Source organism: Mustela nigripes, chromosome 3, assembly GCF_022355385.1.
Source record: "Mustela nigripes isolate SB6536 chromosome 3, MUSNIG.SB6536, whole genome shotgun sequence".
NCBI lineage: Eukaryota > Metazoa > Chordata > Mammalia > Carnivora > Mustelidae > Mustela > Mustela nigripes.
Genome location: NC_081559.1, coordinates 44,032,790 through 44,093,737, shown reverse-complemented (window position 1 = coordinate 44,093,737; position 60,948 = coordinate 44,032,790). Strand labels below are relative to the sequence as shown.

The 60,948-nt window shown below is 54.3% G+C and overlaps 2 protein-coding genes across 5 annotated transcripts; both read left to right on the top strand.

The window, feature by feature from the left end:
* The first annotated feature begins 7,449 nt into the window (after nucleotides 1-7,449).
* PER2 (period circadian regulator 2) lies at nucleotides 7,450-47,386 on the top strand. Of its 3 annotated transcripts, XR_009403083.1 has the most exons (24): nucleotides 7,450-7,566; nucleotides 17,335-17,564; nucleotides 18,032-18,094; nucleotides 19,287-19,438; nucleotides 21,821-21,942; nucleotides 22,774-22,975; nucleotides 24,863-24,914; nucleotides 25,795-25,937; nucleotides 27,732-27,810; nucleotides 29,878-29,984; nucleotides 30,560-30,713; nucleotides 30,969-31,077; nucleotides 31,799-31,924; nucleotides 32,264-32,345; nucleotides 33,534-33,693; nucleotides 33,789-33,913; nucleotides 34,753-34,917; nucleotides 35,745-35,984; nucleotides 38,046-38,884; nucleotides 40,939-41,125; nucleotides 42,208-42,400; nucleotides 43,312-43,462; nucleotides 45,216-45,784; nucleotides 46,216-47,386. XR_009403083.1 is itself a non-coding variant. In XM_059393829.1 (23 exons), exons 1-23 carry the CDS (start codon nucleotides 7,561-7,563, stop codon nucleotides 45,363-45,365), a joined length of 3,837 nt encoding a protein of 1,278 aa, XP_059249812.1. In that variant the 5' UTR covers nucleotides 7,450-7,560; the 3' UTR covers nucleotides 45,366-47,386. The 3 variants fall into 3 exon arrangements, 2 of the variants coding, with proteins under 2 accessions (XP_059249812.1, XP_059249813.1); XM_059393829.1 differs by having other exon boundaries at nucleotides 45,216-47,386; XM_059393830.1 differs by lacking the exon at nucleotides 7,450-7,566 and adding an exon at nucleotides 8,063-8,185 and having other exon boundaries at nucleotides 45,216-47,386.
* A 3,964-nt stretch (nucleotides 47,387-51,350) lies between these two features.
* Nucleotides 51,351-53,769, top strand: HES6 (hes family bHLH transcription factor 6). Of its 2 annotated transcripts, none has more exons than XM_059393828.1 (4): nucleotides 51,351-51,715; nucleotides 52,240-52,326; nucleotides 52,438-52,519; nucleotides 52,746-53,769. In XM_059393828.1, exons 1-4 carry the CDS (start codon nucleotides 51,671-51,673, stop codon nucleotides 53,171-53,173), a joined length of 642 nt encoding a protein of 213 aa, XP_059249811.1. In that variant the 5' UTR covers nucleotides 51,351-51,670; the 3' UTR covers nucleotides 53,174-53,769. The 2 variants fall into 2 exon arrangements, with proteins under 2 accessions (XP_059249811.1, XP_059249810.1); XM_059393827.1 differs by lacking the exon at nucleotides 51,351-51,715 and adding an exon at nucleotides 51,981-52,149.
* Nucleotides 53,770-60,948: the final 7,179 nt, after the last annotated feature.

Genomic DNA, 60,948 nt, shown 5'->3' with positions numbered 1-60,948 from the left:
ACCATGTCGGTTCTTATTTTTGCAAAGATTTAAACAAGAAATATAAGCGTGGTAAATCCCCAGCAGTGGTTGTTCCTATCTACCTGATTATTGAAGACAAAAGCTGGGAAATGAAGAGAAGCCAGACAAAAATAATAACTTCGCAATGAGAAAAATCTAGGCTTTTTGCTTTTTCACCACTCAGATCCCTGTTCTCCGTCCCTATGAATAGAGCCCCGATCACAGAGCACGCCAGTCTCATCAGATACTGAACACCCTATTCAAAATTAATTTTTTTATTTTATATTTAGTAGTTTATAGAATTTAAAACTATCGTTTTCTAATAGCGAAATGCTTTTTATATGAATGCAGGTTAGATAGACCTCTAACTCACATATTCAAATATATGTAAGGTACTAAGTCCTCATTACAGACCATATGAAGGGCACTGGAAAACAGAAAGAACAAAACTAATGTCATTCATGTTCCACAACCCAGAGAAAAATCACTGTGAGAGTTCTGACGTTCCTTTTTGTTTTTCTGTTTCGTGCACATTCCCCAAAACACGCTCCCCTAAAAACAAAGACTGTTAGGTTACGTCCCTTGTCTACAAGGGAGGTCCATTTTCCTTTCCTTAATTGCCGGTCTGAATCTCTGGGGCCGATATTCCATATCAAGGGCGGGGCGGGATTCTGGCGCAGGGGCTGGCAGAGCTTACCCTCCTGGCCACCACAGAACAAGCTGTGAACTTGTTCACTTGGGAACTGAGACTTTCCGTGACCTCTGCCTGGCTTTTGACCCTGGTTTGGGGCTGGAAAGCCACGGTCTGCCCAGACTCCCCGCTCTCCAGGCTCAGAAGCAAGAGGCAGGCTGACAGGAAACGTCTGGAGGACCAGATCATTCCAGAAAAATGAAGCAGAATTGCCTGGCAGCCGTCAGTCCCTCAGTGGAACCCTAATGACTTGTACCAACACTTGGGTGAGCAGGGCGCTTACCCAGGGGACAGAAAGTTGAGTGGCTTCCTTTCTGCTGACAGAAAATTTTAAGGCCAAAAAGAACAGGGACACCTTGTCTGAGGACCGGTCTGTCTCTGCCCCAAACAACATCTTGAGAGCCACTATTAGAAAGCCACTGTGGACTGACTTAACAGCAGCCCTTCTCCCACAGGAAGCCGAAGTCTCAGTGACTCAGAAATACTCTTCCAATGAAAACTTTAATGAGATTACTTGGTAGCAAGAGCCCCTTTCGAGGTCACCTGAACAGTCTGGAACAACAGTCTCGTAGGTGTGGAACTTTGGGAGCTCCCCCTCTCCTTGTGACTGAGCACACCCGAACTGCTCTTCAAAGCAAGCCTGTGTTGGCCACGTCAGGCCAGGCCCAGGGTGAGGCGAGGTAGGCCTCTTCTCTTCACATGTTTGGCCCTTGTAGGCATGGTCTCTTTCATAACAGTCACGCTGGTAGATTGAAATTGGCCACAGGGTGGGTATTGACACCGTAAAAATTGGCAAATGCGACAGAACTTTTCCCCTTCAGCGGGCCAGCTGTTAAACTTTTACTAGCACACTTGCTGGAGTCATCCCGAGAAACGATGAGAACCAGTTCCTGGTGTCCTGGCCGAACCACTGGCTGCTGAATCACAGATGAGTGCTCCTCGGCCAATGAACCAGTGAGTCCTTCTCCAGTCTGCTGTCATGTGACCTTTAGAGGCCTGGAATCCAGGCAAGGCGGGGTGGGTGGGAGGTGGGGAGGGAGCAGAGGGCAGGTCTTGAGACAAGCATTTAGCAAGGAGCCTGCTCCAGGTGGGGTCTCTACCCAGGACCATCTGTTCTCCAGCAAGGAAGGAGGCCTAGCTTCTGCCAACTAGCAGGCTCCTGGGAACTCGGGGCTTTGAAATACTCAGCTCATCTCTTCGGTGGCCCACATCCATGGCCCAGGATCATTCCCTGTCCGACTGTTAACCTTGTCCAGAGGACCTCTCAAGGCTGTGGCTTGGGTCTCCACAGAGGCTCCGTGAGCCTTGCAGTCAGTCTAGTCTGAGTTCCAATGATCTACCCAGTGGCTGCAGAAGATGGGAATTTGCTGAGCTGCCCTCAAGGCCTCCGGCTTGCAGACTTTGTCTGAGTTTGGCAGACTAGTAAGCCTAGGTTTTGCTTTTCAAGGTCTCCAGCACGCACACAGGGAGCCACCTTCTCGGGGATCAGCCTCATTACTGTTGTGGCTCGCTGAAGTCCTGCAGCTTCCTGGTCCCTCAGAGCCTGGCTCTTTGCTGTGTCCCCATAACTGACAACTAGTGAAAACTTACAGACTAAGGGTTAGACAGTAAGTAGTTTAGGTTTTGTGGGCCTTGTATGGTCACTGCAGCATATTCTTTGGCCTTCTTTTTTCCCCTTTACCTTTAAATATTGTAAAAACCATTCTTAGCTCAATGGCAGTGCCAAAACATGCCAAGGCTGAACCCCGGTTGCTGCCATCCCACTGAGCACTAGGAATGGGGGGGCCCTATGTCTTGGAGATGGGCAGACAGTTCAAGTCCAAAATGAACCCCTGAGAGTCTGCTTTCTAGAACCATTTTCAGTATCCATTGTGTTTGTGTAGATTTTCGCTAGAAGCACAGCCCCAAGAGAGCCTTAAGAACGAATGCTGTCATCTGGAGCTACAATCCCAGGGCAGCAAGAGTGAGGGACAAGGGAGGAAAATGCAAGAGGAGGCATTTTCATGCAGTTTCTGCTTAACGAGGGCCACGTGGGACTTTCAGCAGGTTCACCTGCTGGGCCTATGGGAATTCTCTGTCCTGGCTGCGGGAAAAACCATGCCCAGGATCTCTGCCCACCAGAGGGCAAATGGCGAGGAATGGATTGGCTGGTGGCCTCCTGCCTCTCACGGGCTAAGCATAAGGTCAGTCTCACAGTGCCCATGGAGGAGAGAGGGAAAGAACCCAATGGCGTTTATGACAGAGACTCTTCTGGGTGACAGTGACATCTCCCTGGGCTCTGAGGTCTAGTGAACCCCAGACCGCCTGGGACCCTTCCCTTTTCTGACATGCATGGAGTGAAGCATGCAGTCTGCGACCTCCCGGAAGGGAGCCAGGGGACAGGGCCTCATTCCTCATTCTTGGTTCGGTTCCTAAGACTCATACAGGGTGCAAAGAGGCCAGGAGAGGACTGGTCTCACAGGGTGGGCCCAGAGCCGCAGGCACTCCCTGCCAGAATCCCAGTTTGATACTGTCAGACTGTGGGGTGCTAGCCTTTTTGGGACACTTCAGTGTCCCTCCGTAGCGTGGGACCATAGCAACTTCCATAGTGCCACGGGGGTGGAGGTCTCCTGTTTTCCCCTCCTCCTCCCTCATAGGGCCTGACTTGTTGAGGAGCAGAGAGAGGGGCACGCGGCAGCCCTCTCCCCAAGCTTTCTATTATAGCAGGACCACTGTGTGCCCCAAGGCTGCTGGGCTCCTGCCTTCACACCCGGGCTCAGACCCACAGTCACTTGAGCTCCTGCCTTTGCAGCTGAGTCAGGTGACCCACCACCCAGCCTAGAGGGGATGGGTCCCACCTTGAGAGTGAGCCAGTCAAACCCCTTTGTTTCTTCCCAAAAGCTTTGGTCCGGGGACAAGTGGTATCTTTTCCATGTTGGGCAGCAGGGAGAAGAAGCCAGCGAGGAAGAGCAAATATGGTGGGTAACACACTGTGAGGCACAGGGCAGATATAGTGGGGAAAAACTACAGGCAGGGACTGAGGCAGAATTCACAGGGCCCTGCAGTCCTAGGACAGGTGCCGTGGACCAGCATGGCTGCATAGACACGTGATGGGTGTCAGGAACACATGAAAGACGTACATCCTAGCTGTCCACACCTGTGAGCCCTTTAGCTATTTGAAAAGGAGTTCAGAGGGTTCAGGCAGCACCTGGCTGGCCATGTCATAGAAGGAGAGTTTCCATGGGGGAGGGGGGATGTGCAGGGGACCGCAGGGACATTGGAGTTTGGACTCAGATCACCTGGTTCCCAGACTCTGCAGGGGTGGGGCGGTGAGAGTGGCCATGAGATCATTCCATGGACATTCCTTGGTGACCTAAGACATAGCTCCACATGAGTCCTTGTGCACGGTGACATCAAGGGTGTCTTTTGCAAAGGGACAGGGGGGACCTGTACACAGGTCCTATGGAGTTGTGAAGGTTAAAGAAGAACTCACACATGAAGTACCCATCACGGTACCTGACAGGGTAAGCATGTGTGGAATCACAGCTTGTCACAGGCGAGGGGCACTCAGAGCCCCGTGCCCACCCATGAGCATGCAGCCCAGACCTCAGCTTCCTGAGGGACCCGATGCCCTGATGGGAAGGGACTTCATTTGTCTCCCAATTCCCGAAATTGCCCCAGGATCTCCGTAGTTGGGGAACCCACAAGAGCCAGCCCCAGCACTAGTGGCAGAACCAAACTGAGGTGAAAGCTTCAGGAACCCTCGGCGGATCTGCCAACCGAGGAGAGAGACTTCCGCCCTCTGAAGACACAACCACAGGGGACATGGGGTCACCTTGTACACAGGTGGCCTGGTTGGCATGCTGTCTTTCCTTGGGCCCCACCAGGAGACTGAGGCATATTGGCAGCCTAGAACCTTCAGGGCAGGGGATGGGTGGGGAGTACTCCAGCTGCCAGGGACCAGCTGATCTGTAAGTCAGCCCTCAGGGTCCCAAGGCAAATATCCTGCCCCAGCTCAACCTGCCCACTGCCGCTACCACTTCCCCCTAAAGGGGACACTTTTCTTCTCACTTCGGTCCTTGGGTTTTCTTTTCGTGGTCTCAAGACCAGGAAGTTTGAAGTTTTAGTCTCAAGTGACAGGCTAGCAAACAGTGTTTTGGTTTCAGTTAAAACCATGTCTTTATTTAGAAAGCTGATAATAAGAGGAGTCAGTTGGGTACACATTTTAATCTGGAATCGTACAGACATAAAGGAGACGCAACATAAAAAAAGCAAAATCTTGGACACTAATGTTTTCATTCATTTCTATCTTTGGATTTTAATTACAATAACGAAGTAAGCAAGTCTATACAGGTCATTATGTAGTAGACCAAGTTTCAGTGATTTAAATTATTTGCAGATCCACAAAAATAGGTTAACTTGGAGGAGTTACTATAAAACGATAATCATTGCCACCCATTAAAACCCCATTCTACCTGTGTACGATTTAAAACCACCGCCACCAACCTCTAAGCAAACTATACAAGAAGGAAACCTTGTGTCTCTGACGAAGGCCATTTGTAAAACAGATAAACACCTAAGGCTAATATCATACTTCACGGCGAAACGTTGAGCACTTTCTCCCTAGGATGGGGACAGAGCAGGAATGGTCTCCTCTGACCACGGCAGGTATGTCTGGCCGACACTGTGTCCAGGACATGGCTGGCTGGCTTGAGTGCAGGAGGGGAGGAGAGGACTGCAGAGGGGCTCTATAAGGAATGAATCCCAGGTACAGAGGGGCCCTCTAAGCAGGGCCTGGGCACGGAGAGGCAGGGCTGACTTGAGCCAGGCCCACTGGAGGAAACAGGTTTGTATATCTGGTCTAGGGGCAGGGACAGAGCAGACTTTGGCTGGGAGGCAGGGTGAAGGCTGACACGGGAGGCCAGCTCCTTCCACTGACAGCATTCCCCGGGCAGCTGGGGAAACTGGCTTACCACCCCTGCCCCCAGGCTGCCTTCCTTAGTGCTAACACAATTTGCTTTCCCAGTGGTTTTGTGTGAGAGGTGACAGCCAACCCAACACGTTTCTAGGCCCGTGTAGGACGCCCAGGAAAGGATTCATTCCCCACCACCACTTTAGTGCTCCAACACACGCGCGCGCACACACACACACACATACACACTCAAGATTCTCGATTCAGTCAGAGTGTTCCCCACGGATTAGCCTGGTCCTAGGGGATCCCCTCTTCTACATCACAAACAAAGGAGCCAATGAGATACATATTGCATGCCCCCCAACACTTAGGTGTCCACAAATATTTATGGAGTGAATGAAAGTTCCCAAAAACAAGAATTAAAAAAAAAAAAAACTAGCTGTAAGACCCTGTTAATAGGTTACGCTCTGAAGAGTTCTAGAGGTTCATGATGTTTTGTAATTTTTTATTTTATGTTTTTTAGAAGATTTTATTTATAAGAGAGAAAGAGAGAGCGTGAGCAGGGAAGTGAGGGAGAAGCAGGCTCCTGGCTGAGCAGCAGGGAGCCGGACATAGGACTTGATCCCAGAACCCCAGGATCATGACCTGAGTGGAAGGCAGATGCTTAACCAACTGAGCCACCCAGGCACCCCCTGTTTTGTAATATTTTAAATAATGGATTTCAACATCCTTCTACCAGATTTGTGGGTAGAAATAGAAAAGGCTAAATTTCGGGAGGGAATGTGACATTAGGCTACAGGTTGAATATGGAGCAGGACCAAGGAAAAGCTGAGCAGGAGGAGAATAATCTGTGTGTGATGTTGGATGAGCTGTCTGTTTACTCTTGTTTCCAGAACAATGGAGCTCACCACTGACGTCAATGTGCATGAAGAAACAAAAGGCTTTTGGGTGTGTGCAGGGTGCAGCTGGACCTGGATTTGCTTGGTGTGTGTGTGGGGGGCGCCCACGTGTGTGTGTGTGTGTGTGTGTGTGTGTTAGGGAGGGGTGAGGAGGGTGTCTAGAAGTCAGTGTCAGAGAAGCAGGAGGAGGGCCACTATCCTCTTGGAGTGTGAGCTATGCATAGCAGGCCCCCCAGGGCTTCCATGGGAAGGGCTATCCTGATGAACTTTATTTGCCCCAGTTTGCATCTGGGACTGACAAAGTTGCACACACATCTTGCCAAGGAGAAGGAAAGAAGTGACTCCATCCCAGGAATTCCCGAGTGTGGGTTTGCCTGCCGGAAGAACAGGACCAGTGCAGGGACAGACCAGAAACCCCTTCGGCCCTTCTGAGCCCAGCCATCCCACTCTCCCTGCAAGGACCCTGCATTTTCAGAGCCTGCCTTGGAGGCTGTGTGCTCTTTCATGTCCTAGGAGCAGGTCTCAGGCCTCTAGCCGGTCTGAGAGGAAGTTCCACTCTTCTGGCTTCACGGGCCCCAGACAAAGCTTACTGAAAGAAAAATGGCCATGGCCATGGTGGTCCAGATCCAGCCCCGTCTCCCAGAGCCCTCTGCCCCAGGCCCGTGTTGCCTTTGGAGCTTGCGCCTTCAGAAAACCTTCCTTTCCCCAAAGCCTTTCCTTGCCCTGCTTCAGGCGCTGCTCGCTCCGTGGGCCCTCTGCGGGTAACTCTGGCCTTGGTTAATCTACGATCCACACCGCCCAAATTGACTATTTACGGTCCCTCTTCAGGAATGAGACGGTCCTTCTTCCCTGATGACGTGGTTGGGAACACGTCATTTATTTCTTTTGTACCTCCTCCTAGTAAAAATGACCCTATTTGCTGAATCAAATATTGCGACACGTGATCTCAAAAAGCAGCAAGACCGCCTGGAAGCTGGCCGTCCTGGCCGATGCCGAACGAGGGTGGACCTCGGAGCCCCGGTGGTCATGCACCGGGCGCTCCCGCCCCCGGGGCAGCTCCAGCGCCTGGCGTAGAATGAATGGGAGTGAGTAAATGAATGAATGGGAAGGAGTGAATGAAAGAGGTCCGCAGGCAGCTTCTCACAGGGGCGCGCCCCGGGCCCGTTGGCGAAGGTGGCGGCCTTCCAAGGCCCGGGCTTCAGCGAGCGTTGGGTGTCCGCCCGGCCCGACCGAGGTGCCCTGGAGCCGGTCCGGTCCCGCGCCGGGCTCCCCCCGGCCGCGGTGGTACGCACCACTCAATGCTCCCCGAATCCGCGGACGCCGGCGGTCTTGAATGGAAGGCGCCGAGGCCGGAAGTGGAAGGGACCACTCGGGAGGATGAGGAGGGGGGACAGGCGCGTCGCGTCTCCATTGAGGAACCGACGCGGTGAACATGGAGTTCCATGTGCGTCTTATGTAAAGAGAGCGACGGGCGCTGCAGCCAACGGACACGAGGTGCTCGCAGGCTCCGCCCCCACAGTATGCAGATAAGGCTGCGCTTCGGCCAATGGCGGGAGCCGGGGGCGGGCGCGGCGCGAGCAGTCACGTTTTCCACTATGTGACAGCGGCGGCGGCGCTGCGGGGTACGGGCTGCTGTCCGCGGCTGCTGTGGGGTGGACGGACGGACGCGCGGACGGACGCGCGGACCGGCGGGGACGCGGCTCGGTGAGGGCTCGGCGGGCGCGACGGGCGCTGCGGGCGCGGCGGGCGGACTGGCCGGCGGCGCCAGGCTGGGGCGCCGGCCACGGTCCCGCAGCCGGGCTGGTTACGTAACCGCCGGGATGGGTCTTGGGCCGGGCGGTCTGGGGTCCGGGTGGACAGGCTCTGGGCGGGCGGCGGTGGCTCCTGCAGCTCACGGAGGCGTGATCCCAGGATTTTCTGGGCTATTTGACTTCTTCTCTCCTTAAAACCGGCCTGGGGGGCGGTGAGGGGGGGGGCGAGTACTGTTATCCCCATTTTACAGATGGAGAAAGTGAGATCCAGATAGGTTAGGCAACTTGTGTAGGGTCATGGAGCTACTGAGTGACTGCCACATGGGACTGTCGTTCTCCAGATGATTTTCTTTTAAGGACCCACTCACTCACTCCTCCCTGTGTCCCATGGAGAGAGGGCGGGAAAGGCTGAGGCAACTGAGGTTTAATCCACCGGTCCTTGGGAATATGCAGGGCCTCTTAGGGAGCTGGTTTCCTCCTCAGGAAGTGTCAGGCTGGGGAAGGACCACTGATGGACACTGGTCTAGAAGCATTACCTGGACAGCCCATGGGTCCTGTGGACTGGGTGAGCAGAGAGACAAGAAAGTTCCAGGGTCAAGCTAGGCCTATAACCCTGGGGACAGGGAGTCCACAGCCACAATCCACCCCCTTTACCTCCCCTGGACCTCCCTGTATTTATTCCTTCTTCTCAGACTAAGTAGAAGAGGGTCCCACTTTGTGATGCAGCAATCACACCATCTTTTTTAAAAAATTGATTTGACAGAGAGATCACAAGTAGGCAGAGAGGCAGGCAGAGAGATGGGGAAGCAGGATCCCCACTGAGCAGAGAACCTGATGCAGAGCTCGATCCCAGGACCCTGAGATCGTGACCTGAGTCAAAGGCAGAGACTCAACCCACCGAGCCACCCACGCGCCCCAATCACACCATCTCTTGTGGGTCACCTTGGTTGCCAAGGCACAGACATGGACCGGGGGTGGTTAGTGGCCTGCTTAAGCACTCCAGGAAGGCCAGGTAAGGGATGAGAACCCTGTTACCAGGGTTTCTGTAACCTCCACAAAAGAGAGCAGTATGGAAAGCTAATTCATACAATAAAGCTAGAAGAAACCCTCGAAATCATTCAGGGCAACACCTTGGCTTGACAGATTGGGAAACTGAGGCCCTGATACCTGGTGGGCCTGGGTTTGGGCTGTCTCCAGAGTCTTTCCATATTCTGAGGGTCTTGATCTGGGTCGGGATGAGCTTTAGACATTCTGCGAAAGCCTGCAATTGGGTGCTGAATGCTGAGTGGGCTGGAATTTGAGGGGAGGAGCCCCAGGTCTCCCAAATGTCAAGAACACCAGCACCACGTCAGAAGCTCCTCTATGAATACAGCTCACCTCCTGTTTCTGATACAGGAGGGGCCACTGCCTTCTCCCTGGCTGCAAAGGAGATATACCCCACCCTCTACCCCCATCTGGGGTTTCTTGTCTGGGGCTGGGTTTGACTGAGAATGAATAGGGCTCTCTCTGAAGGCTTTAATTGGAAACTGACCTCTTACATACAAGGTTAATCACTTTTTGTAAGGTGTAGGAGTAAAATGAGGGAAAGGGCTCCTCTCTTTTGAAGCGGAAGCTACGTGATCTGCCAGCTCAGAGATGGCACTGTGGGTGTCCTCCGTGATCTGTCACCAGCATCTTGGTGTGATTCACTGGTACAGAACAAGCACAGCCTGGCTTTCTGTGGGGGCTGGGGTGCTGGGCAGAGAGTGGTGACTCAGCCACTGTTCTGGGACTCCGTTTTCTCATCTGCACAGAGGGACTCAGATCAGGCAACCTCCCAGGCCTGTGTCCACTCCTAGGTTTTTGGGTTCTGGTTACTCTATGGATGATTTCCTCAGGCCCCTACGCAGGGGACAGAGGGGTCTGTTGTGACTTCAGATCCCGTAACGTTTCCCCATGAGCCACGTCTGCCATGCTTCGAAGGAAGTAGGAAAGGTTCTCCTCGTTGGCACTGTCTCTTGTGCACCACTCAACTTTCAGAAAAATACTGGTGGGCACAGCTGTTTTTAAATGGTGATGTAACTTCACCGGGCCTCAGCAACCACAGGCTCGGCCAGGTTACTGAGTGGCTAGCAGGACCTCTCAGCATTTAGTCAAAAGAAGAGGGATGCTGAAAACTGCCCTCTTGGGCAAAACTAAGACGAGACACATAACCCCTCTGTGCACCTGCTCCACGCCGCTCCCACCCTCTACCCCCTGGGAAGCTGGTCCACTTGCAGACCCAGGGGGTGGGGTGGGTCTGGACAGGAGCCTCTGATGGGTACTCTCCCTGAGCTACTGTTTGGTTCCAACTCTCTAAGCCCCAGGTCTGTGACAAGCTTGTTACTGTGTTTCCTCGTCCAGAGCAAATCAGAAGCAGTAGGTGAGTAGGGAGGGCAGGCGGTCATGATCACAGGCATTATCAGCGGGGAACGGTGGTGGAGGGGACTCCAGCCCTGAGCAGTGCTGCAGGCGACAAGGGAGCAGTGGGAACAGCTCAGGTGTTTGCAGGCACCTGGAGTAACTCCTTCCATGGACGCTGAGGCCAAGAAACTGATGTTTTTGCCTTATTCCTGTTTTAAATCTCATGCTTCTGCGTATTTAAGGCTTTGGAAACAGAGTTGAGAGAATCCAAAGGAGTCTTAGTGAGGCTGAGACATGCGTCTCTCCTGCCTTCCTCCCTTCCATATTTGGACTGCGTTTTCCTCGGTTACCCAGCTGTTGCCATGGAGAGCGCGGGTGTTTATTTAGCAGGACAAACATTTTCTCCAGATTACAGCAGGCTGGCCTCAGGGAATTGGCTCCTACCAGGAAGGAGCAAACATGTTACAATATTTGCGGCTATAAACTACCATGGGCTCTGAGACACAAAGTCCAGACTGCGAGAGCCCTGTTCTGTAAAGTGTGAAAACAGACAGACTTCACCTTCCTGTCACAAGTTAGGCTGGTGGTGACCCTGGAGGTGCATGATGGCTGGGAGGGCCACCAGCAGCCTCGGGGGGGCACTGGTAGAGTTTTACCTCTGGAGCTGGGTGCTAGCTGCACGGGTGCACTTGCTTTGTGGACGTACATGGATTAAAGACACTGACTTTTAATTTCCACAAAGAAATGCAGTACCATCCCCTTAGGCTCAAGGGCTCTGAGTGTGAGAAGCTTTTACCTGTCCCGGAGTCCTGGCGGTGGCAGTGGAGGGTGGACCCAAGGCCCGGGCTGTGCTTTCATTCCCAGTGTTTTTCCCCATTGATCACGGAAACTATGAATACATGCGAAAGTAGAGAGGATGGCGTAATGAACCCTCATGAATTCATCAGCGGGCTTTAACCAGCTGGCTTGAGGCCCCTCTCTTTCCCTGCCCCCACCCACTTCCTCCCACTCCGGTATTATTGTGAGGCCCGTCCCAGACTATGATCTCACTGCAGACTGTACTTTATAAATGTTTCTCTGTCCAGTCAAGGCAGCCCTTGCGCTTAAGGCGTGGTCACGTGACCAGCATCAGGGTCCAAGCTCAGCCCTTTGCCTTCAGTCCGCCCATTCTCTGCGGCAGAGCTAATGGGCGGACATCTGCAAAGGGGGCAGCAAGGAGACTCTAGGGACAGGTCCATCCCAGCCTCCCCAGCAGCCCCTTTTCAGCCTGGCAGTCCTTTCCTTTCTGGGGCCCCCTGTGGCCCCAGACTATGAGCACTTCTCCCCAGGAACCAGGTTTGCCCAGGGATGCCCAGGGTCCCGGCAGGGCTGGCACGTGCTGGTGCTCTGTAAATGCTTGTGGAAGGCAGGAGACGAAGTGTGCTTCGATGAGCAAGTTGGTTTTGCCAACTTGGCAACATGAAGGCAACATGAAGAGCCAGTGGTGCTGAGCAATGCGTTTTCTGGAATGATGAATTTTCAGGTGATTTGGTTGGCTTGTTGCTTCACATTTCTGCCATGCTTGTCTGCCCCTCTTTGCAAAGATTTATCTTACCTAAGGTAGTCTTGTGACTCCTATTCAGTGAATCTTACTCAGACTTGCTCACAGGGTCTGGGAGGGCAGCAAAGCCAGGAGTTCTCTGAGGAGCAGAGAGACAAGCCCCTGGGGCGCACATGGAAGCAAAGCATGTGATGCCTCCTTCCAGGATATGTCTTCATTGCCTGAGCTGGGGATGGCCGGCTGAGCTCCTTGTCTTTTTAAATACAAGCCAGAGACCACTCTGGTGGCAATGAAATACCTCCTTTTAAAAAATTATTTTGTTGCCCCATCTGTTTTCCTGCAGTGATTGGCAGTGATGATAGAAGCTAGCCTCTGTTGGCTGCAGCTGTGTCCCAGACACTTGGCACACACAGGCTGTGACATTGAACCCTCCCAGCAAGTCATGAGAGGCAGGAGCCGCTTCAGCCCTCTTACAGATGAGGAGACAAGGCATGGGAGGCTCAGGAACTTGTCCAAGATCACGGGGTCAGGAAGCAGTGGAACCCACTGACGCCCTTACCATCCAGGGCAGCTCGCTTAACCCCTCGACCTTTACACCTCACTCACAGAAGGGATACGGGCTGCTTGTCTGGGGAGGGCCGTGGGATGGGACGATGGAGCGCAGGGTACTGGGGAGGGGGCGGGCGGGTTGAAGAGAGGGAATGCTGTTGCCTCTGCCCCTGGGGCAGCCCCTTGGCCACTCTACTGAACTGTAGTGAGAGCCTCTGCAGAGGTCTCCTTGCCTCCAGCCCGTGAGCCCATTAGAATTTAAGTCAGATCCTGTTGCACAGAACCCAGTTTCCCATCTCACTCAGAATAAAGCAGAGTCCTTGCTCTGCCCTTTTGAGGTGCCCTGTGATTCAGTTCTGACCCCATACCACCTCCTTGCCCACTCTGCTCCAGACTGCACCACCTTCCTCAAATGTCCTACCTCAGGACCTTTGCAGTTGCCCCTCCACCCCAAGCCTGGAATGTTCTTTCTCCAGCACCTTCCCGGCCCACTCTCTCACTTTCTTCAGTCTATCTTTGTTTGGGTTCTCTTAAAAGCAGAACACCTGATGCAAGCATTTCACTTGGGCTGGGGGGGTGGTGTGCAGTCCCAGGCAGCGAGAGTGAGCGAACAGGGGAGCAGAGAGGTTGGGACACAGGCTGGTCTGTCAGCCCACGGGGCTCATCAGAAAAGAAGACAACGAAGAAGAAAGGATAGAAAGAAGAGCTTCTGAACTCCATTCAAGGGAAGGATGGGGGGTGGTTACCTGCTGACCTGTCCTATCTCCCATCCCCCACAGCCAAAGTTCACCCCGGGGGGCGTGTGCTGTCCCTCTGGGCCAGTTGCTTCCCTGGCCCCTTCCGCAGCAGCTGGGGAGGCAAGGGCCCACCCTCATCGTGGGCCGCTTCGTCTAAGGCCATGTGTGGCCAGCCTGGCCAGAGACTCCAGGCTGCCTTAGATGTGAAGCCATGAGGATCAGGGGAGCGTCTTCTCAGACGCAGCCACAGGTTGGGGGAGAGAGCGGTCAAGAGGCTGTGAATCAGCTCCACACACGGGGGCTCAGGTACAAGGTAAAGTGCACTTGCCTTCTCCGGAGGCACTCCCAGCCTCTCCCATGCCGCACCCCTCATCTGCTCTGTTGCTGTCTCTCAGACCGCTTAGCATTCTAAGCCATTACATGCCATTCCCTTGTGGATCATCTCTTGCTCCCACTGGGATGTTAGTGACATGAGGGCAGGGAGGACATGCGTCCCATTTTCTGATGTCCAGAAGCGCCATGTGTTGTTCAGAGCGAGTTAATCAGTGGAAGACGGCATCTAGCCCTGCCTAAATGCCGTCTGTCCCACTGTTGTTCTTTATTGTTCTATAACTTGTTCCTTGGTGTCCTAGAATCTTCCCCTTTCAATGTGTCTTGTTTCCCTATCTTTAGTAGGTACCTAGTATTCCCTAGCACGGATGTCCCAGGCTTGATGTCGCTAACCATATGTGTGGGCTCTGGGGATATAGCAGAGGACAACTGAAGCTCCTGCACATTGGGGTGGAGTCCAGCGGTGAGCTGAAGGACCGGAAGCCAGGCAGGGGGTGGGGGGCAGGTGGGGGAGGAGTCAGTGCTGTTTGTGCAGGATGGACAGGCTCTTGGCAGGGTCCTGTGGGCACCAGGGAGCAGCAAGTGCAAAGTCCCTGGGGTCAGAGCTCAGGGTCAGGGCCGAGGAGGCGGGCCACAATGGGAGATGCTCAGGAGGCAGCCAGGGAGGCCACACAGAGCTACAGACACCCATGCAGACTGGGGCTGTGTTCTGAGCCAGGGGGAGCAGAGGACTGGGGTGGGGCCAGGGAAGCACAGGCCCCATTTGGAAATTGAGGCTGGGTTTGGCCAGGACTGGATCCACTGGCCACTGGATAGTGGACAAGATGCCTGAGTTGGGATGCCAGTAGCCTCCCTGTGGTTGGTCCTTGGATAGTTTTCTCTCTCCATACAGCACCCTCCTGGGTCTTTGTGCACACGTTGCAGGCATTCCTGAGAAGTGGAGAGGCCTCCTAGCAGGGGAGGGGCGAGGGTTATAAAAATGTCCTGGGCATGCCCAGAGTCCCGTCCAGAAAGACCATTAGTGACCACAACACACAATGTCCCCCATCTTGCACAGATGGACACTAGATGCCATCTGTCCTGTCGATTCTTGGTTACCTCATTCTTTGCGTCTTCCTCATGACTAATGAGGTTGAACATCTCTCCAGGTTTGTGGATCTTCAGTGTTTTCCTTTGTGGGGATCGCCCATCCTTATTCTCTGGTCTCTGTCTTTCCAAAAGTGAGCACTTTCCGTGTTCTCTTTGAGTCAGCTAAGGCATCTCTGAAATGTTAAAAAACAAGCAGATCAAACAAAGACTGAGGAGTAGATTTGCTTGTTTTGTTTCTAACTTTGGTCAGGTGTTTCACTGGTCTGGGGCTTTGGGTTCTCTGTGAGTCAGGATCTTGGCCACCTGCTGCTGCTGAAGCCACAACAAGCAGGCATGCTTAACTGGGTTTTCCTCCCTTTGACCACAACCTTGGAGGCCATCTTCCGTGTATCAGCTCTGGGGCCTGTATCTTCTGCCCAAGACTCAGTGACTTTCCATTCTTTGTAGGTAACCTGTTTGTTTTTCCTGTTTGCATGTGAGTAGAATTTTTTTTCCCCCTTGAAAACATCGTTTTATATCGGGACAACTCTAAGCTTGGACTCTTCATGTAACTGCGTGGTGTTCAAGGAGTCCTTCGACTGGCAGTTCCAAGTCTGTCTTCAGCCAGAATGGTTCTCTTGGTATGTATCTTTCATTAGAGTCTCTGTTTCACTGTTGTGACATTTCTTTCAGAAAGAGCTATTTTTACCTGCAGGTAAAAACACAGCTCTGATGTAGCTGCTCTTTTCCTTGGTGCTTTTCAAAGTTCCTTGCACTCATCCTCCACATTTCTGGGGCCATCTTCTTTGTTATCTGCTCTGGACTTGGTCTTTATGATTCTCTGTTCTACGGTGGCATTTTCCTCTCACTCTGTGGCTTCAGCTCATCCTTCATTACTTGTTTTCTTAAATCCACCATTTCTCGATTGTTCTTTATGCTACAGAGTAGGTGCCATCCTGAGTCTGCTGGTCTCCCCATGCCATGCAGGTTGTGTTCATCTGCTTTTTGCTGCACATCTTTTTGGAGGACTCACATTAGCTTTTTCCCATTTGTTGCTTCCTATACAAGACAAGGTCTGATGAGACCTGCTGTTTTCCAGAGAATGGTGTGGTTGGATTCTCCATGGGTCCTCATCTTCAGGAGCAGGCAGGCCTGGGATCCAGCATTGTCACCTGTCTTGTGTAGCCTCAATCAAGTCACTGGCCTGTTTTCTCATCTCTAGACAATGGAGAATGGTCTCTGTTATGTGGTATCCAGTGGTCAATGATCACAAGGGTTACATGGAACAGTGTGTGTGTGTAGTTGTCTGTAATAACCAGGTATCTGGCCTGTTCCTCAGAGCACTTGGAAGCTGTGGGGTGCACACTGCCTGTGCCCAGAGACTCTACTCAGTCAGGGCCCTCGGGATTTCCCCCGCCCCTCTCAGTGCCCAGGGCTGGCCTTCCGGGACTGTGCTAGTGGGTCCCCTTACTATCTGGGTTCCTGACCATGAAGGTCAGGAGGAGAGAGAAGCCAAGGGTTTATACCCCCAGCTCTGTTCCCCCAAATTACAGGTTGTCTGGGTTCCTCTGGTTTCATTAACCCTTAATTCCTGCCCTCCAGGCCTAGGGTAGTAACAGCTTCCCCCTCCCCATGCCTGCTTAGCTTCCAGGCCCAAACATCTTTTGCTTTCTGCCAGGACCCTGAGAAGATACGTCCGCGATCCTTCTCTCCCAAAGATGTCTCTCTCCCCATCCTTAGGCTCCTGGTTGAACCTCTCCCACCTTGCATACTCCCTGCTTCTGCTCATCCTTGGGGTTGTCTTCCAGAATTATTGCAAAAGCCTTAGGGCTGGTCTGTCTCTTTCAGCCCCTCTCTACCCTCTTACCCCAAACACGGAAGTTCAAGTTTTTATGTAGCACAGTGGTGAGGACCCTTCCAAATGCAACAAAGATCACCTATCTGGTACTTCCAACCCTTTCGTGGCCTGGTGCTGCACCCTCCCACAGCCACGTGCACCCCCATGCTGCGTCGGAGCTCCTACCTTCTTGACCCCCTTCACAGAGCAACACCTGCTTCACAACCTCCTCTCTCCCTGAAGTCTCCCTGTTTCTGCAGCTTCATCTGGGGTTCCCCCTACATACAGCCTGGGCTTGGGCTCTCCTGTAGCTTGTGATAGCCAATACTTCCAAACCGCGCTGCTCCCCGCCGTCATCCGGGGAGATTTCCCCAAGGCTCCCCACGTGGTGGGTGGTGCCACTGACGCTCTTTCATCCTCTTGTGGCCTCCCAGCTAAGCCACCAGCAGTTTGATGACTGGGGGCTGTGGCCGCAGGATTCATCTGCTTTCCTGATTCCTGGCGGTAGGAGAGAGGAGCTAAGAGCCCAGTGGCTAGGAACAAAGAGTACCTGTTATTGACCCTGACTGCTCCCGGCATCTGCGGTGAAATGTGGAAACAGATTCTGGGGAGCACTGCCCACGATGGCCGCAGGGCCTGATGACATTTCTCTCTCCCAGCTTCACTGCAGAGCCAACATGAATGGATATGCCGAGTACCCCCCAAGCTCCGGTCCCCCTGCCCGGGAGCCAGAGGAGCCTGAGCCCCGTGGAGCCCAGCTCCAGGAAGATGTGCACATGCGCAGTAGCTCCAGTGGGAATGAAACCGAGGAGAACCGCTCCCCGGGGCAAGACTGCCAGGGCAGCCAGGAGCTGGAGATGCTGGTGGGGCCACCCAGCGCCTCCCCAGGGTAGGTGGGGCCTTCGGACCACTGAGGCCAGGCCGCTTGTCTGTTTTCTCAGCATCTCATCCCACTGTCTGATGGCTTTTGTGGTCTTTAAATCATGATTCCCATGTTTTTCAACATTTAAAAAAAATCTTATTAAGAATAACTAAAATTTACTATAATGATGCTGCTGTTGATGTTGACCTCCTGACTGTGGATGGGTAGATGGCGAGTGAGCATAGTGAGATCTCAGGAGTGGGAGGACTGGTGGCTCTACTAGCAGCAGGTGTCTGTACAACATGACCTTGCTCTGTCAGTCCTCCCAGTACCTGAAACTTGAAGGTCTTACGCTCCGGCTTTATCTTAACCATGTGTTTCTTGTAATTATCTTACTCTGTGTGGGATAATCTGGATTGTCATCACTGGTTGGATGAGGGGGTGGACAGAGCCTGCAGTCCTCTGAGACTGACCTTTATTTCTCGTGCTCACAGTCCCAATACGTTTGACCTCATGATGGCAAAGTCTGAACACAGCACATCTGCAAGTGGCTGCAGGTAAGGCCAGTCACAAGTCCCTTGCTTTACGGTCTCTGAGGACTGGAGATTTGTAATTGGAGGTGAGTTTGGGGGTATTGTGGTATTTTGCAAGCCTCTGCTAGAACCTGTCGGTCTGTGCAGCTGTCTGGGCTGGGAGCTGGCCTTGCCCTCTCAGACCCCATTTGCTCGGGGCCCCTTATGATGCTCCGGGTCTGGAGCCCCTACAGCTCTGACTTCACAGGCCTTGTCTGCATTGTAGACATGTTCATCTGGAACATTCCTCCCCCTTTCTAGGTGTGGTAACAATGGTATCCTTAATTTCACATCCACAGTCATTTTCTTTTTTTTTTAAGATTATATTTATCTGAGAGAGAGAGAGAGAGAGAGAGAGAGAGCGCGTAATGCAGGGGTGGGAAGGGAGGGAGAAGCAGACCCCCCACTGAGCAGGGAGCCTGACACAAGACTTGATCCTAGGACCCTAGGATCATGACCTGAGCCAAAGGCAGACGCTTAGCCGCCTGAGCCACCCACCCAGATGGCCCCCACAGACATTTTCGGATCACCACTGGAGCAAACTCCAGCTCTCGGGCCTGGGTGTGTGGGCATCTGGCCATCTTCTCCTGAGACATGACTCCTGCTTTCTTTTTGTACTGTCTGCTCTAAACAGGGAAGGGCCCACCTGTTTTGTCTTCTTCCCATCTCTGTAGCCTTATGTTTAGAGCTCTTTCATACAATTCTTTCCTCCCTATGGTTTTCCTGTGTTCCTCATTCACATTTCTGCCACAGGACACCAGTTGACTGTCCTCTGTCATTTCCGTTGCTCTATCCTTTTCTGTCTGACACAGGGCAGGAAGGCACAGCTTTGAGGGGGCAAAGCCCAGCTCCAGCCTGGTGGGTGGGACAAAGAGCCCGAGAGGGGGTCGGCTTCTGCAGTCCCCACTTAGGTGAGTGTAGTGGTTCTAGGCTAGGGCTTTCCATCTCCACAGGACATGGCAGCATCAGGAGACATTTTTGGTGGTCACAGTTGGCAAGGAGACTTCTGGCCTCTGGTGGGGAGAAGGCCAAGGGTGCTGTGTATCCTGCAGTGCCCCACAGAGAACCACACAGACTGAATGTCTTGGTCGTCTGGATGAGAAATGGGACTAGAAGTGCAGGAAGGAGGAGTCGGGAAGCTAACATGTGATTGCCTCTTTCTTTATTGCCGTAACAGCGAGCAGTCCGCCAAAGTAGACGCGCACAAGGAGCTGATAAAAACGTTAAAGGAGCTGAAGGTCCACCTGCCAGTAGACAAGAAGGCCAAGGGGAAAGCCAGCACGCTGGCCACCTTGAAATATGCACTAAGGAGCGTGAAGCAGGTGAAAGGTACATCCGGCTCATGTATTTGTTCCCAGCTTGTTGAAATAACGTGGATTGTGTCGACTTTCTAAAACCCAACCCTGAAATTGCAGTAGGAAATTCTAGAAGTCTGAAGTCTTTACAACGTTTCTACCGTACTTGACTTTTAAAGGAAAAATCAAAAGAAAACAGGTAGAAAACCAGCTGATAAAAAGGAATGTATTTACGATGTGAAGGTTTTCTGCCGTGGGATGGGGTCAGGTCAGGAGAGCCCAGCATCCTCTAGGCTCTGGCTGGAGTTGAGCTGGAGTTCACTGAAATGGATGAGCAGCTCCGAGTGCAATTTCAGAGTAACACCTACAGTGTTGAGCTGAGGGCTGGTTGTTCCTTTGAAAAATAACAAGATCTTGCCAGATCTTATCCTCACAGGACAGTACTTTTCAGCTCCTGCACCTAAGACCTTGGGCAGTCCATTTCTTGTTCGTCTAGAAAGGCATGAATTTCCATCCAGATTGTCTTTTATTCAACCAGGAAACCAGGACTGAGCGCCTCCTTCCATCCCTGGCGCACAGTGGTAAGCCCTCCACGGTCCACATTCTGCTCCTGTTGTGGACATGCTTGGACCTTTTTATTAGGTGACAGAAACTGTAAGAGCTTTTAGGACTGGTCCATGGTCTAGACCAAGGCTTTCACCTGAGAACACATGTGCGGAAGTCTTCGTAGATGCAGTGCAGAATCCATGAAGGAACACTGCAGTTGCCAAAATATTTACATCATCAGCTCAGAACCTTGACATTCAATAAACTCCAAGCCCCTTCAATAACTTCCAAGAGCCCTGAGTCTTCCTTCCCTTGCTGCTGCAGCTGGACTCCCGCTGAGCAGGTGCCCTGCCGCCCCTCCCCCTTAATCTCTTGGGTCTGTCTCCAGGATAGTAGAACACACCGCTGTGAGGGAAGTGCCAGCATTTCTAGCGAATCATGAACTTGACTGCTCAGCAAACTCCTGCAGACACCCATCCCTGGAGGTTTGGGCCGTGACCCCTGCATTCAGTGTCATCTCAGATGCTTTAGCTCTAGGCGGTCAGAAAGGTCTGTGCAGCCTTGCCTCTCCGTCAGTGGTAGTGGGGATGGGAGCGTTGAGAATTTCTAAGTTTCCTCCAGCGTGTCAGAGAAAGCAGCAGGAAGCCTGGAGAAGGTATCCACGTGGGCATCCTGATTTTATAGCAGCAAACACTGGGGTGAGCCCTTTCTTGTTACACAGGAAACCACCTGTGCTTTGAGGAATTTCTTCACTGTTTCAGTACCTTATGACCAGTAAGCAGGGACAGAAGCCAGGCCAGCATCTCGTTAGGGCAGGTGATGCCCTCTCCCAGCAGATGTGGGAGCCCCTCTCCTGCTCCACTTTACCTTCACGTATGTCACACACACACACACACACACACTCACACACACACTCACACACACACACACACACACACACACACGCTGAGGTCCCAGGGGACCCTGCAGGCAGGGCAAAGCAGCGCAAAGCTTCTCACGGATAACAATGGATACGAAATCCTATTTCAAATAGTCTTTGTGTCTTCTAACGTTCGTCGTTCGTCGGAAGGGCGTCATTGCCTGTCCTGTAAGGTCTGGTGGGGAGGGCTTGCACCAGGCATGGGGGCCTGGGCTCTGCTTTGTGCTGGCATACACTGGCCTCCTGGGTGCCCTCTGCAGCCCCAAGTTTCTCTGCCAGTTCCTGTCCAAGGCTGTGTCTGTTTGGTGAGGGTTAATACCGTGAAAGCAGACACCATGCTCAGCCAACCCACCCGAGGGTGCTCATAAACTTCGGGGGAGGGGAGAGGTTCTCTGAAGGGCAGGTCTGCCAGCACCCCTCCCTGGGGACTGCTCCCAGCCTCAGGTTCTAGGTGGGCAGCCCCGCGATAGTCTGCCCCCAAGAGCCGTATACGTTGTGGGGTGAGTGGCGCTGGCGTTGGGCTCTGTTGGGACCAGTCTCCTGCAGCGTCTCGCATCTCATGTTTTTGAGTGAGGGACTCTGTCTGGATGGGGGTGTCTGCCCCGGCCCCAAGGAGCAAGTGCAAAAACTGCCACAGCCGTCCCAAGAGGAAATGTCAGCCTTGTTTCGTGACTGAGGACCTTGCTGGCAAAGTGAGGGTTAGGAGGAACTCTGTGCCCATGTTATGTAAAATAATGTGCACTTACCATCTAAAAAGTTCTGTAATCAAAGGTCTTCAGACTTTTCAGGCAAACTAAAACAGATTTCTGTTTGCCTTGCCTTCACATCTCTCCACTCGGTTCTCGGCATCCCAGGAAGATAGTGTGCGTAGCCTCCTTTCTCATGAGAAGAGTAGAGCCCCCAGCACAGGGAGGTGGGGCCATTTTCAGCCCCCCTTGGTCTCCTCCGCAGCCAATGAGGAGTATTACCAGCTGCTCATGTCCAGTGAGAACCACCCCTGCAGTGCCAACGTGCCCTCCTACACCATAGAAGAGATTGAGAGTGTCACCTCCGAGTTCATTGTGAAGAACGTGGTAAGTGTCAGACATGAGTGACGTCTTCACCCAGAAAGCGGAGCTTCCCCCAGTGAGCTGGCTGAGGCTGAACACTGGCAGTCAGGGGTTTTAGGACCATGGAGTCTGGAATTTCGGGAAGTCAGCTAAGACCTTAAATAACAATGTAAAGTCCAGTGACTCAGACATAGCTACTGTGTTGGACTCCCGCTGTTTTCTGAGAGTTAGTCCTTCTGTCATGGCTGATCCACTCCCAAACCTTGTGTGTGTAAGAGCGAGCCCCACCTTGACTGAAGAGTTACCAGGTGACCTTAGGCTCCCTTTGTGGGGGCAGGGGGGCTGGGATTTGAACTCAGCTGGTGAGACTCCAAAGCCTGTGCCTTTCTAAGACCCCGTAAGGGCAGGGCACCCTTGGAGGTCTAGGGGAAGGGAAGCGAGTTGTCCCTTCCCCTGTGCTCCTACTTCTCAGAGAGCAGACATAAAGGCAGGTGGGGATCCAGACCTACTGGCATCATGGCAAAACTGGTCTGGAGAGTAGGGCTCCCCTATCCTGCCCATCTCCTCCTTCCGATGCCCCCACTGTGGTGGAACCTCCTGGGGGCTCTGGGCCAGGGCTCAGGCCACTAGCCAGCTGGGAACAAGCCCAGGTGGGAGCCTCTAGCTGCCCAGGCGGCACCGCCTCACCCCGCCTGCACCCTAGGAGAGAGAGGGGCTGGCAGAGGTTTGTGGTTGTGGGTCCCAGCGAGAGGGAAGGGGCTGGAGCGGGGAGCCCAGAGGCCTCTCCTGACCTCTCAGATCTGTGCCCCTTGGGGAGGGGCAGCCTGTCCTCATGCAGCTGCTGCTTCCTTCCAGGGTATGTTTGCTGCGGCCGTGTCCCTGGTCACCGGGAAGATCCTGTACATCTCTGACCAAGTTGCCTCCATCTTCCACTGTAAAAGGGACGCCTTCTATGGCGCCAGGTTCGTGGAGTTCCTGGCGCCCCATGACGTGAGCGTGTTCCACGCCTCCACCACGCCTTACAAGCTCCCGCCCTGGAGCATGTGTAGCGGAGCAGGTGAGATTTCCAGGGCAGTGGCCTAGCTGCCTGGGCTTGTGCATCTGTAGTGTGGAGAATGTGGGGGCTGCTCCTTCTGGGGGCGGTGGGGTTGGAGGGTGCGGGCACCGCAGGCTGAGCTGTGTGCCCCCTGCTGGCCCTGCCTCACGTCAGGCTTCCCAGCCAGGCTGGACAGCCCTGCTGTGGCTGCAGGCCATGCTCCATGGCCTGTCTTTGTCCCCCTCCTCCCACATGATCGGGAGGATTCAGGGTCCAGAAGCCTGGACGCTCTTATCGCGGCCAGTGCAGGCCTTGCCCATATGTAGGCGAAGGACAGGATGGTTGACCAGAAAAGTCTTAGCAGAAACATGGCATGGGATCCTGGCAGAAGGTACCAGATCAGCTCAGGCCTTCCCTGCAGCTACTCCCATCCCCCAACCCCACCAACGCTTTCAGTGAGCAGAGTGGCCAGCAGAAGCCCGCTCTTGACCTGTGAGTCTGGCAGCATCTGTCTGCCTGCCCCTCGCTGGGCCCTGGGCCCTCAGAGCTGAAGGTGAACACATGGGCAGAAACACTAAGCAGCCAGGACAGGTGACGGGAAACAGTGGGCCTGGGAGTCACTCAGGCAGGCGTGACCTCAGTCGTGATCTCCTGGATCGCAGGTCCCTCTCCGTTGCACACACCCCACCTCCTCCTGCTTGTAGTCAGCTGGCTGGCCAGGCTGCCATTCCACCACCGCCCAGCGCCACCACCGCTGTTCCCCGGCTGTACCTTCCTGACAGTGGGCCACCTGGGCGTTAGGATCGACTCACAAAAAGAGATGGTCGCTTTTGGTTTGGGATATAAAGCCACCCACCTTCTCCAGAATTCCCCCCGAGGACTGCCCAGTCAGGTCCCTAAAGCTTGCAGTGTGTGTCATGAGAACCTGTAGGTCACTGCGTGGAAGGGACATCACTCCACATGGGGGTTTATGGCACAAATGGGCCGGCACTGGCTCCCTGGGATGATTGCCTCCGAGTTTGTGTCTGAACGAAAAAGAAAGACCAGCTGACTTCTCTAGGGGCTTTCCAGGCTGGAGATTTTATACCATTTTCCCCTACTAGTAATTTCCTACTTCTCCTCTTTCATTTGAATAGAGGAAACTTTATGTGAAAGATCAATGTCTAGGATTCCCTTTTTAAAAAATCCTGTGTTGTGAAAACACCATTTCCTCATCTTTGATGATGCTGCTGGAGTGACATCATGTTTTTGCTAGGCGTTTCAGATTTTGAAGTAGGTTAACATTTTAACAGAAAGATTGATATAAGCTTTGAAGTGACCTGAGTTGCTTCTGTTAGAACTGAATATCCCCCCCAAAATACGTGGGTTGAAATGTTTGTTTTTGTGCAAAAATTCTGCCCATCAGTCAGTCTGTCTCCTGGAGTTAAGTTTTTAGTTGGTGTGTTTGTGGGAGCCTGTGAACTGTTTCAAAACTGGTAAACAGCTGGTAGTAAGCTTTTAGCATTCCATAATTTGATATGTGCTACATTCATGAAATATGTTTGACTTTAGTCAGAACTGTGAAGAATGATCTCTAAGGGCTTCGCTTTCTGCTCATGTAAATACGCATTCACTTGGGGCGCCTGGGTGGCTCAGTGGGTTTAAGCCTCTGCCTTCGGCTCAGGTCATAATCCCAGGGTCCTGGGATCGAACCCTGCATCAGACTCTCTGCTCAGCGGGGAGCCTGCTTCCTCCTCTCTCTCTCTCTCTCTCTGCCTGCCTCTCTGCCTACTTGTGATCTCTCTTTCTGCCAAATAAATAAATAAATAAATACGCATTCATGCCCTCACTCCATAGCTTGGGGAAAACTGAGCGCTGTCTGTACTGTGCTGTGCTCTAGGATGGCTAACTTTGGACTCTCTCTCTCAGATTCATTTACTCAGGAATGCATGGAGGAGAAATCATTCTTCTGCCGTGTCAGGTAAGCCTGTGACAGGTGTTCCCCAACTGGGAATGGTACAAGCCTTCTCTCCTGAGCATCTCTTATGGGGTTGAGGAGACGTAGGACTGCCCCCCACCAGTTCCTGCTGTGCTGTGACCTCTGTGTCCCTGTTCTTCAGGGTAGAAGCTTTGGGAGACACGTGCCCCTGCCATGTGTGCGCATATTCCTAAAAAGTCTATGTGAGAAGATCATTTCCATAACAAAGTATTGAGACAGCCTGGTCAACAGTGGGGTGATTTCAGTGCCCCACAAGGAGAGCCTGGGGAGCCTGGACTTGGTGTCTGTCACCTGGCAAGCTGCCTAAGGACCCCTCACTGGGAAGGCATATCCCCCAGGGAGGACGCAAAACACACATGCAGCCTTTAGTTCAAATGTGTGTTTTCCCAGGGAGAGCCCACAGCTCTCCAGCTCTCCCAACAGCAGGCTTTTGGCCCAAAACAAGGCTACTGCTTGAGTGTCTAGTTGCAGGGTCAGGAGCAACCCCTGGCCAGGTCCGGGCACTCTCAGAAGCTGGGGTTGGGGCCTTACCATTGAAGCAATGTCCATCCCCCTGATGGAAGTGCTCTGGAGCAGGGCTCCTGGGAGACCTCCCACCGCCCAGGGCTGTTCACTCACCCGTCTGCCCTTGATGTCATGGGCATCTGAGCGTGTGGGGCCAAAGCACACACCACAGGCCCAGGCCAGCACGCCAAGCTTGCCCAGGTTACCAGGCAAGGGGCCTGGCTCTGTGTGGCAGGCTTCTAGACAGAATATGAAAGGACTGTTCTGGGAAGAGCCACTACTGGGGGAGCAGTGACTAGCAAGAAAGGACAATTCCTTCCATCCTAATTGCAAACCTCTAACTGGGCCTCCTCCACAGCATTGGGAAAACCCATGAGAACGAGATTGACTACCACCCGTTCCGCATGACGCCTTACCTGGTCAAGGTGTGGGACCCACAGGGCGCCGGGGGCCAGCTGTGCTGCGTGCTGCTGGCGGAGAGAGTACACTCGGGCTACGAAGGTAACTGCCTGGCCAGGGGGTGGGGGGCGGCTCTGTCTGGTCCCTTGTTGATGGTCCTGGTTCACACCTAATGTCTGTAAGGCTGACCGCCAGCCCTGGCCTCTCCTCCCATCCTTGGGCAATGTCTCCATCTCCCTCTAGATGCACACCCACCTTTGCCCCCTGGCCTTCCCCATACCCGGGGCCAAAACACCTCCCCATGTCTGTTACAGGGGTCCAGGTGCTGGCATCTCCCACCCATGACCAGCCTGTTGCCACAACCCGAGTGCCCTTCCCCCTTCCCCAGCCACTGCCTTCCATCTGTGTAGTGAGAATGGCCCTCAGCTCCAGGTCCCCAAGCCCCTGCCACCCTTATGCATCCCCACACCCGGAAGAATGCCCGGACACCACTGCCTGCTCAGAACCCAAACCACGCCCCCCCAACCTGGGCCCATCTACTGTCCCCTGCATTCCCCACCCTCTCTGCTTGCAGTGGCTTCTCTAGGCACACTGGCCCACTGACTCCCAGTCTGTGCTCCTGCTCTCTCCTCCCTTCCTCTACACGTAGAAAGCCAGTCATCACAGCAGGCTTATCCCACCTGCCCGTCCGCGGTCCTGCTCACTTCTCAGGCCATCCCCTCCCCACATCTGGGCTTTCCCCTGAAGCCCAAATGACCCCAAGGTTTTGGCCACACTGATTCTGTCCTTCTGGCCACCTCCTCCCACTGAATGGCATCATGATGTGGTCCTCGTGTGGTACCAGCCCCCATACCTGGCCTGGAACCTTCCTCATCCTGGCAACTCAGCGACATGGCTTCAGAATTCTCAGAGGGCAGGCGCTGTCTGTAACTACCAACCACAGGGACCCAGTCCAGTCCACGTTTCCCGGTACTCAGGACCTTGTCCCAGGGGTTGATGAGGTCATCTTTTAAAAAGGTGTTTCTTAAAACTGAGGGAAATGTTTGGTGAGTTTGTCTGCAGAGAACATTCTCTTCCACACGGTCTATAAAGATTTAGAGGGGTCGGGACGCCTGGGTGGCTCAGTTGGTTAAGCAGCTGCCTTCGGCTCAGGTCATGATCCCGGCGTCCTGGGATCGAGTCCCACATCAGCTCCTTGCTCGGCAGGGAGCCTGCTTCTCCCTCTGCCTCTGTCTGCCTGTGCTCGCTCTCTCCCCCCCTCTCTCTCTGATAAATAAATAAAATCTTAAAAAAAAAAAAAAAAGATTTAGAGGGGTTACTTGGATTTCAACAAGTTATTCCCCTGATATGATCTGAGTCTTCTTCAAGAAGGAAGCTTTAGATATTTAGTGTTTTGTCCATGAACTTGGTGTTTGAGAGAAATTCTGGATAGATGATTTCCTTTACGCTAATTATTCCACCACCTTTGCCCGCCCTAGAAACTCCAAAGTCCCCAAGACAAGGACGTTTGCTGAGAATTTTGAATCTAAAGACTTAACTCATTTCTTAAAACAATTTGTTCAGCTACCTCTCGGATCTTAAAAATCATGAATTTGGCCTTCCCCCATGATTTCGTTGAGAGATGCTTATGTGTCATGACACGGTTCTGTGAATGTGGTGATTCTTTACTTTCTAGACTAAACCCTCCACAAGGAGGTTAAGAAGGTTGGCTGGCGGTCATCGAGTGTAGGGTCCGTTCCCCGTGCGGTGGGCTGTCTCCTGGGTCCACTTGTGAATTTTCTTCCTTTGCTGCCTATCCATCTGAATCTATGTGGTATTTTCTAGTAGCTGTAGTATAACTGTCCTAAATGTGTATTTGTTAGAATCAGAAACCTATATAAAATTCTATTCTTTCAGCCCCTAGAATTCCTCCTGAAAAGAGAATTTTTACGACCACACATACACCAAATTGTCTGTTCCAGGATGTGGACGAAAGGTAAGTGTGCCATGACACTGACATCTGCCTCTCCACCCCCACCCCCACCTCCTCCTGCACTAGGCTTGTCTTGAAGTCAGGACCGTACCCTTCACAGCAGCTGACTCGGTCACATGCTGGTTAGTATTTCACCATGATCTTGGTGGTTCCCTCATGGCAATTGAGTAAAGCTCAGTGAACGTTCCTGTTTTTGACATTGAAGCTGTGTAGCTAAAATGAAGGCTGTGTGTTGGTTTTACAGAGGCGAGAATCCACAAAAATGTTGAACTTTGGGCAATGAAATCCTTCTGGAATTGCACTAAAAATCTCCTGTGATGTGAATATTATGTAAAGGGGGTGTCTGGGGTAGCTGGACATCGTTCTCATTAAGTGTATCTTTATTATCCTGTTGAAACTCGTTTTAAAATCACACGTGAGTGAAAGATGGCACAGCCATGGGTGGTGGGCTTGGGACAGGGTTAGGATGGAAGCTGGAGACACCATTGATAGGATCCCAGCAGAGCTGCATCTGCCGGCCTGTGTGCCACAGTCTGCTCCCGGCGTGGGAGCTGGAGGGGTGCTGGATCACCTCCATTCTGCCCCGGAGAGTCTGCTCCATCTCCCACCCAAGGCGCTCTAGCTGGAGCAGTAGCACTGTTGAGAGAGTGTTCTGAGTTGGCTGGCTTTGGGCGAGGCCTGTGGAGCGCCTTCCCCCAGCTCCCCCTGTATGACACCGAAAATACCATTGGCTGCTGGCAGGGGTGGGGAAGAGCTTTCCTCAGAAGCCCCAGGGGGAGTGGACCTGGGTGTACCGGCGCTCTGGGCTTTCTCAGATGGGCCAAGGGGGCCTCCACAGGCGCTATCAGGACCCAGGTCACCCCCTGCCTACACCTGGCACAGAGGCACCAGGCACCCACCCTGGACAGGCCAGAGAGCACAGGACAGCTGGGCAGGTGGCCAGGACTCCTCCCCACACTCCCCCTTCCTCCTGCCTTCCCTTCTGCCCTTCCTCTCTTTCTCCCCCACCCCACACCCCATCCTCCTTCCCCCTTTCTTTCTTCTCCTGTCCCCTCTTCCGCCTCTTGCTCCTCCTCTTCCTCTCCTTCATCCTCCTCTTCTCCTCATCCCCCTCCTCCCCCTCACCTTGCCAAGCCTTGACCTGGAAGAGTGCCAGGAACATTTTGTACATCCTGTCAAAGGAAAATATAGGCCTGGAGAGAGTGTGTTTTGGACCAGGAGGAGAAAATTAAATAATAACACTGGGCCCACAAGAAAGTTCCAGTCTACTGGGAACAAGCAAGCTTTGCTCTAAAGGCTTGGAGAATGTTCTTCCACTGGAGCTGAGGAGTTGGAGGAAACATCAGCTCAGAGGCAAAAAGACTGGCCTCCAGGGGAAGGCTGAGACCCATGTCCGGGAGAGGGAACAGTAGCTGAGTGGGCAGAGGACGCCCAACAGAGGCAGAAGGGGCACCAGGAAGTTCACCCCCAAACCTTCTCCTAGAAGGTAGAGTAGCAATGGCAGGAGAAGAGCGAAGGCGCCCAGCCTACTGCGACTCTGCGGGACTAGACAGACACAGTGGCCAGAGTAATAGGAGAAGGGAACACTCTGGCAGGTGGAAAGGAGGCACATAGAGTTTTCCAGAGTCCAGGCAACACTTTTTTTTAAAAAAGGCCATGCCAGCCCCATCTGGTTGAACTTGCTAATGACACGAAGAAAGAAAAGATCTTAAAAGAGGAACAGCAAAAACATGATCATGATTTATTCTTTCAGGAGCTAAGCCACACGGCTACAGACCTGAGCCTGTACTGGGCGGGCCTCATAGGGCCAGGTTTTCTATCCTAGACCTGGGGGGAGGCTTCTGTTTGCTAATTAATTGAAACACTGTTCTCTGTCAGCCTCATTCCCACACCTTGATCTTTGGGGAATTGGGAGTCTGTGACTTTTTCCCAAGGAGCAGGAGGGTTCCCAGAGCCAGTCTGCTGCTCTGCCTGGAGGCGGTGTTCTGGAGGGGGTCCCTGGAGGGTAGTGGGGGCGTTGAGGCCCAGCGGGGGCTGCCCCTGAGCACAAAGCCTGTGCTTGCCTTGCAGGGCGGTCCCCCTTCTGGGCTACCTACCTCAGGACTTGATTGAGACCCCCATGCTTCTGCAACTTCACCCAAGTGACCGGCCTTTGATGCTCACCATCCATAAAAAGAGTAGGTCCCATTTCCTGGGAAAGCTTGGGATCAGTGCCCTGTGTAGATGGGTAACATCAGTTTCCTGCATGTGGGGACAGATGCTGTGGCTCTGTGCCCACTCCCTTTCTCTGTCAGTTGAGAGTAATCACCTCCCGTGCATCCCTTTGTGGGACCTAAATCTTTGGCACCTGGTTTTACTGTTGGCTTCCCTGGCAGGTGGCGGGGTGGGGGGCAGGTTCAGCAGTGGTGACAGAGGTGCTGACCAGGCCAAGGGAGTGGGTGATCCGTGTCCCCACCAAGCCCAAGTTTTGCAGACACAGGGAACACTGAGCATGCTGAAGAAGACCAGTCAAGGATAGCAAAGATGCATGTCCTGAGATCTGTGGTGGCACTTCTGGAAACTTCTGGAAATACTCCGCTGTTGCAATTTAAAGCCAAGTTGTGTGTGGAGGGGGGTGTTTGAAAGCCACAGGGTTGAGGTTGGCCTCTTAGAAAGTTCTGAGCTGACTCCAGAGTGGAGTGCCCCTCAGCTCTCCTCTTCCCAAGAGCACCAGACACCTGTCCTCATGCCCACGTGGCTCCCACTCTCACAGTTGTACAATCCGGTGGGCAGCCCTTCGACTATTCTCCCATTCGGTTCCGCGCCCGGAACGGCGAGTATGTCACTCTGGACACCAGCTGGTCCAGCTTCATCAACCCATGGAGCAGGAAGATCTCCTTCATCATCGGCAGACACAGAGTCAGGGTGTGAGTGCTCCCAGGGCCCGGGCCAGCCTGGGGACCCTCATTTCCCCCACCAGCAGGTGGCAGAGGGCAGGACTGGGTGGACAGGACCCAAGCCACCTCCTTTCATGTGCCCGTGACTCCAGGTGGGCGGGATCTCCTACAGCAGAGCAGCGAGCAGGGGGGAGGGGCAGGTAGCAGCCCAGGGGTGTGCAGGGAGGAGGCCAGCCGGGCTGTGCGTCAGGGGGCCCAGCTGACAGACCGGTTAAAACTGCACAGGGGCCCTTTGAATGAGGACGTGTTCTCAGCTCAGTCTCCAGTGGAGGAGAAGGACCCGCCCCCCAGCATTCAGGGGCTCACAGAGCAGATCCACCGGCTGCTGCTCCAGGTGGGTATGCTGCCTACACGCCCTCCTGTCCCCCTGTGCCAGTGGCCCGGAGCTGCCCAGAGACCTGGGCTGGCCATCTCACTCCATCCAGCTCCACCCTGCGCCCCTGGTATCCGTGGTCTGGGCCTGGACAGTCGGGCACACCTGTGGCTTGCACAGTTGGGGGTGGCACCCTGGCATATTTAGGGTGCCTATGTCTGAGCTATAGTCCTGAGCAAGTGACTGAAAGACACACCCAGCCCCCGAGTCCACCCCTGAGGTCCTGCTGCCAGCCCACTCACGGCCCCCAACAGGCGCACTGGGTGGGAGGGGGTCACTGTACCAGGATCTGGGAGGCATGAGGATACCTTTTCCTTCTTCCTGGGGAAGTAGTTCTCAAGAAGACAGTGTGAGCACCAGTCCTCCAACTGGGCAGCTCTGCTTCTCTATCTCCTGAGACTGTGGCAAAACTGCAGTGCGCCTTGTCTCTAAAACCCCTGGATAGATCCTGGACTGGCCCATGCCGTGTGAGCCACGGGAGAGGGTTAAATGAATCCTCTCTCAGGAGCACCCCGCAGCCTGACCCTGCCAGCCAGCCCAGCCCCACCTGCCCTCACACAGCACCCCAGGCAGGTGACGGCCTCTCTGTGAGATAGGTGTGTGGGGAGCACTAACCCCACAGTGTCAGCCGCACACACCCCCTGAACCGCGTCCAACACCTTCCTGTCTGCTGTGTCCCCAGCCCGTCCCCCACAGCGGCTCCAGCGGCTATGGGAGCCTGGGCAGCAACGGGTCCCATGAACATCTCATGAGCCAGACCTCCTCCAGTGACAGCAACGGTCACGAGGACTCCCGCCGCAAGAGGACCGTAAGTCCCTTCTGCCCCTGTCTATCCCTGTCCTGGGGAGACCTGGCCGCCCACTCTCAGAACCCTGTTCCCTGCTCTACTCTGCAAGAGAGGGGTGGGGACAGCCAAAAGCTGTGGGCACAGTTTGGGTGAAAATGACTTAAAGCAGGCAATCAGGCAAGAGTGAGGACATCACAGAAATGCCACGTCGTTCTGCATTCTTGAGATGGCCAAACGTGTTTTCTCCGGCGCTGCCTCGCTCCAATTTCTGCGGCTCTCCTCTGTCCTCACCAAGAGGACAGGCTGAACCACAATAGGGTGTCCTAGAGGGAAAAACATGTCCTTTTGTTTCTCCTCCAGGAAATTTGTAAAAATAATGGCAACATCAAAAACAAAAGTCATCCTGGGGAATCTGGAGAACAAAAGGAAAAATCTGCAACAGGTAAGAACTTTCTCTCCATCTCCTTGACCAAACGTTAGTGTGGCTTTGAGTTTCACCCTGGATGGCAGGGAACTGACCTCCTCAGTGAGCTGTCTCCCCTCCCCTGCTGGGCAGCTGGCTCTGTGATGGCGCCCGGCAGCCTGGGCCCTTGCTCCATCAGGCTTGCTGACCCTTGTCACTGGACACCCTTGACACCTGCTGAGGTGGGCCGAGGCCTGTATTTCCACCCCCGTGGCCCCTGCTGTCTCTTGGCGTAGTGGCCAGAGTGTGGGTGCTTACACTCACGTGAACACATGTACACACTCACCTGAGTTGGGGGGACTGCCCAGCCAACCCACAAGCAATTGTCTGCGTAAATGGAGTGTCCCAGGGGGACAGCACCAGCTTTGTTCATGGGCCCCCTTCCCCCTGGGGAGCCAGAGGCACAGGGGGCTGTCCACCACCCCACACTCCCTGAGGCCACCTCACCATGTTGCGACTTGGCACCCTTGTGCCTGGGCTCCCTGTAGCCTCTCTCCCTGCGGGGCTCCTGCTCAACCCCTGCACTCAGGGCTCACCTCCTCTGGGAAGCCTCTGGTGGCTGCCGCATATCTCTTCTTCACCAGGAATTTTGGCACCCGGGACAAGTGGGGGTGCACACTGCCCTTAGTGGCCATGCTACAGCCTGTGTGGGTTTGGGGGGATGCCACGGGGAGCAGGACACGGCTCTGCCCCTGGGGACCCCTCAGGGAACAGCACAGGGGTGTTTACGGAGAGGGCAGGAAGAGAAGCATCCACAGCAGTCTGCCCTGGGGACACAAAATTGTTAGCGACACCAGCTCACGTTTCTAGGGTGTCTCTCCTCTCCGAAACAGGAACTATCCATCAACCCTAAAGTATCTGCCATCTTACTGGCCCTGCACATTTCAGGAGTTCAAGGAAGACCTGGCCTTTTCCACTGCGGAGTCCTTGAGCCTGGGGACAGCCCTGGGGGAAGGCGGCCCCCACCTGGTGACAGCGCCCTCCAGCTTCCCTCTGGGGGTGTCACAGGGACGCTTGCCCCCACCAGGCTGCCTGAAGAACAGGCTGGCCCTGGGTTTCTGTGTCTGAGAATCACAGCCTGACTTTTAGGTTGCATGGAAATGCTGACTAGAGAATCCTCTTTGGGGGACACAAGTTTTACACTAGAGAACCGTTTTGTCCTTTCAGAGACTCCGAGTAGTTCCTCTGCTCAGATAAAAGCTGTCCCCGTGGAACAGGACAGCTCTGGCACTAGCCTGCCCGTGGGCGGCTCTCCCGAGGAGCTGGGCTGCAGGAACCCGCCCGCTGGTTCCTACCAGCAGATCAGCTGCCTGGACGGTGTCATCAGGTGCGTTCACCTCCCCCCTCCCCCACCTTCCTGGCTCCTCCATCTGCCCCTGGGGCTCCCGTGTCCCATGAGGCCCTTTCCAACCCTCCATGCAGATACCTGGAGAGCTGCAGTGAGGCGGCCACCCTCAAGAGGAAGTGTGAGTTCCCGGTGAATGTGGCGACGCAGAAGGCCAGCGATAAGCGACAGGCAGTGGCCAGCCCTGGGCTGCCTTCCGCAGGTGTCTTGTTGCTTTGAGCTGTGCCGCATGCGCTGACTGGGGTCTTCCATGGTGTGGGGGGGTCAGGGTGTCACTGAAGGCCCGGAGCCCCGCCCCCTCCCACAGGAAGTCTGAGCAGCTTCAAGGACACAGTATGTGGGTGTAGGCTGGTCTTTCCATGACCAGAGTAGCTCAAAACTTAGGATCTTCTTACGAGCTGGAGGTAAAGGTGATTTGGGACTTTGAGACTTGGATCTTGCTGGGGCTGCTGGAGACCTGGGGGCACCTCACCCTGCTGTTCTTGGACGGGTCTTGTTTCTGTGGTCTCTCGGAAGAGCACAGTCCTCCGAATGTTAGCACACCTGAGTCGGATTTCACCCCACAGGCCTCTCGAGCGTTCTGAGTGTTACTGCTGGGCCTTACCAGGACCAGACACTGGGTAGCCCCCTGTTGATGGAGCACTCGTTGGGCAGTCCCACTGTGATGGACAGTCCCTGCCCTAGTCCTCGGAGACGCAGAGCCAGCCCCTGGCCAGCACCCTGTGGATGGTGGGCTCCTGGCCATCTGCGGGCCTGTGGAAGGGCCCCGGGTCCTGGTTGGAGGCCCAGACCGAAAGTACCTGCAGCTGCCCAACCATCTACCTCCTATTAGAGCACTCAGGCTGTGTCCAGTTCAGACTTCCCTCTTCTCCTGCTTTACTCTGTGAATAAAGAGCTAGGGACAGGCCGTTATGTGCCCGGGTATATGCAGGCTCTATGGGTCCCCAGGGTATTGGTGCACCGCGTAGACAGTGGGGTGTCTTGTCTGAGCAGTTTGCTTTTGTTGCATTTCTGTGTCTGTGTCCATTTCCTCATATAAAGAGACAGCGTCATCCTCCAAGGTGAACAGCCACGCGGGGGTCAGCGCACACCTGCCATCACTGACGCTGCCCAGCAAGGCGGAGAGTGTAGTGTCCCTCACCAGCCAGTGCAGCTACAGCAGCACCATCGTGCACGTGGGTGACAAGAAGCCGCAGCCCGAGCTTGGTACGCTTGTTGGTTCACCAACTATGTCGAGAGAGGTCTGATTTTAACGATGAAAATTAGAAATTCAGGTGCAGAAGCAGGGCGGGGTAGAGCTACCCCTGTCCTGGTCCCAGCCACCCCTGTCCCAGTCCCAGTCCCTCCTGGTCCCAAGGCCCCTGTCCTAGCCCCCACTGCACTCCAGGTCCACCTGGCGGCAGTTGTCTACTCCGGCGCCTACCGGGCAGAGGCCATGGTGGTGCTGAGCCCCGGCCTCCCGGGGAATGAGTGAGGGTCCTGGGCCTCCCACTTCTGTGGGGTTGAGGATCCCTGCCCCCTCCCCTGTTGGAGGACAGGAGCCAGGACAGGTCCTACCTGCCAGATACCATCCCTGAGTTACCCTGTTCCTCACAACACCCACGAGGGGATGGAAACCCAGATTTGTTCTGTGGTGGGAAGACAGGGACATTGAGGGGAGAGTGCATGGGAGGGAGCCAGCAGGTCCTGAAGAAGGACAGGGGCCCCGCGCCGGCTCAGGATGTTGTGCTCTCAGAGCCAAGGACAGACCAGGAGCAGCATCTTCAACGTGGGGCTGAGACCCCAGGTACCCCACATTTCAGTTTGCTTCGAAGACCAATCCTGGAGCTGCCCAGGCAGTGAAGCTTTCTGTCCTTGTCTTGTGCCTTTGATGGTGAACTTTTCTCAGAGAGCTGCCTGAACGTATCACAGGTTTCAGCGCCAAGCTCTGGCAGCACGAGGAATCGCACGTGTATGCAAGGGGCTACCTTCTTCAGAGATGCCAGGTGCTTTTTTCTGTTGTTTTAAGCCCCAGTGCCCGTCTTCTGTTACAGAGCTGGTGGAAGATGCTATGAGTGGGCCTGAGTCTCTGGACGGACGGCCGTGCATCCTGGGCACGGAGAAGGAGCCCCTCAGGACGCTGGGCCTTACCAAGGAAGTGCTGGCTGCCCACACCCAGAAGGAGGAACAGAGCTTCCTGCTTAAGTTCAAGGAGATGCGAAAACTCACTATCTTCCAGTCTCGCTGCCATTATTACTTACAGGAAAAGTCCAAGGGGCAGCTGAGTGAGAGAGGTAAGTGGCAAAACCACATTTTAAAGATGTTCTTCTTGGTAGAGTCCAGGGCTCCTGTCGATGTGTGGAATGGCCCCAGTTAGATATGGGCTGGAACTTCCCAGTGATGCAGTCTGTTTCAGTAGAAACAGGTGTCCTGGCAACAGTGCTAGCAAGAGCAGCAATAGTCCCAGGCTGGCCTGCATGGAAGTCAGAGCTGCCACCTCAGATGTCTCTCACTGGGAGACTGTGAGGGGCAGGGGACTCTACCCGCCCCATAGGACTGACGGGGCACATGGCGTCAGACTCCTGAGGACACCATAGGAGGGAGTGATCCCCTTCTCCCCAGATGCCTTCCTAACTGGGGGGCCTTAAGGCTGGAGGATAGACCCTGGGAGTACAGAAAGCTGCCTTTCAGACTGAGAGCCAGCAGGGGATCGAAGGGCATGGGGTGAAGATAGACAGGGCTGGACTGATCAGAGACACCACCTTTTCCCAGGGCTCCCCAGGCCAGACACAGGGATCAGAGCTAGTGAGCCCAGGAGACATATGCACCATGAGAACCCAGCTTCCCCTGGATCTCTAGGCAGACACACCACAAAGTGAAAATATGAAAAGTAAAAGAGACTGATGCTGCCAAGGATTATGTCTTTTCTAGTCTTTTCCTTTTCTCCTTCTTCCCCAGACTTAGGGTGACTGTTAGGCCTAATTTCTTTGGAAATTAGGAGAAAGTGTCATCCCCCCCACCTTGGGCAGACCCACTCTGTGGGCCTGATTTAGTACGGAGTTCCAGCTCCCTCTTGCCTCCCTTGGCCCAGCAGTTTTTGCAGTGCACAGACTGTGCAGCCGTCCACAGCAATCCTTTCTAGACCCTGATGTGCAATCCCAGGAGCCCAGTGCTTCAGCCAGTAGTCCCACCAGGGGACAGATTTCCTATAGAAAAAACAACAGGTGAGAGTCTGAGTCACAAAGCCTTTACCCACTTAGCACTTTGCCTTGGATTGGTCCATTTGTCTTCAGCATGGAGTAAAGGTTAAGGGAGCACCTGTTGGCATTGCTGACAGAAGGTGTCCCCACATACCTGCTGCAGAAGCCCAGAGTTATCCTGTGTGACAGGAGAGGAGAAACTAAGGTTCCTGGGACCATCCCAGGCATGGCATGACCCCCCAGCTCACCCAACATACGTCCCCTGCTAGCCCAGGCCCGAGGGTGGAGTGTGGGGACAAGTCCAGAGTCCCTTCTGCTACCCTTGGAGACTTCCAGCCTTCTGAAGAAAAAAGCATTGCCCATCAGAGAGAAGGAAGGTAGTTCCAAGAGCATGTGCTCCCTTCCATCCTCTGACTTCCCTTTGGGCTGGAGTCCAGGCTCCCTCTGACAGGCAAAGCAGGAAGTAGCTCATTTTAAGGAACAGTAGTGATGAAGCTCATAAAATTGAAAAATAGGTTAGATGATCGGGGTGTTCACCTTCACATTTCACAAACCAGTACTGGGGAACAGCTGACATGTACCAGGCTTTTTACTTTTTTGAGCAAATGAAATCTTTATTTATTTATTTAAAGATTTTATTTATTTATTTATTTATTTGACAGAGAGAAATCACAAATAGACGGAAAGGCAGGCAGAGAGAGAGAGGGAAGCAGGCTCCCCACTGAGCAGAGAGCCCGATGCGGGACTCGATCCCAGGACCCTGAGATCATGACCTGAGCCGAAGGCAGCGGCTTAACTCACTGAGCCACCCAGGCGCCCAAATGAATTCTTTTAAATACAACTTTTCATCACTATTATTTTGTCAGGGAAAGGGTATTTTAACACCAGATGAAAAACAGGGCATGTGATCTTGCAATTAATGGCCGTCCTTAAAATTGGGTGACTCTGGTTTTAGGAAGACTTTGCCCTGATTGTTCTCACTTCACTGAGGCCGGGCAGCACCTGACGGTGGCCTGAGTGGCCACAGGCTGACATTTGGAAACACGGGACTGCTGAACTAGGATGTGTCCTCATGTTTCCAGGGCCTAGGAGTCTGAAAACTGGCAAACACATAAATGTTTGCATCTTAACCCTGGTGTTTTCCCATTACTTTAGCTGCACCAGGACTAAGAAATGCTTCTGGAATAGATTCATCTTGGAAAAAAACTGGGAAGAACAGAAAACTGAAGTCCAAACGGGCCAAGCCTCGAGACTCTTCTGAGAGCACTGGGTCTGGGGGCCCTGCGACCCACCGGCCCCCGCTGATGGGCCTGAATGCCACAGCCTGGTCACCTTGGGACACGTCCCAGTCCAGCTGCCCCACAACGCCCTTCCCTGCCTCAGTGCCTGCTTACCCCCTGCCTGTGTTTCCAGCCCCAGGAATCATGCCCACACCAGGGATGGTGGCGTCGGCACCCCTGGCTCCCCAGGCCAGCTTCGCAGTGCCCGCCGTGCCCATGGACACCCAGCATGAGTTTGCCATCCAGCACCCGCCGTTCGCTGTCCCCTTGACCCCAGTCATGGCATTGGTGTTACCCAACTATTCCTTCCCTTCAGTGACCCCCAGCCTGCCCCAGGCCTTCTTCCCAGGCCAGCCTAACTTTTTGTCTGAGATGATCCCTGCCTCGCAGCCTGAGCTCCCCAGCCAGACCTCACCCCACAAAGCACCATGCACGTGTCCTCTGGCGGAGCGTGGGCTGGCAGCTTCTCGCGCAGCCACCCCCGTGTCCCCACCATCTGCCTCTGGGCCCCCGGGCAGAGCCTCCCCTCCGCTCTTCCAGTCCCGAGGCAGCTCGCCTCTGCAGCTCAACCTGCTGCAGCTGGAGGAGGTCCCTGAGGGCAGCGCCGCGGCCTCAGGAACGGCAGGGCCCGCAGGGACAGCGGGGACAGTGGGTGCAGGGCCTGACTGCAGACCTTCCACATCCTGGGAGCGGCAGCCGAAGGCCTCGCCAATCGTAAGCATTTCCTGTCTTCCTTACCTAAAGCAGGCAGCGGGGCGCAGGGACAGGGCGCAGGGACAGGGCGAGCACGTGCGTACCTGTCTCCCCTCCTGCCACACGGTTCCAGTTGTGACCTAAATACATGGGCTGGACGGGAATGTTTTCCGGCTCAGCGACCCTGTCAGAGTAGACCCCTGGCAGCTTCTTATTGTCTGGGGGTCCAGATGAAGGAAGCCACTGGATTGTCTGATGGGGGACACGGGTCCAGGTACACACACGTGACTTCATGACTCGCTCTGGGCCCCAATATTTTCAGTAAAACTCTGTGGATAAAGCACAGGCAGGTTGAATGCCAGAACTCAGACCCCTTGGAGGGCAGTGGGGGGAAGGGGTGTTGGCCGCAGAGGCACTCTGGGGGGCAGGGAGTCAGAGGCCTGAGCTCTGAAACCAGGCCACATGCGCCCCTCCTCCCAAGTCCTACGGGATGCTGGTGTGCTGTTCTTGTTCAGTTAATGAAGTCGTGAGCTGCTTCCAGTGAACCACTGGTATGTGGTGACCACACTGAGGGGTGCAGTGACCACGCTGAGTGACCGGGCTGAGTCACTGTGCTGAGGGGTGTAGTGACTGCGCTGAGTGACCACACTAAGGGGTATGGTGACCGCACTGAGTGACAATGCTGAGGGGTGTAGTGACCACTCTGAGTGACCGGGCTGAGTCACTTTGTTGAGTGGTGTAGTGACTGCTGAGTGACCACACTAAGGGGTATGGTGACCGCACTGAGTGACCGCACTGAGGGGTGTAGTGGCCATGCTGAGCTGTGTAGTGACTGCTCTGAGTGACCATGCTGAGGGGGGCGGTAACCACACTGAGGGATATAGTCACGCTAGCAGGGCAATGCGGCCACTGGCGCCCCTGCCCTTGCTCCCCTCCCGGGGAGCAAGTCTCGAAGTCTCAAGTAAACACCTCCATGTGCCAGGGGGCCCCCCGACTCCTGTGTCTGGGGTCCTGGGCCTATCGTGCTGGTTCTGAGGGTCAGAGGGTCAGGATGCTGTCAGGTCAAGGCCATGCCCACTGGGAAGCCAGATTCCCCTCCCCCATCCCACAGGTCAGCAGTCACTGGGGTGCTGCTGACGCGCTTCCCCTCTTCCCTGTCTGCCAGGGTATGGGAACGAGCAGAAGGCCTTTCTCTCAGGGACCCAAGACGCGCTGTCTTTGGTGTGACCTTCCCAAAATTAAGGTTATTAGATGACACTCATAGACCACTAGCAAGGGTGTTGCTGTAGACTTAATAACCGGGGCGGGGGGGCATGTTCGTTTCGTCTTATTCATTAGCGGTGAAGGAGGACCAGCGACCTAAGGAGGATGGCACTTTGCTCTGTCTCTGAGCAGCCCTGTGCAGACAGCGCTGTGCAGCTCCCCCGAGCCCTGTTCTGTGTGCTGAGCCCTGACTGTGCACAGAACCTCTCTCTGTATGCAGAGCCCTGACAGTGTGCAAAGCCTCTCTCTCTGGGCAGAGCCCTGACTATGTGCAGATCCTCTCTCTATATGCAGAGCCCTGACTGTGCACAGAGCGCCTGACTCTGCGTAGAGCCCTGACTGTGCACCAACACCCACTCTATACATAGAGCTCTGACAGTGAGCAGAGGTTCTTTCTGTGCACCAAGCCTTTGACTGTGTGCAGAGCCCTGACTGTGCACCAACTCCCTCTCTATACACAGAGCCCTTACTGTGCACTGAACCCTCTCTGTGCACTGCACCCTGACTGTGTGCTGAGCTTCTCTCTGTATGCAGAGCCCTGACTATGCACAGAGCCCAATTCTGTGTTCTGTACCCTGACTGTGCAAAGAGCCTCTCTCTGTATGCAGAGCCCTGGCTGTGTGCAGAGCCCTGTTCTGTGCAATCACACCCCAACTGTGCACAGAGCCTCTCTCTTTATGCAGAGCCCTGATGGTATGCTGAGCCCCTCTGTGTATACAGAGCCCTGACAATGTGCAGAGCCCCATTCTGTGTGCCGAGCCCCATTCTGTGCACTGAGCCCTGACTGTGCTGTCTTCTCCCTGTTCCCAAAGCATGAGGAACCTGCAGATGCCCGGAACAGTGATGCCCTCTCCACATCCAGTGGCCTGCTGGACCTCTTGCTGCACGAGGACCTGTGCTCAGCCACAGGGTCAGCCCTATCTGGAAGCGGAGCCTCTGCTACATCCGACTCCCTGGGCTCAGGCTCACTGGGCTGCACTACATCCAGAAGTGGAGCAGGTATGTTGTTGGCGCTGGGAGCACCCAAATCCTGTGGGTGTTGGGTGTGTTTCAGTTGCTGGATTTCAGGTTTGTTTAGATGATGGCCACCTAATGTTCTTGGGCGTCCGCAGCTTTTCCTGCACCCCAGGCCACAGGCCTGTGTGTGCTCAGGGCCTGGTATCCAGTGCAGACCAGGTCCTCACGGGCATCCAGCTGGTGCTCCCAAGTGCCTCCCCAGAGCCTGCAGCCGTGGCTGCCAGCTCTGTCCTCCTGCCTTGCCCTGCTGATGTGCATCCCCGCTGCCCATTTGCTGTGGACATTGCTGTTATCACAGGCCTCCACGCCGCCAGCCCTTTTGGACCATCTTGGACCATCCCTCAGAGTCTCTGGGCCTGCCAGGAGGGCTGGTCGTGCTCCCCTTGCTGAGTTAGCTCCCCTCGCGTGAAGCTAGGGCATGGGGGTGTGCTTTACCAGGGAGGATCACTCAGGTGTGATCTGGAACAGCCGCATCCTCTCCCCACTGACTGAGCACCCGTCTTCACCTGTTCTCTGGTTTTGCTCCCCACAGAGGCTGATGGCAGAGTGTGCCAGGCCAGCTGTCCTCCACTGACAAAACCAGCTTCTCTGTGGCCTGACCTAGTCAAGGAGCAGGAGCATGATTTCTTTTGGCCGGGGGGGCAGGGGAGGGGAGGGCGTTGCTTACAGGGAAAGAGGGAGAGAGAGAATCTGAAGCAGGCTCCATGCCAGCATGCAGAACCTGATGTGGTTCTCCACATCTCCATCCCATGACCCTGAGGTCATGACCTGAGCTGAAATTAGGAATTGGACACTTAACTGACAGAGCCCCCAGGCACCCCGAAGGAGCACAATTTCTAAGACGCAGCCCCATCTGGACTTCTCAGGGCTGACCCGGGAGAGAATCGTCCCCATGGTGCTGGCTGGTATTATCCAGATAATTTGAGAACTGAAAAGAGGAGGCAAAACCTACCTATCTAGGCACTCGTTACCACGTCAAACCCTTTGGCTCCCTAAAACTGCCATTTTATGAGGTTTAACTTCACATGAAAGGTTTTCACTTGCCACGTATTGTGTTTTTAAAGGCAGTAGTGACACAGGTCACACCAGCAAGTATTTTGGAAGCATTGACTCTTCGGAGAAGAACCACAAAGCGAAAGCAAAGGCAGATATGGAAGAAAGTGAGCAGTTCATCAAGTATGTCCTGCAGGACCCGGTCTGGTTGCTGATGGCCGACACAGATGATAGCGTCATGATGACCTACCAGATGCCTTCCCGGTAACCCCCGACTTCTCCTAGGGACATGGGCTCACTAAGCAACAAGGCCACCCAGTCAGGGAGACTTCCCACTGAGAGCCTCGCCTCTGATTATATGAACGGAGAAGGAGGGTCACTCTGGATGGCTCCGTGGTCCCGCGGAGAACTGCGGGTGACCTGCTGTAGGCTGGGAGGAGGACAGGCTCCCTTCCAACCCCCGTCATATTGCTGGGCTCACAAGGTGTTTGTGCCAACGTCTCCCTTTGGCTCAGTTGCCTGTTCCCCTGTGGGCGAGATGGGCTGTGTCCATCCTGGAGATACAGGAGCTCAGGGAGGTGAGCAGCCTGGGCCACCAGCTGCTCTGGGGTTAGCAGGTCTGTGCTTCTGCCCCACGTCAGTCTGGTCTAGGGACCGCTATGGTCCCTGTGCCTCGGAGCCCCATGGTGGGAGGAGCCAGGGAAGGAAGGAGGGATTACCGCAGAGGCTCAGGACTTTCAGGCTTCTGGGGGCAGGTGGGAGGGGGGTCTGGGTTTCCTTGTCTGGGGCAGCTTCCAGCCAGCCCAGTGTCTGCTGGGGAGCTAGGACGGTTGGTTACCCCACCTGCTGCCTTGTTGGTCAGAGTGTCCAGCTAACCAGCCTGTACAGAACCAAGTGTCTGTGGGTGCCCAGTCCCGCTAATTTCAAATAAAACCTAGATCGTAACTTGGGTTATTTTAATAGAAAAACTACAGATGATAGTCTATGGAGGTTAAGGTGCCTTAAGTAGGGTAGTTTATTTTACAGAAAAAGGAAATTAGTATTAAACAAAATCATCTAAAATTAATCCTGAAAGAGTTGCTAGAAAAAGAGGGTTTTGTTTTGTTTTGTTTTTTAAACCACAGAACCCCCTTCAGGTGCTGTACAGCTTACCTGTTTCTAACTGTTTTGTGAAGGAATTTGGAAACAGTGTTGAAGGAAGACCGGGAGAAGCTGAGAGCCATGCAGAAGTCCCAGCCCCACTTCACTGAGGGCCAGAGGCAGGAGCTGCTGGACGTGCATCCATGGCTGAGGGGCAGCCGCCTGCCTGCCGCCCTGGACCTCATGGTGAGCTCAGGACGCCTGTGCACACTCCCCACAGCCCTTAGCACTCTCAGTACCCCTCAAACTTCCAAAGCTAGAAAAAGAGTCTGTTCACAAAGACAAATGATCCCAGGATGCTACTGAGTCTACTTTAAGGAATTTTGCAACCTTGTTCCCGAAAAGATCTGAATATTCCCTCTCAGTGGCATACTGAAATTTGAATGTTGTTTCTTTCTTTCATTTATTTGCAATTAAAAAAACAAACTAGGAAGAAGCTCTCCTACCATGAGCCCTCACTGTCTGCATAGACCATTAGATAACGGTGGGAACACCACTCCTTCCAGGCCTCAGGGACCTGCAGCCACACCCTCCTCCTCCACAGGACTTGCGGAGTCATGTCTGTGCCCATCCCCATGCCCTGCCCACCCTGAGCCCCACACCCTGGAAGCCATTCACTTCAGGGTCTCCGTGTCCTTCAGCCTCCGAAGGCACTGCCCTCTCAGTCCTCCGGCTTCAGGACAGAACCCTGACACCCCCATCCCCTCCAGCACTGTCCACTGCTTCAAGCCACAGTGCTCTTTCAGCTGGATCTTCACAGTGGCCTCCTCACTGCGCGTCCTTCCCCCTTGTCCCTACGGTTGTGTCCCTGGCAGCTGTGCCCCAGCCAGTTAAAGTGCTGCAAAGCCATAAAAATCTGATATGTCGCCCCCATCTGCCATCTGCCATTTCTCTTCCCTCACTCTCTGCAACCACATGGGCCTCTCACCTGTCCCTCCTGCCACCTGGCCTTTGCACCTGCCCTTCCCTCTGCTGGGAGGCCCTTCTCTCAGTCACATGGCTCCTCCCGGCTTCCTTCAGGGGTTTTCGTCACATACCGCAGGATTGGCTGTCTATCACCTCCTAGCAAAAACCCCAAGCCTTAGTGGCCTAAAGCCGTGAACACTTACACTGTCCCAGTGTTTCTTTGGTCTGGGAATTAAGGAGCAGCTTGCCTGGGCAGTTAGGGCTCAGAGTTTCTCGTGAAGGTGAGGGCAAGATGTCAGCGGGGGCATCTGTCGTCACCTAAAGGCTAGAAGCCCCACTTCCCAGGGAGCGAGACTCTACCCTGTGAGGGGAGGGTGTCACAGACCCCCTGCCCCAATCTCGGGCCTTCTCTGGTTCTGAAGGCCCAGAATAAGATTGTAGGTCTCGTCCATGTGCCATGTTCCTCTAGGCTTTCATCTTGAATATGCTGGGGACACCTGTCACTTGGGCTATTGTCCCTCTCTCCTCCCAGGATCTCCCCTCCCCTCTTCTCCAGGGCAGAGATTTTCATCTTTGTTTGCTGGAGAATCCCAGTCCTTGGGACCTGCCTGGAGCATTACAGGTGATCAACAGATAGTCAGGGAATGAGACAGTACTTTGTTGTGCCCACTTTCTGCACAAGAAAACTGAGGTTGGAGAAGGCAGTTAAACTGGACTTTGACTGTGGTCCCACAGGCAGGAAGGGGAGGAGCTGGGACAGAACCTCCAGCCTACGGTTCCACTGTCCTGTCACCATGGAGAGCTGCCTCTCAGATAAGGGCCTGGATGCTCCCCTGGCCTCGGGGAACTGGGGAGTGGGGCCTCTGGGGAGCAGCTCTGACCTCCCTCAAGAGCAGGCGGGGTCCTCAGCGGCTTCCTGCCCTCCCCACTCACCACAGCTAACCCCAGGTCACCTGCACCTCCCTCAGGTCAAACCACTGTTTGGTAATGAAGAGGTCATTTTTGTTACTGACTTTACATCTTTCCCTTTAAGGAATGTATTTACTGTGGGAACAAGGGACAAGACAACATCTGCCCACCCTACGAGGAAGATATCCCTACTCTGGGTCTCAGTGAAGCCACAGATGCCAAAGAGGAGGAAAATGGAGCCCCCTTGAGTCACAGAAGTGAAGAGCGGACCTAGCTCTCCTCCCTGCGCCCCGACAGCTCGTGATCTACATTAGATGGTGCTCAGAAGCGATGAAAGATGTTCATATCTGTCTGTAATGAAATGGACAGATAAACTTATGTCGCTTTTTTTGTTTTAGAAAAAAACATAGTTTTCTGAAGGAATGATTTAAAAACTGTGGAGAGTGGGAAGGGTCGGGGAGGAAATACACTTTGGTATTTAAAACATAAATACAAAGTTTGGGACAGATTTCGTTATTCCTTAACTTGAGAAAGCTGGAATGCCCTCAGCATGCGGCAGGGAGGTTGCCCTAGGGCTCTCAGAGGTCTGTGCCCTGCGGAGGCTTCTGGCTGGCCGGGGGGGTTGTCCAGAGACATCTTCCAGCCTGCAGCAAACAGCTGGGATGCTCCCGGTCCTTCCAGAGCTGCCCCCAGGTGTGTTTGGATCAGATCAGATTCTGTGCACTGGGGTCTGCTCTGTATCTAGATCACCTAGACATCATCTAGACAAACTAGATGTTTTTGGAATGTACCAAATGGAGATCCCAGCCTCTCCTAACTTTCTGTCTAAGTGTTTCGCGTGTGTTGCTGTGAAGTGTACTTCAGCAAACCAGCAGCTTCTGCTTTGGCTACTAAATGTTGGCAAACCTTTCAATCTGATGTAGCTTGTGTTTTGCCCAAGCCAAGGAGAGATGCTCACTCTGGAAAGAAGAAGCCCCGTGGTTTGTCTGACCAGCTCTATCAGACGGGCACATACCCAGAACCTTCTGTGTATTTCTACATCATCCTTGGGTCCCTTTCAGACCATGACCCATATGTAGATAAAATATGGTGTTGACTGTCTCTATGGCGACTTCCCTTTGCAGACCGGTCTCCAGTAGCCACATTTGGAACCTGTTGGTGTCTGTCCTTCAGCTGGAGCCCCCCAGACACGAGCTCTGACACTGTGAGTTGGTGACCCCATCTGTGCTTTCCTGAGTGCCGTGAGCTTGCCTCTCCCCGCACCCTGGGCTGATATGCCAGCCCTTGTTCTTTCCATGAGCCTGACCTCACTCGGGGAAGCTTCTGATCCCAGCAGTGACAGTCCTCATGTCACCAGCACTGTCTGGTCACTGGGACACCGGTGGAGGAGTGAGGCCGGTCTGCCCATTTCCTTACAAAACCTCATGTTGCATTGTGGATTCCAAGGATTGTTTGGGGGAAAGCTATATTGGTCCCTGGAGTGAAGGTTACCGCAAGAGAAAGAGCTGACTTAAGATTGGGTTGAGTTTGTAAAAACAGAAAAGAAAGCAGGCTTTATCCCATCCTCTGATGGAGAAGTGGCTGCAAGAATCAGTGCAGTGTCCTTATAATCTGCTTGGTTTTCAGTCTTACATTTGGATATTAATCCGATTTTTCTTAAACTCCAATGTAAGAATATTGGTGGGTTTTAAAAATTATTTATAAAGTAACAGCACCTTCAGATGCCCAAAATGAGATGGTAGCCTGTGTATTTGTTGGAGAATAGATGCCTTCAAACCTACCCCCTGCCGCTGAGGTCCAATCATTAAGGGATTAGATGCTAGTCAAGGTTACGTGTATGTTACCTAAACACACAATTGTCAAAACATTGTCCACGGCTATGAATGTTTACCATCAGCGTTATTTTATTATATGATCTATGCTCATTGATTGTTAAGTGCATAGCTTAACGCGTGCTGGGCAGTTGACGATAGGAGCATTTTGTGAAATTGTTTACATGGTGCCACGTATCAAGACGTGTTTCCCTTAGTATGTGTGCTTACACAGGGGTTATAAAACCTTGTTCTCGATTTTAAACTGAGCCTTCTTTTTAATCTATTCCTGAAAAGACGTGTAAATAAGCTCTCAGAGTCTGTGTAATGACTTGGTCAGCCTTGCCGTTCACGTGGTTTGTTCACACACAGACCAAAATTTCTTCACCCAGTGCAATATGTTTGTTTACTGCTTGTGTCTTTTTATGACTGTTTTTGCTTTTTAGAAAATTGCTAAATAAAGCAAGTATATTTTTGTTGTTAATTGTATGTACTTTTTAAAAAGATTTTTATTTTATTTTATTTGACAGAGAGAGAGAGACATCACAAGTAGGCAGAGAGGCAGGCAGAGTGGGGGGGAAGCAGGCTCCCCGCCAAGCAGAGAGCCTGATGTGGGGCTCCATCCCAGGATGCTGAGATCATGACCTGAGCGGAAGGCAGAGGCTTAACCCACTGAGCCACCCAGGCACCCCTAATTGTATGTACTTTTAATGAAGCATGGGGCCAAAACCATAGAGATCAAAGATTACCAAAAGATGAAACAAGAAGGAAAGGAAGAAAAAGAACTTCAGAAATGCTGTGTGAGGAGTCACGTCAGTCTCAAAGACCTGCCACATCTCTTCCATGGCACAGCTGGTCCCTTCCTGCGCATGTATGTGGGCATCTCTCTCCCGTACCCCCGCCGCTCGCTGCCCTAGCTGGTGTATTCTTAAGATGCAACATCACAGAATGTAAATCTAATCCTGTGACCCAGTGCTGCCACGGGCTTTTCACTTGCAGACACAGGGGTGGGGCTTCCTGACTCAGCCCCCAGCTCCAGTCCACTCTGAGATGGCCCCAGGCACCCAGTCTCTTCCCTTTGTGCCCTGTGTTCCTCCTGGGCTAGCTGGCAGTGTACTGGCCACGGGGCTGAAGGCAGAGGTTAGAAGGATGCCAGCCAGAAAGGTCTCGTGCTCCATCAGAGACCATAGAGGCAGCACCGCAAAATCTCCTCCCTGCATGCAGCCGGTTCTTGCCATAGTGACGGCTCCTTGCCCGGCCCGCAAAACAGGGGAGTGCTGCTTCCAACTTCCTCCCACTTTTCATACCCATACCATGGGAAACAGAGCAAGGAGAGGAATGGATCCTGGACCCAGTGCCCAGCCTCCCAGAAGCTCCCTGAGTAGGAGGGAAGACTTGACTCCCTGCCTCCTAGCCTGGTGGTGATGGGGGGATGGGGTGGGGGTAGGGGAACAAAGGCAAAGTCCTCCAAGTGGGTATGGAAGCCTCCGCAAACTGGCCTTAAATGGCCAGATATGGCCGTTTCACCGAACTGAATGCCACTGGGGACTCTTAATTGCATTTTCATTTACCATATAACCCCAAAGTCACCCCCTGGTTTATTTCCAGACCAAAAGGAGCTTCTCCAAGCTTTCTAGGCTGATTGCCTACAAGGGGCCTGAACGTCCATAGGCTGGCTGCTGCCTTTGTTCCCTGGGGATTTATGGCCTGCCACCCCTGCCGCTAACTGGTCCCCCTGTGGCCACCACAGCCCTGCCCAGACTCTGCTGGCCTCTGTTCCTGGATCTGGGGGGATCAAAGGGCCCAAATGCTCAGGAAGTCTGTGCTCAAGCAACCTTTGAAGGTAGGATCAGTCCAAGGGACAAATGGCAGGAAATGGGTCCACTAGGGGAGGCCATGCAAAGGAGGGAGAGAGGGCTTGGTGTCCCTGAGATGGAACAGCCAGGCTTCTGGGAGGGCCAAGCCAGCCAGCCAATGGACCCACTAAGGGAAATGGAGGCGAACTTCAAAGATGGGTCATTGGGGAACTTCTGGTCCAGCCAAACATCTTATTGACTCCTAATACCTTGCTCTATCCTTGTGCTTTTTTCCCTCAGGGTTCTTGGTCACAATGAGGCATACCTCAGCACTTAATTTCTCCTTCCTTCAACTCTATGGAAAGCATTCCTCAAACCCCACCTTCCCATGTAAGACTCTTGAGGTCCCTATCTCTCGCTTCAGACTCCTCCCTTCTCCTGACAACTGTCAATCCTTTTGTTTTTACATAGTCAGCTTTATATCATGTTCCGTAACAGTAATGATAAGTCTTCCTTATCTTCTCTATAGATTGATTATAAATGTTGAAACCTCATGAACAGTGTTATATTGTTGTGATGGTGAAAGAACTGTTAACTCCTAGGTCAACAGTGTGCTGAGATTACATTTCTCTTTGGGGGGAGCTTTTTGTTTTTCCTGGAGTTCCTAGTTGCCTCTCATTTTTTGCTTGTACTATTCACATTTATCAGGCCTTCCTCCCCACACCCATGCCCCATCCAATCAAGTGTTCTATTGGTCTTTTCCCAGAGGCCTCCCCCAGGGTGTTGACCATCCTGTTCCAACAGGGACTGCCTTTCATAAAGAGCATTCTAAAATACCTCTTTGGCTTTGTTCAAATAATATAATGGGTAATGGGAGACATATGCATCAGACTACAAGCAGTTTCACTGAGGTGTTTTTTTTTTTCATATTTCATATTCTCAAAGTAGTGGAAACTTAATTGTACTTACTTAAAGGTCTCCTTCCCTGGAGTGATGTCGCAATGGTATAGTAAAGTCACAGGCTAGTTACGGGCTCTCATGAGGTCCACAGTGAGCTCCCTCCCCTGTCAGACCCACCACCAGGAGTAAGGAGAGGAGAGAAGGTGGGTCTCTGGGCAGCCAGGTGAGGGGGAAGGAAGAGACCTGAGCTTTCTGGCATGCAGGGGAGATTGAGAACAGCAGGGGATGACTGAAGTAAAGGAATAGGTTTCTCTACCTGGATGAGCAGTGCTAGGCTGGGGAGGTCTTAGAAGCCTGCTCATAGAGAAGCAGATAAGAGGCTGAGTGATAAGAGGTGATGGGAGGTGAAAATCAGCACAGAAAAAACTCTCAGGTAGTTATAGATAGAGGTCTATCTATCTTTAGATAGACTTTGGGAAACGTCAAACCTCTTACCAAACCCACCCTGTCTGTAAAGGTCCTTCTGGTGGGGAGCCCAAAGTGAAATAGTCACAGGGAGTAAGATCCATCTTCAGGTGGCTAGGGTGGGGCCTATCTGTAGTCCCTGGATGTTTCCTTCCCCTACTGCTTTCCAGCCAGGCTCGGGACAACCCCTCCCCTTCCCGACCCACCCAGGCTTCTGCTGAGGCCAGGCTCTGTGCTGGTTGTAGATAGGAGATCCCGGGTACCCTTGACAAGGGATGCTTACAGTCTCAAGGGCTGCAGAACAGACCCTGACAAACCAGTCTCTGGTAAGTAGTACAGAACTGGGTAACGGTGCAATGTGACTGTGGGGAAGGTGCCCTCCCCCCACCCCCCCAAAGAGGAAAGGAATAGGGAAGCTGTGGCCTAAACAGTGAGGAAATAGATATTTGGAGGAGTGTTGAAGAATGTTCCAGGTGGAAGGCTCAATCTGTGCAAAGGGCTGGTGGCCAGAGCCCATCTTGCCATTCCAGCTTTGCTGCACTGGGAAGTGTACATAGGCCAGTGGAGCAGGGAACAGGTGGCGGTCCCCACGGTGCTGCCCAAGGGCGCGGCCCCACGGTCCACCCACCCCACCCGCAGGGAGGCCAGTCTGGCAGATGGGCGGCCCTCGGTGGGGGTGGCGGTCGTCTGGCGGACACAAGCTCACCCGCCACCCGCCGCGGGACAAAGCAGGCCTAGACAAAGGCGCGGCCAACACCTGTCGCTCTTGGCGCGGCCCCGCTTTTCTCCACCAAAGCGGCTGCAGCTGCCAACTGTCATGGGCATCAAGTTACGGGGACCAGAAGGCTGCCTACGCTGGTCTGTTGAGGGGAGGGCTGGGAGGGAAAGGGAGCTGAGGGGGAACAGGGCGGAGGGCGGGGGACGGGGGACGACGGAGACTGGCCTCGGTGAATGAACAGGAGTGGGGACCACGGAAGGACGGTCGGCCAGGGAGCTGGGAGAACAGGGAAGAGTGGGCGGGGAGGAGGACTAGAGAAGGGTGGGGAGGAGTTCAGGGATGTACAGCGGCGGCGGTGGGGGGGGGGGGGGTGGTTGTGGCCGGGAAGGAAAGGGAGGTCAAAGGGGGGCAAGGGAGCGAAGGGGATTAGGGGGACATAGGGAGCTGGGTGGACAGCGATGATGATTAGAAGAGAATGGGTGGCTGCTGGGGGTGGGGGGGTGGTACTAGGGAAAAGGGGGCGGGCGGGGGAAGGATGACCTGAGAAGGAGCGCCGGGAGGAGGGGCGGCGCCGGCGGGCCAGCCGGCCCAGCCCGGGTAGGATCCCCGCGAGGGAGGAGGGCGGTGTCGAGGATCGAGTCCGGTGTCTGGACCCACAAATACGCAAGAAACTCAAGGGAGCTATGTGGCCGCTCCCACCCCCGCTACCCATGGGCCTCCAACTCGCCGGGACTCCGTAGCTATCCCGGGCCGGACCCATAGACCTTTCCAGGTCCACAGACCGCGGCCTTGTCTGTGGCTCTGTCCTACAGAATCCAGCACCCCGACACTCGCGCAGGAGCGCGCCTCCCGGGAGGCACCTTGCAGGAACTAAGACAAGTGTGACTGCATGAATGCTGCTCCCACGCACAGCAGACCTGTACGCCTCGCTCAGGTAGGGAGGGCGGCAGAAGCAGCGGGTCACCGCCCCCTCGGGTGCCCCAAGCCTCTGGGATTGCGGGGAGGCCGGGCTGGGGGCCGCGGCCGCCGACCACGCCCCACCAGCTGCCCGCCGGCCTCGGAGCCGGACAATGCGCGCCGCTCCTATAGGCCGCGGTACGCCTCCAACTCGGCGGCCCTGGCCCACGCGGCCAATCCGTGCATTGAAATGCAAATTAGATGCTATAAAAGGGGCGGGGCCGCAGCTGGCGGAAGACGCGGAGAAGCAAGGGCTGCGGTGGCCTCAGCTGAGCGCAGCGAGGGGCGTGGGCGCTCGCCGCGCTCGCCGCGCTCTGGGCGGTACGGGCCATGGCTAAGGCCCTGGCCACCGGCCGGGACCGTCCGAGCCGGGAGAATGAGGACGGCTGGGAGACCCGGGGGGACCGCAAGGTGCGGGCCGGAGCCTCAGGGGGGCAGGGGAGCAGGGGGGCGGGCGGGCGGGAGGTCCGGGACCGGGGCTCAGCCGCCCGCTTCCCGCAGGCCCGGAAGCCCTTGGTGGAGAAGAAGCGGCGCGCGCGGATCAACGAGAGCCTCCAGGAGCTGCGACTGCTGCTGGCGGGCGCCGAGGTGAGGCGGGCAGGCGGGCGCCCGGGGACCGCTGGGCGGGAGAGCGGGGTTCGCGGCGCGGCCTGGCCTCACCGCCCCCCCCCACGCCCCCCGGCTCTCCCGCTGGCGCAGGTGCAGGCCAAGCTGGAGAACGCCGAGGTGCTGGAGCTGACGGTGCGGCGTGTGCAGGGCACGCTGCGGGGCCGTGCGCGCGGTGAGTGGCGGTGGGGCGCGCGGGCGGGGCGCGGGGCGCGTTCGCCCAGCCGGCCCGGGTAGCGGACTGGGGACCTCCCCTCCCGGTGCCCCTGTACTGTCGGCGGAGAGGGCGACCTCCGGGTCCCCTGGGTGAGCCCTGTCCCCGCGGGCTGGGCGGGCCTGGCCACCGCAGTGGTAGCTCACTGGACTGGGCGCCGCTCTCTCCCTCCCACTCCTGGGTGCAGAGCGCGAGCAGCTGCAGGCGGAAGCAAGCGAGCGCTTCGCGGCTGGCTACATCCAGTGCATGCACGAGGTGCACACGTTCGTGTCCACGTGCCAGGCCATCGATGCCACTGTCGCCGCAGAACTCCTGAACCACCTGCTTGAATCCATGCCTCTGCGCGAGGGCAGCAGCTTCCGGGATCTGCTGGGGGACGCCCTGGCAGGGCCTCCGGGAGCCCCTGGGCGCCGTGGCTGGCCCACGGGAGGAGGGGTCCTGGGATCACCTATGCCCAGTTCCCCAGGCCCCGGGGACGACCTGTGCTCCGACCTGGAGGAGGCCCCCGAGGCTGAACTGACCAGAGCTCCTGCTGAAGGGCCAGAGTTGGTGCCAGCAACCCTGGGCAGCTTCACCGCTGCCCGCACAACCCAGAGCGTCTGGAGGCCTTGGTGACTAACACCACCCCGGCTTTTGCAAAGGTGGGTGTGGCCTTCCCTTGCTCTGTTCCCTCCTCCCTGCGGTCCACAGGTGGTGGGGCTGGGGCCCCCCCGCTGGCTCCCAGGTCTGCGGGCTCTCTTCCTTCAGTGGCTGGGATGCAGGGCAGTCTGGGTGACCAGCCCTAGACCTGTTTCTTAAGAAAGTATTTCTTATGGACCCCACAGCCCCCCAAGAGTGGGTGGAGGGCGGGAGCTGCAGGCAGGAGGAGGAATCTCACCGAATTACTAGGGTTCTCCAGGGTTTCACTGTCCCAGCCTTCTCAGGTACTGTGTGGATCTGGGGGCAAAGGTGAACGGAATGGTGCTGAAGCCCTTCTTGGTGCTGGGCACTGGTGACGGGACAGAGGGACACCTCAGACCCTGACAGCCCTGGCCTGAGCGGAAGCTTGAACTTGCCACTTGAGTCAGGACACAGGGGAGGCAGAGGCTTTCTGTGGCATTTCCTCCACCTGCCAGAAAGAAGCAGAGCTCCCTGGACCACTTGAGTTTGTGTATTGGGTTACCATCAAATGTTCCAGTTTTATGAAATAAAGCATTTTGGAGAGTTAGTTACCCTTTTGGAGTAAGACTGAATAATGTGATCTCCTTGATGGGTCTAATGGGTAGATACTAAACTAGGGAGGGGTGTTTTTCTTATACTTGATGCTGGCAAATGTTTCTAAAATCTCCTACCCTTTGTCAGCACCATGACAAGCACAGTGGTGGTGGAGAGCAGACACCTGTGGCATGTCTCACGGTGGACAGCGCTCCCACCTCCCTGAGAACTGTGTGCATCCTGGACAGGGACACCATTGTCATGGGGTTTGTCTCCAGAGTAATGAAGTAGCAGGGGAACAGCCTGTTCCCCCCCCCCCACCCCATTCTCTGGTTCTGGAGCTTCTAGGAATAAAATAAATGCCTACTTCCTAGCCATGTGGTTTGGAAGTTTCCTTCGAAGACCTGTTTTAGGATCCATGAGTGTGATGCAGATGGTGGTCTACTTATGTGAGGTGGTCACTCTTCCTGACAAGAGGGATCTTCCCCCAGTACCACTGAGTTCAGGGTCATGGAGACCCGCCCCATTCATGGTTTGAAATGAAATTGTCATGGTTCTACTCAGCTTGGACTAGAGGTCAAAGTGGGCCCAAGAGGTCAGAACCTTGAGAGGAGGGGGATGGGATGGGCAGCAAGAGTTGAGGGAATTTCCCTCCTGGGGTGGGCCAGGAACCGCAGACAGCATGGGTCAGCTGACAGCAGCCACTGCCAGAGAGAGCCCAGCCTGGTCACTCCTGCTCCAGGACCCTGAAGCAGCTTGGGTTGCCAATGCCCAGACCAGGGCTATGATGTGACAACTCAGGATTGACACCTGGGTCTCCTCTCTGGTTGGGCACCTTTGCTTCAAGAACATCTTTTCCAGCAACCCTTTGACAACACCCCCCCTACCACCACTACCAGGAGTCTTGGCCACCAGGGGTATTTCACCTTGGCTTCTCTGTGGTTCAGTCTCAGACCTCAGCCACTAGGCTATAACCAGATGCAACTTATTTTTAGCAACTGGGGAGAGGTTGGGATGGGCTGGGGGAGGCAGCTCCATACGGTGGGGTCCAAGAGGGATTGGAAATGGTTTTCCTGGGGTGCTTTTAGCTGCCCCAGACAGACTGATGTAGGGTGTATCCACAAGGACACAGATGGAGCATAGGTGCCCATGCAAGACATCTGTTGCCTGTGGCTTGAGCAGCACCCAAAGGCAACTGTGATGCCTTCTGATGCCATTTGGGGAAGGGGACATCCTCCAGGAATTGTTCTGAAGCATCAATGCCTTCCTTTCATGCCCACACTTGTCACATTCTCCCAGAGACCCTGGAAGAGGGCCCAGGGGAACCAGGACTTGGGATGCAAGGTGCAGGAGGCTGACCTGGGGGGAAAGATGTCACTGGGACCAGGACCCTCCTGAGGTCAGAAGCCAGAGCTCTGGTTCTGCGCCACCCCCCCCCCCCAACCTATGACTCAGTCAGCTCCTACTGTGAGCCTCAAGAGCAGCCTCTTTTCTCAGATACGTAAGTGCTTCCCAGAGCAGTGACCACTATCAGCCTCTACGGGCTGACAGCCCCTCTCGCCTCTTTGCAACCTAGACCATTCCTTCTGAAACTCTTTGCAAATTTCCCACTCTGTCAGACAACTATTTCCTACCACCTCCTCTTTCTGAAACCCCCAACTCTCCCTCACAGGCCTTGCTCTTCACTTTGGTAGCCTTGCTTCGTCCTTCCCTGAGATGTGCCTCCTTCCCGCTTCGGGCCCCTGGTCCACTGTATTAGTCTTCTGTGGTTACCATATGTTGCCACAAACTTGGTGGCTGGAAATAACACTAACCAATCATCTTGCATTTCTGTAGGTTAGAAGTCTGACACAGGATTTACAAGGCTAAAGGAGAGCCTAGTGCTTTCAGGACAGCTACACTTCCTCCTGGAGGCTTGAGAGTGAATCTATTTCCTTTCCTTTCCCTGTTTCCGAGGCCACCCATATCCTTTGGCAGGTGGCCCCCTTCCTCCACCTTTAAAGCCAGCAACAATGCATCTGTTGCACCCTCCTTCCATAGTCACGTCTCCTTCTGACCCCTATGCCTCCCTCTTCCTTCTACTTTTGAGGACCCTCATAATGACACTGGGCCCACTGGGATAACCCAGGATGATCTCCTTATTTCCAGGTCCTTAGTCCTCAATCAGATTTGCAAAACCTCTCTTGTCCAGAACACTCACAGGTTCTGGGAATGACGATGTGGACACCTTTGGGGGACCATTATTCTGCCAAGCATACCCATGTGGGCCTCTGCGCGGGCATCCTGCCTCCCATCGTGGTGCAGTATGGTGTGGGTTTTCCATGCAGGCATTGGACTTGGTCCCCTCTGACCTCTCAGTGACTTTGCTACATCACTAATCTCCCCTCCCTCTGCATCATTTTTTAAAAAGATTTTATTTATTTATTTGAGAGAGAGAGATTATATGAGAGATCACAAGTAGGCAGAGGCAGGCAGAGAGAGAGGAGGGAGGAAGCAGGCTCCCCGCTGAGGAGAGAGTCCAATGTGGGGCTCAATCCCAGGACCCTGAGAGCGTGACCTGAGCCGAAGGCAGAGGCTTAACCCACTGAGCCCCCCGAGCATCCCCCCCTGCCTCATTCTACAAAGAAGCTGAAACATCTCCATCTAAAGAAAGAGGACACAAAACTTCCCTAGTCTTGCCATACCCCGTTAGCCTCTGCTTCATTGCTCTGCTCCAAAGCAACATTCCTCATGAGCACAGTTTACACTACCTGTCTCCATTTGCACACCTCTCACCCCCCTTCACACCTCTCCAGTCAAGCCATTGTTCCCTCCCCTCCATTGACCCCGCCCTGGTAAAGATCTCCAGGGGCTGCCATGTTTCGAAGTCCAGCTGGCCTGTCTTAAGTTTCTGGCTTACCCTTCTTCCAGTAAAGCACTCCTCATAGGTTATCACTCCCTCCTTCCTGAAACTCTCTCTTCTCTTGACGTCAAAAACACCCAGTATCCTGGGTTGTCACAGGCCATCCCCAATCTCCTTTGCTAGATGCTCCTCTCGTAGATGCACACTTGAGACTCTATGTCCTTCCCCATCACCCCTGTCCAGACTCCACCTGGTCCATTTGGTTTGTCCCATCATGTGCCCTTGATCCAAAGCCCCTCTCTGTCTTAGGGGAGTCCTCCTGTCTGCTTACAATCTATACTCTGACATCTGCTGGGCATCACAAACCACAGCCCAAGCGCCACAGACTCACCCTTCCCATGCACTGTCACTGCCCACTCGCTGCTCATTCATGGCTCCCCACTGATTAGACAAAAAAATCTATAGAAGCTACACTCTCTGTCATCTAACCTCCAGTCAATGCAGTGCATGAGCTATACTTTTCTTTTTTTAAAAAAGATTTATGTATTTATTTGAGAGAGCACAAGTGGGAGGGGCAGAGGAAGAGGGAAAGTCCCAAGCTGACTCTCCACTAAGAGTTCCACAAAGGGATTGATCTGACCATCTGAGATCACAACATGAGATCACAATCTGAGCCTAAACCAACAGTCCAGTCCGGCACCCAACGGACAGCGCCTCCCAGGCACCCCATGAGTTCTATTTCTAAATCCAGTCTCCAGTTGTCACCTTTGCACTGACAGAGTGCTGGGATCCTCATCTCATCTTGAACCTAGACTTGGGCAGCTGGGCTAAGTCGCCTCCCCACTTCCTGGTGGGGCTCCTGGCAGCGGCCTTCAAGGCTCTACCAGAGCCAGCCCGGCCGCCTCCAATAGCTCTGTAATGGGCGCGGGCCTTGGCGAGCGACCTGGTTTGGAGATCCGGCCGGTCTCACTCAGTACCATTCCTGGTCGGCCTGGAACCGGCGCTGGGGAAGCCGGAGGGATTTGGGAACAAGGGAGCGGAGCTTCAGGGGTTTTCGGCTGGACTCCCGTGGCTTCCAGCTCGCGGAGCTGCTAGAAGGCTGCTTGGGGTTAAGCTGGTGACAGTCCGAAGGCTTTCTGCGTTTCGGGGGGTGGGGGTGGAGGGGAAGGGGTGGAGGGGGTGTGCCCCCCAGGCACTAGCCACGCCCTCGCCCCACCCCGTCCGAGGCGAACCGCGGAGCCTCCTGGGAGATGTAGTTCTTCTCCTTCCACTTCCCTTCCGCGAGGCCGCTTCAGGGGGAGCCGGGACCGCGATTCCCAGAAGCCTCCCGGTCCGGAGGCCACGCCCCCTGCCGCGAGAGCCCAGAGCCGGATCCTCAGCGGGACGGCGTCCAGCTGCCGCAATGAGGCTCTTGCTGTAGGTAAGGGACTTTGCGGCAGGCCAAGGCTGGGCTGCGGTCTCTCCAGCAGTCCTGCGACCGGGAGAGGAAGAGAGGAAGGTGCCTCATGGCTCGAGCCGCGCATCCGCGAGAGGGCGCGCAGGCAAGGGCGCCCTGGCCGGTCTCCGCGCAGACAGCCTCCCGGAGTCTCGGGAGGGCAGGAGTATTGACCGCGCAGCCAAAGCCACCCGCGGCAGGTGCCGAGGATGGCGGGGGTCGTCTCAGGCTGCGGAACCGAGGCGGCTTGTTGAGGTGGAGCAGGAGCCTTGCGGACGGGGCCCGAGCCCAAGCCCCAAGCTCTGCGCGGTGTTCACTCTCCACGTGCGCCGAGCACCTGCTGCGCGGAGCACCTCTTCCCCTCCCCTGCGGCCGAGTCGTGGAATTTTCATTCCCTGAAGATGGCCCAGAGCCCGCAGAGAACCACAGGCCATCGCAAACCGCCCAGAGGTCGACAGAGGCATCGCTTTGATAGCAGCCAGGGAAGCCCCTAGTTTATCAGATTATTCTTGTCGGTCCTTGGGTTTAGGTGGATCTAGAAGGAGAAGGGATCAGGTTTTAAACTGGGGACCCAGGGGCCTACCAGCTTCTCGTGGGAGCGCCCAGGCATCTTACTCTGGCTAGAACTGTTCTGCTTTGTGGTTACCTCGACCATCAGAGGATGACATTTGGGGTCCTCTCCTCTTACCCCTCCAGATCATGCCCTCCCTTAAGCTCGAAAAATCTAGTCTGTGCCTGACATCTCAGTCAACAACCATACTGTGGACCTTGTCACCCCTTACAGTTAGGCTAGCTCCCAGCCTGTGCTTGCCTTCTGTGTTATCCACTCTCCCGAGAAATTTGTCAGACCTCATTGAGATCTCTTAGTCTTCTCCCCATATTTCTTTCACAGTCATGCTTCTTGAAAATTACTTCTGTTCTCATTTTCTGCATTTGTTCACCTGTTCACTCATCATAAAATTTCACTCTGGCCCACATTTCTGTTCACCTTACTGAAAACTTCTGGAAGTTTCCGATGGAGTCCTTATTGCCAAGCAGACTCTCCAGATTTCTTCTTACATAAATATTGCAGTATTTGGCACCATTGGTAACCTCATGCTTCTTAACAGCCTGTTCTCGGTCTAGCCATCCTCTTCAACCGTTCCTTCTCAGAACCTCAACAGGGCTCTTCTCAGACTTTGCTTTATTGCTGTCCCATGTTTCCTTCCTTAGTCCTCTTGCCTCTAGACAACAGTCTGTATGATATCCATGGCTTTCCCTCCTGTGTCACTGACTCCAAACTGACTTCCAGCCCAGCTGGTCTCTCTGGAGCTCTTGGGGCATTTATCCAGCTGCCCGGGGTTATTGGCTTGTACATCTCCCCCAGGTTCTTCAAACTGAGCAAATGCCATGTGAACCCAGCTCTTCTGCAGGACCCATACCTCCTGTTGTGTTCTGGATCCCTGAGAGCAACATGGCCATCCTCAGCCACCCAGGACAGACGCCTGACAGTCAAGGAGACACCTCCTTGTCCTTAAGCTGCACCTTGTGAGCAACGTCCAGTAACTGTCAGTGCTGCCTCTTTAGTCACTGTAACGAATGAATGAGTTGGCATCTCCTTTCTTGTCCCTCTCCCTCGGTCCCTGCTGCCACGTTCTTAAGGTCAGGTTCTCAATCCCCAGCTGGAAGATGGCAGTGATCCCTAGGAAAACTACACCTACTGTTACCTCCTGAACTGCAGTCCTTCAGAAGCCCAACACTGTACAGATGAGCAGAGCTCAGGAGCCCCACGATGGCCCTGGCTCCACTCAGACCTTCAGAGTTCCACCTCTGAGCACCTCTCCCCTGTTACCGTTCATGTCTCCATCTGCTTGCCAAGGGTGTGGCTGCTGCAAGTACATGTGCGCGCGCACACACACACACACACCACCCCTGCTGCTCTTCTCCGCAGTTGCCTTCAAGGCTTCAGGGTTGGGAAGGATTTCCTGGTCACCCAGTTTTAGGCAGTTTTCAAGTTTCTCTCTTTCGTTTTCCTGATGGCATAGTTCAGACAATGTTTGTTTATTCTCTCACGGTATTTCCTGGATGCCTACTCTTTGTCAGGCATGATTCCAGTTGCTGGAGATAAAGTGTCTTCTCAAGGTCACACTGTTAGCAGGGAACCAGACAAAACAGAGATGATGTGGCCAGCAGCGTTTCTGTGCCAAGAAGAAAATAGAGTAGGGCAAGAGGACAGGGGGGAATGGCGTGGAAGCAGGGTGCAGGCATGGTAGGTTGGTTAGAGACAGGGTGTCTGGTAGGCTTTATTCGAGCAGAGAAATGATGATGTGGAGGAAGAAGCAAGCAGCTCACCCGGGAAGGGATGTACCCCGGGGAATAAATAGCAAATGGGGCAGGTTCTGGGGCCTGGGCAGCTGGGTCCGCATAGTCTCCTCACATTGTGTGTCTGCATCTCGTTCCTTGAGGACAGCAGTGTCATCCATTCATTGACACCAGGTGCCAGGGCCCTCAGGGTACGTGGTCTTATCCATTCCTCAGATGTCACAGTGACCCCTGAGGGAGGACCTGAAGCTCAGATAGGTTCAATAACTTTTCTTAAACTAGATGTTTTTTTTTTTAAAGATTTTATTTATTTATTTGACAAATAGAGATCACAAGCAGGCAGAGAAAGAGAGAGAGAGAGAGGAGGAAGCAGGCTCCCTGCTGAGCAGAGAGCTGGATGTGGGGCTTGATCCCAGAACCCTGGGATCATGACCTGAGCCGAAGGCAGAGGCTTTAACTCACTGAGCCACCCAGGTGCCCCTCTTAAACTAGATTTTAATTTAAAAAGCCAGACACACTTCCAGGAAAAGTCAAGCATTATGGAAGGCTGGCCATGGAAAACCTGGGTCTTGCTCTGTCTTCTCACCCCATCCCTTCATCCCCCTCTGCAGGAATCTC

Excerpts from the sequence above, each read along its gene's own strand:
- HES6 (XM_059393827.1), top strand. The coding sequence starts at position 52,069 with ATGGCTAAGGCCCTGGCCACCGGCCGGGACCGTCCGAGCCGGGAGAAT. Across the intron at positions 52,150-52,239 it reads AGACCCGGGGGGACCGCAAG|GCCCGGAAGCCCTTGGTGGA; the intron begins GTGCGGGCCGGA and ends CGCTTCCCGCAG. Across the intron at positions 52,327-52,437 it reads TGCTGCTGGCGGGCGCCGAG|GTGCAGGCCAAGCTGGAGAA; the intron begins GTGAGGCGGGCA and ends CCGCTGGCGCAG.
- PER2 (XM_059393829.1), top strand. Across the intron at positions 17,565-18,031 it reads CCACCCAGCGCCTCCCCAGG|TCCCAATACGTTTGACCTCA; the intron begins GTAGGTGGGGCC and ends TCGTGCTCACAG. Across the intron at positions 24,915-25,794 it reads TCATTCTTCTGCCGTGTCAG|CATTGGGAAAACCCATGAGA; the intron begins GTAAGCCTGTGA and ends CCTCCTCCACAG.